The sequence below is a fragment of the Anarhichas minor genome, unplaced genomic scaffold, assembly GCF_050575085.1.
Source record: "Anarhichas minor isolate MPS153535 unplaced genomic scaffold, ASM5057508v1 ptg000123l, whole genome shotgun sequence".
Lineage (NCBI taxonomy): Eukaryota > Metazoa > Chordata > Actinopteri > Perciformes > Anarhichadidae > Anarhichas > Anarhichas minor.
In genome coordinates, this window is record NW_027466569.1 from 1520141 (window position 1) to 1592229 (window position 72089).

Here is a 72089-nt window from a genome sequence, read left to right on the forward strand (position 1 = left end):
GAAAACAACAGCTCAGGAAAACCTGTTAGGAAGGAGTTCAGGTTGGATGGATGTTAACGGTTCGTATATCTTACAAAAAGTTTTTTTTTGTGCGTTTTCCTCAAAAGTCCAGCAGCACAGGCTCGTTACACGAATACAGTCCTTTCAAAATAAACTTCTTTCTTCACAGGAAACAGCTCGGTTAAGTTATGGCAACTAAACCTCTTGGTTCGGTTTAGGAGAAGATCGTTGGGTTGAAATAACCACGAACATTTCATGACAAATGAAGACAAATCTGATTTTATTTTCTTTCTCCATTCTTAGTTGTTGATCAAAGGATTATGAAGTAATCATCTGAAAGGGGAAAACGAAAACTTGCCACCTGTTTTTTTCATCTCTTCTTTAAAAAAAACAACATAAATTAGATTATATTTTTTTCCAATTTGCATTTTCTTTTGTTTAATTCGTTAAACTTACACTTTTTAACTTCAACATATTTTTGGTTGACTTCTATATGAATCAACCTTTCACTACAGATCATATCCGTGTCTCACGTTGAGTTAGTGACGGTTTACATTCCGTATGCGAGTCAGAAAAAGAAGCAGATGTTTCAGTGAAACAACGTGATTTAATGTTTCTGTATCTTCACAGAGCAGCATAGACGAGGACCTGAGCTCCAGGTCGGCAGCAGGTCAACCATGAATGACAGCGAACACGGAGACGCTCAAACCCACGACACAAACACTGAAGACATAAAACGTGACGACGACAAAACGATGTGACTCAGAGCAGCAGCTGCTGTTTGTGTTTTCTAAAGGACATTCCCACTCAGAGGAACCAGAGATGGACGAGGAGCAGAAGGCTCCTTCAGGGACACGCACAGGCGTGGGACGAAACCACGGCAACGACTGATTGACAACGGCCTCTGACACCCCCCCCCCCCCATAGAGGACATTTATTCTAACAGGAAATACAGAGATTTAAAAAACACACACATTGTAACATGACTTTGTATTTGTTGATCATTATTAGTCTATTGACAGATATCACACGTTTCTTATAGTCGTTTGTTTTCAAAGGTTACTTTTTAATAAACTGTAGTTTCATTTAGAAGTCAGTCTGTCAAATTTTTGGTAGTTTGTTGACTAAAAGAACCCTGAGGGGTGAATCCACAGAGAATGGATCACAGGAGGAAGGAAATAATACATCTGTAATGAGGAAATGATCAATTACAATAAATCTTACTTTGAGATTTCTTTGAGAGTATTCGAGTATTTTCTTTTTGAGTTTACTAAAAGCCTGAAGCAGAAGTGTTTCTCCATCAACAGAAACACTGAGCACATTGACTTGATTGATTATTTAACTCTGATTTTTCAAGACACAGCTGTTGATAAAATACTTTTTAAATGATATAATCCAATTTCCCAAATGTCCTATATATATATATATATATATATATATATATATATATATATTTATATATATATATATGCAGATGAACTAATGAGGAGAAACTTGAACGGCAACAAAAGGAAGAAAGAAGAGAACAGGAAGTTTCTCCAGATCTCAGGTGGCGTTATTAAAATGCTCCTCCGTCGTCTCAGAAGCAACATGACTGAGAGTCACTTCAGCAGCAATCTGGAAAGTAATCGAAGCCAATTTGTTACCTAAATGACTCGCGTCCCATCGGAGGAGTGCTGGTCTGAAATCAGTGGAGTGATTCGTCATGCTGACAGGAACAAAGCTGAGAGCGCTGTGAACGCCGAGACTCGGGCAGCAACTAAACAAGAAATTACAAAACGCTTCTGACCTGCATGACAACAGAAAACGGCCGCTGCTCAAAAAGTTTTCAGAGTCGTTAAAGAGCAGGAAGTGAACGGCGGCGGTGAGAAGTGTCCAAGAGGATCGCTGCTATCGGAACGATGAACCCAGAGCAGTGAGAGACGTTCATGTTCGTTTTCAGGCTCAAACAGGAATACAACCGGCTAACAACATGCTAACAACATGCTAACAACAGGCTAACAACATGCTAACAACAGGCCAACAACAGGCCAACAACAGGCTAACAACATGCTAACAACAGGCCAACAACAGGCCAACAACAGGCTAATGTTTTGCAGACTTCAACTCGACACCAAAGATTTCTTCGGATGTATTTCAATCAGGAGAGACTTGATTAGAATTTAACAATGATTTATTATGCAAGTATAAAATATGAATAGTGCAAAGTCTTTGGCGGTTGGACTCCACCCTGAAGTACTATCACTGAGCGTAGGGATACTGAGGTCCAACAGGCCTAACCCCCCTGGAGTCCAGACACTGGTGGTGGTGAAAGGAGTCGCTGCACTCTGATGATGAATGAGGAGCGTGGCTGTGATGCCGGTGGCTGGGGTGGAGGAGGGTCACATCTGCTTAGAGCTGAAAGCAGAGAGGAGAACACTTTTTAAAGTTTGACAGCAACGATGTGATTGGCTTAAGGAAACTGTGCAGAATCTGGTTGGTTACTTTAAAGTGAACGCCGCCAATCAGCTGATTATGAATGAAAAGGAGTGTAAAGATAGTCTCCCTGACTGAACTTGCGCTTAAGCTTAATTTCCTGCCGCGTTTGCAAAATTGCGGAAATTACACTGAAATAAATTGATTTTAAAATGTCACTGTTTTGAACAGAGGCTTTCAAAAGACAACAAACACATTATTGTGTCTTCAACATTGTTAGATTTGCTCTTATCGCACAGGAAAACAAGTTCTTGTTGAGCTAAAGTCATCTGGAGAGAAGTAATGCACCACCCAGCCGGCAACCTCCGAGTGAAGTCGATGCTTCATGTGTTAAAGCTGCATTCTCTCTAGTGTCCACCAGGGGGCGACTCCTCTGGTTGTATAGAAGTCTATGAGAAAATGACTCTACTTCTCTCTTGATTTATTACCTCAGTAAACATTGTAAACATGAGTTTATGGTCTCAATCTCTAGTTTCAAGTCTTCTTCAATACAGCATGATGTTCATTTAGTACATTATGGTCCATTTAGAGTCAAACAGACCATAAAGCAGGGGATGCTTTAGGGCGGGACTACACGCTGATTGACAGCTCTCTACCAGAGACGTATACGGCGTCTCTACGTCACTCCTCCTCAGTCCAGATATGGTCACTTCCTGTTCACTGGTGGCAAAAAAACAACAACAACAAAAAACTCAGAGGAGTCGCCCCCTGATGGACATTAGAGAGAATGCAGCTCTAACACATGAAGCATCGACTTCACTGGTCTTAATCCATGTGATTTAAATCACTTCACTATTTGAATTCCTGACTGTTGTGGCAAAATGACGAGAAGAGATGATGAACTGAAGGTGCAACCCAGCGGGAAGTGTTTTAATACGAACAAGCCAACATTCAACAAATCCAAATAAAAATTCCCCGTATTACTTTTCACATATTACTTTTACAGTCAAACTTACCCCCCTTACGTCACTTTCCACCAATCAACCAAGTGGGTTGAACCACAAACAGAGCACATCTGATTTCTTCACTATGTCATGCTCTCCTGACTTCGTTTGGGTCAAGATAACCTTTTGGCAGAACACACGATTCGTGTACGGGAAATGTTTGGATACAGATAGGGGTGATAGATTACAATTTGTCTTCCTAAGAATGTTTTTATGAAACCCAGTGTGTTCAACATAACAAGTTATATAAACTGTTTACTTGTGAATCTAAATGTGTTCAGTTCAATCCTAAGTTATATGATGATTTTCTTCAACATGACCCATCTGTCAAATCGTGTCATTAACGACAGGAAAGGAAATCGAAACCTCGGAGGACAGAATAGAGAATACTGGAATAAACACCGGCCGGTCAGTTTAGAGTCTCTTTCTGTCAACAATGTCACCTTCAGAGTGCGCTGAACATTTGTGCAGCAGACAGTTTCTGAAGTTTGTGCGCTGCTATTCGAGTCCGACATCATCATTTATCATTCTTGTCAAAACAACCCGAGTCAAAGAGAGTCAAAGAGAGAGTCAACACACAGACGCAGTTGTGTCCTCAGACCTGAGCTAGAGACAATAATATTATATTGTATCAGCTGAAGTGTGTTTTACTGCTTTAAAGGAACTTTTTACTGATTTAATCTCAGAGGAGCTGAAGTCAGTCAGTCGATGTTCTGTTACTTAGCTCGCTGTATTAATCCAATAAACGCCTGATCAGCTTTACAGCCTTTGAAATAACTTATTGAAATAACTCTTAAGAATGCTGGAGCCATACTTTCAAATACAGACAAGTTAAACTATTTCTATAATATTCCAATCAGACTTTGAGCTAGAAGTGCATATTTTCAGTGACCTTGAAATATTTTGTATTATTAAGACAATATTGAGTTTTTTAAAGCACTTTTCTGTGGAAAACAAGATTGTGTTTAAATGTTCTTTTCCATTTGTCATGAAGTGTAAATCTGAGGAACACCTGGAGGGAACGTCTCAGAGATGAACTGATCCTGAAGTCACTGTGACCTCACAGAAACACGTTTTGGGCCATAACTCAAGAATGAATATGCTAATTGTGACAATTTCACACAAATGTCTGTGATTCTATTTGTTTTTCCTGCGTCGGCCACTTGGAGCAGCAGTGAGTCCGTATGAAAACAAATTCAGACACAAAGATTTGAATATTTACTGGACGTGTTGGAGCTCCATGTTTCTGAGACACAAGAGAGAACTTGAGAGATGATCGGTTGGTTTGGTCTTCTGATTCCCTAAATTATTCTATGAGAAGCATCCAGGTCTGTTTCCTAGGCTACCAGCTTCCTAACATAAACCTTATGCAAAGACAACCTTTTTCACGTGGTCAGCATTTACATACAAAGTCTGAGAATGACGCGACGCGAATACACGACTTTTTGGTCGTGTTGAAATATTTCAAGTGAGAAATTCGTGTGACGAACGTGATGTCGCTAAAACCCATCAGAGTGGAGATTCTCCTCCTGTCATCACTGACATAAGACGTCTGTGGTCACCGAGTGTGTGTGAACCACAGACTGTCTCTGGTTGGATAAAAACGTATTTACACTGTTAAACCGGCTCAAAGGCTGCAACATAAGGGAGACAAGACGAGTGGTAAAAGTAATAAATATACATTTAATCAAAGAACACAAACCAAAGTAAACAAAGCAGCAGCCTTGTACCTGGCCCTCCCACAGGCTCAGGTGTGTCCCGTCAGCTGACGAGCAACAACCTGAAAGACAGAAAGAGACAAACGGGACACAGAGCCGGAGTGGAAGGTCGTCACAATACGCTCCAAACTCCATTCAGAAAACAAGTTGTTGGCTCGTCCTCTTGCAGACAGACGTGAAACAAGAAGAATTCAGACTTTTTACAAATCTGCATTATGACGTAGTTATTTTGGCATCCTTTTTATTCATTTATTCATGCAATGTGTTTGAAATGTGTTTATTTTGGGTTCATACAGGCTCACTGGATACAGTGAAAACAGTTCTGTTTGATGCTATGACCTCAGACCGTATCTGTGACTTCCACATAGTACAAAGCAGCATCAGTGGTCTCCATGGAGGTAACACTGTTAACCCTGTGATAACACTGAATCTAACGCCGCCCTCCACATGGAGGGGGATGCATCACGCTCAGTGAAGTGTACAGGAGCAGATATGAAATGGTCTCATAGATGGGGTTAGGGTAATAACTTTATTTCGAATTCAAATGTTTTTTTTTTTCGTGGAAATAAAAAAGAAGAAGCGGTGAACAGATGGAAGCACCAGCGGCTTCACCTCCGCTTTCTGATGTGAAGGTTTGGAGCATTTGGGAGGTTTAAAGTGTCAAAAACAGGATTACTGAGTGAACCCTCCTCACAGAGACCTGCTCTTCATCTGAGAGCAGACTGTGTGTGTGTGTGTGTGTGTGTGTGTGTGTGTGTGTGTGTGTGTGTGTGTAACTCATGCAGCCACTGACACCATCAGGTGTTTGTTGACGCTTGTTTATGATGCGTTGTGTGTGAGTGTGTGTGTGTGTACGTGAGTGTTTCATTGTGTCCGTCCTCTCCTGCAAGCCGTCCCTTAATGCTACTTTTTATGTTAATAATATAACAGCTCATATAATCTGATGAGAGATGAAAGATGTAAAAAATTCATTCAGTCACTGATGCAGAATTAACAATGAAATGCAGCCTCGTCGTCTTTTTAACGGCGGAGTTTCTGCCCGCTCAGCAGAAGAAGAGAGACTGAAGCAGAGAAACAGAAGCTGAGAGATGTTGAGATGTGATTAAGTATACGTCCACACTTCTACGTTTCTATTTTAGAACACATATCTCAAGCTATGTTTACGTCTAGATCCCAGATTACAGGACGTATGAAGTCACGCTTTGCAGCTTTGAGGAGAACGGACACAAGACAGAGGACTTTCCTTTTCTTATCAATGCTTATTTTGTTCTGCGCAACTATTGTGACGTTCACAAAGAAACTGTAAAGGAACAAAAGCATAAATGCTCTCCAGGACAGAGACTTCAGCCTCCAGCAGAGCTACGAGTGAGAGCAACAACGACAACGAGGGAACGAGTGAGAGACGTGTCTTCACCTCATTTATGGATCATAATCTAGTAAACCTTTGTGTGTAAGTGTTGATTATGAAGTAAATGTGACGTGAGAGAGAGAGAGAGAAAGAGAGAGAGAGCAAGACCCACAGCGCTGTAACTAAGTTTGAAAAATGAAACTTTTTTTATTTTTATTATAAAAGTAATATAAAACTCTGTTGTATTTTCTGTAACTAAGCAACCAATCTACTTCCTGTTTACACCGGCACCATCACGGCCAGTGTACGTGAAGAGTCACGTGATGTTCATTTTCTGACAGAAATCATTTAAAAAACGATGCTGAATCGCCGTGTTGACGGAGATCGTTTTTGATTCAAAACCGCGTTTTAACACAGAAAGGTACGAGTGTGGATGTAGCCTCAGTGTCAACGAGGAGATTAATGTAGATTCATTCATTACCAGTTATTTATTTTGACTTTTAGCATGTAGAAGGTGTAAAGAAACAGGTTTTGTGTTTACGGCATGATGACACTGCATCACATGACCAAGCCAATCTGAGCCTTAGTGGGATGTCACAATTTAAAAAAAAAATGATTCTCAACATCAAACTTGTCTTATTTATTTTATTCTTAATTCTTGATCAGGTTTGCAGACTGCCAAAACAAGCCGACTTCCTTAAAGGTGTAAGATACGAGATTGGGAGCATTTTGATTGCCTCCACATGGCTCTCAACATGGCAACGGCTAGTAGCTAACAGCGCTAACAGTGTAAAACTCTGTTTAGTTAAACCAGAGTTCAGGAAAGATGAGTCCTGTGACATTTCACCTTTGATGCATGAATAGTCTTTTCAAAATAAACTTCCGTCTTCACAGGAAAGTACTTCGTTAGGTTTAGTCGGCAAAAATAATTAGCACGTAAATTATGGGACAAATAAATCAACATTGACTTCTCGTTTCAAGCGGGGGAAGAACTGCGGTCTTGTGGATGAAAGAATCGCTGTTTGTTGAACCACATCCTGGTTCATGATTATGTGGATAACATTACGTGGAATATCTTTAAATTACGATGCATTATTTTTCGTAGGAAAAAGAGTTTCCACATAAAATCATCGCTCTATGGTTGAGTTGAAAAGTGTCTTCACACTTCAGGTTGGGCAGTAATGAATCCGTCTAAAGCCATGTGTTCGTCATTAAAAACACTTCTTTTTGTTTTGTTTTGATAGGAAACATCTGTTTTCAGGATGCATGAACTGAGTGAGATGTGAGGCATTATGGGAACCTTCATGTGTGTCAATCAGTAATAGCTTCAGCGTTTGTTAATGTGCGTGTTAATGATTTGTAATTGTCGGGAAAGCAGCTCATTAGAATGAGATGAGACGCAGACAGAATATAGAGTGATTAGATACTTAGTCACGAAGAGAAAGAGATCACAGCGGGAGGATTAAACCGTCTGAGGGACGTCCTGGAGGACGGAGACGAGACGGACACGTTGTCTTTGATCCTGAACGACACGACGACGTCACTGAGTCCCATCACGACAACAAAAAAGAGGACGAGGCCGCAAGAGGACGGCCAATATTCATGAGCAGACGTTTTCCCCCCCGACAGGTTCAAGTACAAGACGGCATCAAAGCACTCAGATCAAATATAGAAACTGTTACACAACAGCAAGTTTAGACAGCGAGCAGAACAGAAACACAGAAAGCTGTTCTCCGAACTCAAGAGGGCCGATTCATGTGATATTAATAATAATAACAATATTCACATTTATAGCATTTTAAAGTGCAACTGTATTCATATTTACATATACTTGTTTAGTCAAAAATAATGAACTATACATGTATTGTTAATTATTTATTATTATTAAGCTAAGATTTGATTTGCTGTTTTTTCCGGAATGAGTCTAATTAATGTAACCAAGATTATTAATTTCTCCTTTTTGTTTTTAGAACAGAAGAAGTAAAATACGAAGCAGATGTTTTCTGTAGCGGACAAAATAAAACAAATTAATAATGCAATTTAATTTTAGTTTACAGATTACTGTGAATGCACAACAGCAGACTCACACCTAAAATAATTCATGATAATATTTACTAAAGTGATAAAACATCAAAAACTTTTGTTTACCTCATTGATGCATTCAACTGTTTCACTAAATTGTAATAATTGATGAAGTGTTTTGTGGTTGATCAAATGTTACCTTCATTTTGATTTAATCATTTATAAAAACATTAATCATTTAAATCCCAGAGAAGTCTTTGTTTATTACAATTTGTTTGATTTTCAAGATATGCAGAAAAAAATGTAATATATGTAATATTATATATACACGTGTACAGATACATACATGCATACCTACAACGATAAAAATAATATCTATACATATATATTATATAGTATTTTGTGACCTGAAATATTATTATGCCGTGATTCCAAGAAAATACATCTCGTTACGTCAAAGTCACAAATGTAATAAACTATAATCTCCCAAAGTAAAACTAATTAAAGTACATTTTGTTGTGAAAACCAGTTTGTAATATGTTGAAAATGTATCAACGTTTCTCTCCACACACAGAAAGACATTGCGTCTCCGAGCTTCCGTACAATTTCATAAATAAAACGAGTTGTGTCTCTTTAAGTTGAGAGAAACATCCTTCATCACAGAGAATAATCTCACACTAATGAGCCCCAACAATCCAACACGGAGCACAGCATCAGTGGAACTCTGTGGAATTAGATTTCATAACGTGTCACCGAGTTCTGCACCACAGAAGAAGAAGAGAGGAGAGGAAGGAGCGAAGGCCATCGCACTCATTATCCCTCCCTCTTCCTCACCCGTCTCTCTCTCTCTCTTTAACTTAACGAGTTTGACTCCGCTGGTCTGAGACCAGTAACCAAGAATGCAAAGTGCTTTTCTTCTCGTCGTGCCGCTGAGAGACGTTTCAGTGAGGAGGACCGAGTTCAATCAAGGAGGGAGGAGATCATTAATTCAAGGAGACAGATGAGGGAAAAAAGTTTTTAGAGTCACTCAGGGAAACTTCTTCGTGCTCATTCACTTATTCAGGACCACACACACACACACACACACACACACACATACACGCACACACACACACACATACACACTCCACTGCACACAGTCCTGCATGTTCTTACATTACTGCAACATTAACTTCATTTGTGACGTTATTACACGGAACTGGGTTTGTTCACCACCAGTCAAACATGCAGACTGGAGAGAGGAAGAGGAGGAGGAGGAAGAGGATCACACTCAACGATTACGTTTACATGCAAACAATATTCAGCTTTTTACTTATTCCAAAAAAGGAAATATTCTAAAACCGTTTACATGGCTGATCAACTTAAATATGTTTACCTGCAGCCGTGAATACTATAACGGGCCGTGGTTGATCCGTACGAAGTTTACCGTTAACCGTTAACCGTGATGCTTATTAATAATCGCCCAAAAAAGTCATCAGGCATCTTTAAAAGTTTGCTATTTCTTTTCTTTTGAGCTGATCCGATGTGTGGCTCTGATCCGATCCGAACATTGACTTTCATGATCTGTACTCGACTGAAGTCCATCAGTGAAGCTCCAACACTCACGGGGTTTTGGCGACCGTGCGTTTAAAGCGAGCTGACCTGGTCTGGTAGGAACTCCTCTCGGTCAGGTTTCTTCAGTCAGCCTCTGATCCCCTCGGTGACTGTGGTTATTAATAAATGTAGCTGAGTAACAGAGAGTCAAACACACACACACACACACACACACAGGAAGTGACCGCAACGTGACTCCAGCCGCCCTACTTTCTGGTCCTGGAGAGAGAGAAGAGAGAGAGAAGAGAGAGAAGAGAGAGAAGAGAGAGGAGAGATAAAGAGAGAGAGAGAGAATAGAGAGAGAAGAGAGAAGAGAGAGAGAGAGAGGCTAATTGTCTAGAGACGAGCTGAAGGAGCAAAACTGAATGAACTCTAATTAGGACACGATTAAAGCGAACTCTCACAGCTGTACAACTCCATTAACCTCTAATCGTACAGTTCATCACACACTTGCGGTTAGAGTGTGTGTGTGTGTGTGTGTTAGAGAAAGGTGGATGTATACGTGTGAAGGGAAAATGAGGCCATATGGTGTAAAGAGAAACATGATGATGCAGATCGAACACTCGGGGGGGAAATAGGATCAACTTTAAACTGTGGCACGAAATCCAATGAAATATGTGTTTGTGTATGTAATATACATATACACACATATATACATTTATATATATATATACTGTATATATATACATTATATATATATATACACAGTATATATATATATACATTATATATATATATAGTATATATATATATATACTATATATATATATAATGTATATATATATTTTTTTTTTTTAAATATATATATACATTATATATATATATGTTCAGTATATATATATGTACAGTATATATATATATATAATGTATATATATATATATATATATACTGTATATATATATGTACAGTATATATATATATATAATGTGTATATATATATATATATATATATATATATATATATCGTGTATGCTGCAAATATGGTCGCGGCTGTTCGATGCCCATCAGAGCCGGACGGAGAGGGTGAACTGGAGCGGGACGAATGGAAAATCAGAGTTGGCAGGAAAACGTAAAAGGAGAAAAGTTTATTTCCGTGTCAATCAAAAGAACATGGAGAACATCAACGAGAGACAGGAGCTCCTGTGAGCTCCACCCTGAGCCGTAGATTTGCATTTCCCTTTTTTAAAGACTTGAATGTAAATAAAAAACATGAGCAATGCTTGTTTTTATCTTCTTACATCTATTTATAGAGAGAGTATTTCACGCTCTGTGCTTATTTTGTGTAACAAGATATAGTGAAAGCACAGACTCAGTGCTACACACTGGACTGGGAGACCTGTACAGATGATGACACATCCGATGGCGCATTAAGTGCACACACTCTCATGCTAATGATGCGTTTGTGCTCAGTAAGTAGCCGACCATGAGAGGCTATCACGCACGAGGCCCGAGTACCATTGGCTCGTTAAACGGTCGATTAAACGTGTCAACACGGAGCACTCTGTCTGCTCTGCTGATTGGATCGTTGTGACTGCTCTGGTTTGACTAGTCAGTAAAACACTCTGTAATCTCCTCCATCATCACCGGACGCTCTGCAGTGAGCGGCTGAGCGCACACTACACCAGTGTGGTTCCACGTCGTAGATGTAACTGCTGTGGGACGATACAGATGATATTATCTTACCTTATGTAGCAGATGTTTGTGAACACTGTCCAGCTATTTCACTTCATCCAGTCGCTGACATCAATTTACAAAAAGGCTTGTATTATATATATTTAAAAACAATACTAAGAACAGATTGGGGGGCGACCTGCTTCAGAAATGTCTGTAGCAGATACGGGATCGTGTTCAAGGTTTATTGATAATTGTAATATTCCTCAAACCTAAATTCTACGCGTTTAGTTTGATGTTGAAAGATAGATCAATCTTTGTATAGATTATTTCTGTCCTTTCCTCCTCCACTACTGCTCACGGTCGTGCCTCGGACTCGCCTGGACCTGGTCTGGGATTTGACTTGGACTGGGTTAAGTTGGTGTTCCAGCCTCTACAGGGTAAGTGTGGTTTTGGTGAACTGACCCTTTAATGTGTAAAACACTCTGCAAGCTAAAAAAGTTTCAACATTTTGCTCCTTTTTTCAGACATTTTTAGAGAAACTGGTGCCGAGGAGGCGGTGATGCGTCTGACACCAACACTTACTACTTTCAGCTCGTTCTTCTTTTCGCTCCTCAAAGTTCAAGTTCAGCTGCAGATTCTGCTTGCACAGCACATTTGGTGAAATTTTTCTCTTTCTAATTTAGTGTTGAATTCAGTCTGCAGTGATGACAGCTCTGCTGTGTTCCTGTTAGCTCAAGTCACTGAGGCTACATGAACAGGTGCTACCGCCAATGAGCTGAGGGGACAGACAGGAAGACAGACAGACAGGTAGAGACACAGGGAGACAGATGGATAGACAGACGGGTAAAATACAGGTAAACAGACAGACAAGTAGACAGTCAGACAGGTAGAGATACAGACAGACAGACAGTTTACATCTCATTGTGCAGAAAAACAAAGTGCATGATGGATAAAAGTTGCGGTCCACAGTTTGTTTTGATGAATCACCCGGAATGACCGTGTTCTGTCGGTGTCACACACTTCTGTATTAATGATCGTATATATGGGAAGTTAAAGAAGTGGACGTAGTCGTGGTGACTCATTAGTTTGTGGACTGACGTTATGAAGCCTTGAGTTTGGCATTTTGGCCGTCGCCATCTTGTTTCTTTTGCAACCAGTGAACAGAAGTTACCAGATGTAGAGTCATTTTCTCATAGACTTCTATACAACCAGAGGAGTCGCCCCCTGGTGGACACTAGCGAGAATGCAGCTTTAATACATGAAGCTTTGACTTCACTTAGAGAACCGGAGGTTGTCTCCTGGATGAGGGTGCAACTTTGCGAACTTCGCAGTTCAAAGTTCAATCATATTTGTGCAGATTTAGCTGATTAAAAACAAGCCGTTCAATCCAGTAATTCATTTTTTTTCCTGCACTTTTCTGAGCTAATGACTGACTAACAGTCACTACTATGCAGCTGGAAGAAAAAACGTTTACCTCAGTATCGTATTTTGGTGCACTGCATCATCACCCCCCCCCCCCCCCCCCCCATGCTGCACTGCTCTTTTCCTCCAAACACCAGGAGGATCAGTCTGAAGCCGTCCTGACCCCTTTAATAACAGGCTTCACCTCCTAAAGCTCTTCATTACAGACAGATGAGGATGAAGCTGCTCTCTGAATTCCAGCCTTCATCCCTCCCATACGACGAGATGTGTGCGTGTGTGTGTGTGTGTGTGTGTGTGTGTGTGTGAGTGTGTCCGTGTGTGTGTGTGTGTCCTGCCTCTCTGTGAAGGAGACTAAACTCCACCTGATGGAGAGACCGCAGCAGTGCAGTGAAGAAGAAGAATTCACCAGCACATCTACACATGGAAGAAGGAAACAGAGGAAGAGGAAGATGAGGAGGAGGATGTTTTTGTGGAAATACCTGCAGACATAAACCTCCTGTACAATGTGAGGTTTGGGCTTTTCTCAGATAAAAAATCAATGAAATTAGATTCATACATTACATTCTGTTTGTATATTCTGAATTAGTTTAGTCAGTGTAAAACATGTGTGATACGTTGATGTTGATCAGGTTCTAGGATCATTCTTTGGACATGTATACACAGTGAGATTGACAGCACTGTTAGCCAATCAGAATCAGCAGGGCGCCGCCCTGTGAAACCTGCTGGCTATGACGCAAGGTGATTCTTATACTTCCTGCTTGGACCCACAGCCACCTAGAAACGCCCGGAATGATTTTGGTGTAACACAGGACGTAGGTCCAACGTCTTTCTGTCTGGAATTACCGGGAAAATAAATATATAGAAAAACAGCAAAGGTAAGAGAAATATGCTTCATTTTATCTAAGTCAAACTTTGCAGAGAGACTGTTCACATGTCGTGCTATGAGTTGGGAGATGTTTACACCTGCAGCTGCATCATTCCTAAGAAATAATAATCCTGAAAGTGCCTTTTTTTTTATTTAGGCGAACCTGAAACTTTTCAATTTGTGCTGTGTGCCATCTTCATTTACTCTTAACCAGTAACATATACATTGATATGTACAAGTGTTCCCTTTATTATAACACCAACATTATTCAAATAGACCTTGTTTGCAGAGATATACTCTTGTTAGTGTGGGTATGCAATTTTCGAGCAGAGGCCTAAAAAATAGGTTGCAGCTGTCGAATTTGGCAAAAGGAAAACTAAACACACACATAACATACACACACACATACTCACTCACACACACACACATACTCACTCACTCACACACACACACATACTCACTCACACACACACACATACTCACTCACACACAGACACACACACTCAGACATACACACACTCACTCACACACACACACACACATACTCACTCACACACACACACACATACTCACTCACACACAGACACACACACTCAGACATACACACACTCACTCATACTCACACACACACACACACAGTCTGAGCTTCACATCGTCGAGGTGAACGCGGATGTTGAAAATTAGCATTTTGAAAGTGTTGACTCGTTAATTACACGATGATGTCGAACCACAAACACGGAGCCAATTAAAGGAAACACAGATGAGTTAAAGCTCTGAAGACGGTTTATTAAAACACAAACATGCACTCGCTCATCTCATAAAATAAACACGTGTGTGTGTGTTTGTGTGTGTAAATGTGTGTGTGCGTGTGTTTGTGTGTGTGTGTGTGATCTGAGCAGCTGCACCGACACGCTGCTGTAAACAACATAACATAATATTATAAAGAGCTCTAATCAGGAGCTTAAATGTAATCTGTATCGCGTGTTAATCTGTGATACTGAACACAGAAGAATAAATCACGACACAAATTAATGCGTTCAGAGGAGAAGATGAAGTCTGTTGTTGTAATGTGGTACACAACGCACTCATGCAGTCGTCTTCACGGTTAGAACCAAAATCAAAGTAGACCGTCTATAAGAAGAGGACGCAGTCATGGTGACGTCACTCATCGGTTCGTGGACTGATGTTTTGAAGCCTCGAGTTCGGCACCTTGGACGTCGCCATCTTGTTTTTTTGCAACCAGTGAACAGGAAGTGACCATATCTGGACTGAGGAGGAGTGACGTAGAGACGCCGTATACGTCTCTGGTAGAGACCTGTCAATCACCGTGTAGCCCCGCCCTAAAGCATCCCCTGCTTTATGGTCTGTGTGACTCTAAATGGACCATAATGTACTAAATGAACATCAAGCTTTACTTTTGTAGCTTCTGACTGACTCTCTGCGGTTTTGATGTTTAGCTTCTCTACCGAGACATCTGCTTTACTTCACTGTTTCCCTTTCAGCAAAACCCAACATTTCCTCATTTTGATCCTTCATAATAAAAAGCTTTGAAATAACAAGATAATGGGGGACTTTTATTGTGAAGAATTTATAGGAAATGAGATGAGTTTATCATAGAATTAGCGTAGCTTTTTTAGCATCTAATCTTAAATTTAAAAAGTCTACTTATACTGTAAAGGAGGAAGAGTACAAGCAGCAAAAACAACGGGGATTTTTATTGTGAACAATGTTGAATTAAATTTGTTTATTACCATTTCACAGCCGTTCTTTTGACCTGTAATCACAGTCGTGGTCACCCTGTTGTTATGGAGATGAAACGTGTATAGAAGAGGCGTTAAATATAACTGTCTATGACACAGAGAGAAGTCTGCTCCACAGTAATAAATGGGTCCTGGATCAGGACTAGACCAAAAGGTTTCGATGGACTAAAATCACCATTCTGTCGAAGTGAAACCAGAGTAAAAAACGCACAAAAACAAACAAATGTCTTCCTCCATTTGTGTGACTGGATTCTCTGATTGAAAAGAAATAAAAGAAATAATGCTCCAGATTTAAGAGTTTATAACTTCCCAAAAAATGGCCCCAAGAAAATGTTATCAGGAGGCAAGAAAAGTGAATTTCTTTCTCATCACAAACTTCCCACCAACACAAGAGGAAATGAGGCCGTGATGTGGTTATGGTCTCAATGTGAATTGAAATGTATCACCTCATCGTGTTTTATTATGGTTAAATATAGATGCAGAGGGCTGCAGGTTGTGTGTGTGTGTGTGTGTGTGGTCTCCCAGGTTTTTCCTCTGCATCCATCACCGTGGCAGCGCCGGACAAACCAATCTCCTCCCTGTCTCTTCTCGTTCCATCACACTCGTCCTTCTTTCATGAAGACACACGGAGGACGGATCATCTCGCAGCCAGATGGACTCACTGAGGTTCACCGTGTTCCCATGTGACCTGAAGCTTCTGTCTACTGAGTGTGTGTGTGTGTGTGTGTGTGTGCTTCATACCAGTATTTCCTCAGGGTGTTGAGAGGAAGCTCTGCTGAATGTGATGGTATTAGCTGGATTGATTATCTTTGAAATACTGTTTTTTTACAACCACACTAATAGGTTTTCGTTTTTTCACCGTTTTAGACCTTTGGTGTCGAGTATCACCACTTCCAGGAGATACAAATAATATACATTCAAGATTCAACAGTACTGTTAGGCCTGTCTGTCTACATGTATTCTGATATGTTCCTTTACAATTTAATATTAAACTGTCCACACAACCTTCGTTGAGCAGAATATCTCCGTCCACACTAAAAACGCCAGCCAGTAGGTGGCGATAAAGGCTCCGTCAACGGTAACTCAACTACCAGAGAAGAGGATTCTAACGTTTAATTATTGTAACAAAGCACAAGTAAAACATTTGTAATTACTGACGGTTTACTGACCTCAGAGAGGTGGAATGAGTTATTGGACGGTGACATAATACATATTCTGGATCATTGTAGACCAGCTGGCACAACCAAACAACAAAGAGATCTGTACCTGATATTATGGATCATCAAGGATCTGCAATTACTATCGGTGCCCTCTCATCATCTGTGTGGGGGGGTTAAACCTTCGGCCCTGCCCCGGCACCCCGGTTCATTATCTCCGTGTTCTTTTACAGAAGTGGCCCCCACAGTGGTGACAGCATCATGAGCCGCTGTGTCACGGAGAGGAAAACGGGAGCAGCTCATTATTTCGTTAGCGCTTGTAGACGCTCGGAGGACTCACGTCTCTTCTGTCACCTCTCTGTTGTCTCTTGTTTCACTCCCGCAGTCACGACATCGTCTCCTCGTTGGAACTGTTGTGAGACGCTCCTCAGTAAAGATTGTCTTATCTCGCTGCACCTTCAGGAGGGAGAGAGGGAGGCCTGTGGAGGTGATAAAGGGAGAGAGGGAGGCCTGTGGAGGTGATAAAGGGAGAGAGGGAGGCCTGTGGAGGTGATAAAGGGAGAGGTTTCTGATTTATTTTGACATGCTTTCATCCCGCTGGCCTCTTGTACTGCCGGAGCTGTACTGTTTCAGGTCGGGGGGGTTCTGGTTGCCGGTGGCTCGCTGCTGCAGCCTAATGAGCCATCAGGGTCAGCGATGTGCTTTGGCACCAAAGTCACACATGTCCTAGGAGAGGTGACACTAGCCCGCAACACAATGCATGCTGGGTGAAACGGGGTTAAGACTGCTGCTCCTGCAACATGGCCGACACACCTGTGTTAACACAGTTTCTGTCTTTATGTGCAAACAGTTATTCTTTCCATTACTTTTTCACTTTGTCCGACCTCCTCATTTGATCCATAACTATTTCCAAAGCTGCATACAAAGTGTCTTGCAGGCGGTTTTGCAGTAACTGCTTCATTTAAAAGACATAAATCTGTCCCTGCTGTGTTTCAGCTTCACATCACGCTGTTATAAAACGCTGTGAGGACTTTGTTTATTGACTCGTGCTGTGAGTCCAGGAACCTTCATCACTCTCTCTGTTTATGGATCGATGTCTGACACCAGCTCATTCATGTAAATAACTCCACTCTGCTGTGGACCTAACCTGATGATTTGCATAGTAACCTCAGTGTTTCTCAGCTGATGTGTGTTTTTTCTATGTGCTCTCACTCTGTTTGGTATGTAGATGAAAGCTGCCTCCGTTCACTGTTTATGAGCTGAATGTGTGTATAAAGTAATGTTCTGTATCTCATCATGCTGCACACGCTCAGTGCAGGAGAACACGTGCAGCGTCCAATCACATTCAGTCAAGTATCCCGTCACATGTGTATTACTTCTCTAGGAGAGTTAGTTTCACTCCACCTGCTTTGTTAGTTTGGAGGATATTTTAAAAAAGCACCTGTGAACAGATTTCAATGAAATTTGGAAGAAAAGTTCGGCTCTGGGTGAACGAATGTGTGATCAGTTTTGCTGTGGATTGATCACGATTAACGAGAATTGATCTGACAATGAAGGTTTATCATCGTCATCGTCTTCATTGGAAATTAACCTTTTGACCTGATGATGGCGCTCCGTGAAAAGTCTTCACAGTTCATCCTGAACGTGATGAGTCTGTGAATCCTTATATGTATTGATTATGTGGATAAGGTACGGGGGGAAAATGGGGAAATATCTACGATTTACGTGCATTATTATTGTGAGCTTTTTGCTCCGAATGCTGCATAAGACCGGTCTGCTTCCGTAGTTATTTTAACCTAACAGAGTAATTTTGTTGCCAAAACCTAGAAGCTTATTTAGAAAAGACTGTATTCATGTCACAAGCAGAGAATCACGTGTTGCCGGATTTTGTAGGAAAAACTTTCTTTTTCTACGTTGCACTGTAGAGAAATGGAGGAGAAGCTTGTTTTGGCCACAAGCGTCTCCACTGAGCTTTACATTTCAGACAGACGTTAACATAATGAAGACAGATAAGCCCTTCTGTTGGAGCAGACACAGACTATTACTGCAGTAAACGTTTCTCTTTGATGGATCAGATTAAGCGGTGAAAAGCTGATCCACAAAAAAGTATAAAGCAAGTATCCTCCGGTTGGTGATCATGGTAAAAATAACTAAGTACAACAAACAGATAGCAGCTGAAATAGATAATAAAAGCAAAGTAGTGATGAGTGTTTACAGTGGTGTCAAGATATCGTCGGCATAGAAACTATCTGATGACGTGATGTGGACACAGGAACAGGTCTTTAACTTGGTCTGTACAGTCTTATCATAACTGATAAAATGATGAATGGAAATGAAGGATCTTAAAGCCCACCTCCTCCTCTTCTCTCTCGTTCTTAGACGTCCTTTTGAACGCTTCACGACTCCCTCCTGGTGATGGATGTCTCCCTGCAGATGCTCTTTACAGTGTTTTACTGCCTTTTTGCCATTTCATCGATTCCCGGATACAATCCCCCCCGGAGAAGTCGAATAATCATCCAATTACATGCGAGCTTCACGCTGCTGATGCGCTACAGTGGAGGGGTTAAACATTAGGCCATTTTATTAATATTCATGCTTTTTCTGGTTCTCGTGTGAGGACGTTTGGAGGCTCCCCGGGCCCCTCGGCGCCGTACGGGGAGCTGTCTGAAGAGACCTGCAGCCTGAAGGAGAGCGAATATGAAGACCAGTCAGAGAGAGTGCATTCTCATGTTTTTCTCTAAATGTCTTGTACTTTCTCTGCTGTTTGCTCGTATGAAGGTTTGAAGTCGGATTTAACAAAACAAGGGCTCAACATTAACCCTCTGAGCCCATGAACTCGCCGGCGGGATAGAAAAGCATGTTCTTTTAAACAATCGCCAAAACTACACCATTTATCACAGCCAGAAGCTGTAAAAAGTGTCATAATCATCAGATTTTCATCTTTCTGACAGTCCTTGAACACATTATGTGAGACAACCAAAACTAAGATTGTGATATTTCATCAAAAATATAATATGTCTCATTGAAAATGTGTCCCCTAATGAACCGTATTCTCTAAACAGATTCTGTAAAAAACATAAAAAATTATATATGTGAATAGTTTAGTAATTATAATACAGAGAGCCTCCTTTTTTCTTTTCCAACATTGGTAACACTTTGAGAAATGTTGGATATATTGATTGCATTGTTTCAGGTCTCTGATAGCCTGGTTTGGGTTCAGTTTGGTTCAGGTCTCAGACAATCTGCTTTCAGATGGGTTTGGTTCAGTTCCCAGACAGTCTGGTTCTGGTCTCAGACGGTCTGGTTCGAGCTTCCCGCTGCCTATTATGACAACACAGTTTTTCTCAATTTCAGGGAAATAGTTATTGTAACGCAATCTAACGCAACAACGTAAGGCAACAACGTAAGGCAACAACGTAAGGCAACAACGTAAGGCAACAACGTAACGCAACAACGTAACGCAACAACGTAACGCAACAACGTAACGCAACAACTCAACAATGTAACGCAACAACGTAACGCAACAACGTAACGCAACAACGTAACGCAACAACGTAACGCAACAACGTAACGCAACAACGTAACGCAACAACGTAACGCAACAACGTAACGCAACAACGTAACGCAACAACGTAACGCAACAACTCAACAATGTAACGCAACAACGTAACGCAACAACGTAACGCAACAACGTAACGCAACAACGTAACGCAACAACGTAACGCAACAACGTAACGCAACAACGTAACGCAACAACGTAACGCAACAACTCAACAATGTAACGCAACAACCAACGTAACGCAACAATGTAACACAACGTAAACGCGGAACATAACATATCAATGAAACGAGCACAGACAAGTAACAACTGTCCTTTGCAGACTTTCTAACTAAGTCTTATACTGTATAACAAGTGTCAGCGTTAACTTTTGGTTTCACACTGTAAATTAAAGCCATCAGGAGAATAAGACCCCGTAAACGCTCATCAAAGGTTCTGCTATTGTCTCATTGACTAATGAAAGAAACCCAAAATAAGCGTTTGCATTTAAGCTACAGGAGCAAGAGTAACGGGCTGAACAGGAAGTGAGTTTGGATCTCGGTGTCAGCATCCAGGGACTTCTTATATCTGAGAAAAGCTTCCAATGCTCACCATACTGACCTGAGCCACTAACCCCAAAACAGCCCACGTCAGGAAGGAGAATGTGTAAAAAAAGAAGCTCGTTCATAATTTATCATACTTCCACAAACTGCAGCGATCTGGGAGGCCTAATTATTCAAACCCCTGTCAAACACAGTCAGCATGGAAAGCACAACCTTTTTGCAGCTGCTGTTGATTAAAATTTGCTGTGGTGATGAAGCGACCGCGGCCCAGAGGAGCTGTCGACGGGCCTTCTGTTCACACGCTCCACATTGTTTAATTTGTCAGTTTACCGGAGCGCTCAGCCTCTCAACAGAGGCGGCTACTGCAAATGAATGCGGTTTCCTGGTAGATTTAATAAGAGTTGTGAAAGAAGAGATAGAAACACCTGATATCCTCACTGTGATGTATGCATGACTTCATGTTAGACATTACAGTACAGTACATTACATTACAGTCATTTAGCAGACGCTTTTATCCAAAGCGACTTACAATTCAGATTCTATCCATACAGCTACGGGAGCATCGATTTTATGCAAATAGCAGTGTGTTCTGTTCTCCTAAAATTAGATTTAAATATAGCAAACTATCCCAATACAATAAATGGTAACGCCATGTATCGTCAGATTCTTCCCTACATCTTTACACTGTGAATGATTTCTAAATTTTAATATATATTTTTTTCTTCCCTTCAGCCACTGCAGTAACAACATGACACTCAAGCAGACTGTCCTTTATTCTAAAGGCCTCAGACATGTAGGGAGTCTGATAATAATTCATATTTTCTGTTTATCTTCATGATTCTCATTATAACAGAAATCTCTCTTCTTTTTTTTGCTTTAAAGCCGGAGCTGCAGAATCGTGCGGCGTACAGAGCTCGTCTTTGTCCCTCGGGTTATGAAGTGGTATTATGGCTTCTCCTTTCATCTCCACCAACGCGCCGGTTCTGCCGGACTCGAGTCATTTAGCTCCAGCCGGCTCCGGTGAGTGCCGCGTCTTTTCCCCCGGTCTCTGCGCTGCAGGTTTTCGCTCTAATGGGGGCCTCTGTACGGAGACCACAAAGGTCTCCAACATCATCTGCAGCATACTAATAGTTTCTCTGTGACTACTGGAGGCACACTGAGTTATTTTTGTAGAATCACTCTCCCACAAGGAATAACAACGCTCTTCTTTTCACGCCTTTGGTGGAGGAAATGTAAATGGGTTAACATTATTCTTCCCAGATATCAATGTTGTTTTTATGCGGCAGGACTCATTATGGATGCAGAACAGGACTTATCTTTTATCAGCAAACAGGTCGAGCTCACTTTTAGAGGCTTAAGGCTTTTAATTAAGATTTAAATATCATTTAAACCACCTGCCGCCATGCAAAGCTTTAATGTGAGTAAAACAGCAGCAGAGAATAAAGTAGCCATAAGAGGAATACTTTAAAGTTACTGTGAGGAACTTTTAGCTGGTTATGAAACACTTTCTTTACGGATGATAAGTAAACCAGACCATCAGACTGTCACATCCTGCTGCAGTTACAAGGGATGTTTCTTAAAGGGACTCTGGTAGAAACACTACTATAGTCCACAGGGACCGCCAGAACCCACACGGTGAAGTTCCTGTTATTGGCTGAATGTACAACTAAAACAACTTCAAGAGACGATTTATTCAGCAGCGAATGAAGCAGAGCTGAAGTGAACCACAAACGCCGACTCACCAAAGCCTACAACACCACCACGCACACACACACACACACACACACACACACACACACACACACACACACACACACACACACGATGACGCTGGCTTACATAGCCGTACTCAGTATAGTGGCGTCTATTTCTGTCCTGTACAGGTGTGGGAGGGATGAGAACAATCTCCTCGCTTTCATTACTCTTGCAATGGTTCACACACACACACACACACACACACACACACACACACACACACACACACACACACACACACACACACACACACTTGTGCATCCATGCACGATTCAGCATTTTTAAGACTTGAGGTCCTTCGTATTTTCAGTATTAGGAGAAGCCAAAACATCTGGACCCCGCTTTGCTAACCACGCTACCATTAGTGAGGATGAAATCCCCCCCCCCCCCCCCCCATGTGACGGTCCTGATGCAGAGAAGACATCCACGTAGAGATCTCATGTTAACACAGGATGGAAGTTCAGCCTTTGACAGTCCAGAGATGGATGTGCAGCGCAGTAAAGGTTTGTTTTGTTCCTGAAGCTCATGCAATTATTTTGTAGCTTCAGGGCTCAACAGTAATCAAATGGGAGTCATGATTTTTAAATTCTCCTCTCGTGTCTACTGTCTATCCGACCTGTACTAAAGAATACACATAAATAATATTAGACATCAGAGCACGAAACATCTGAGGAATCAAGCATGGAAGAAAAGGACAACCTTGTTTTTGATACCATTTTTCATTTTGTTTGGTAAACTTTTTGTTTACTTTTGTTCATCAGATGAAGCTTCAGTGAGTCTGAGAGATGATGAGGAAACAGGTAAAGCAAAGATAAAGACAGAAAAACATCTCCAGCGGGTTTAATCCGACCGTCCTGCAGCCGAGCACCAACAGCCAGAGCATCTTCTGTGATTCCCCTTCCTCCTCCTCCCAGTTTGTTTCTTTCAAAATAGACTTGGCGTGGCATGTTTCTCGGCCTCTTAATATTTCATCGCTCCACTTAGCCAGACGAGCATCTATTATTCACAAAGAGGTGGTCGCAATTAAGGAGCCTGCCAATCAGCGGAGCCCCGGAGGACGCGGGCGTCGCCGGGAATCTGCTCGCAGACTTTCAGAGGAGCGATTGGAGGAGAGTAAGTCTGCGTGAGGACGGGGAGACGTTGGGAGACGTGATGTCTGTGTGCAGCGGACATATGGAGGCAGAGGAAGACTGTGCTGCTGCCTCCCAGCGGATCCAGGTTTCAAACTGCTGAAACGTCCTTCATTCAAACACTGCCTCTGGATTCTTTCTAGTCTCACACACGCACACACACACACACACCTTCACCCTATATATCTATCTATCTGTCTGTCTGTCTGTCTGTCTGTCTGTCTGTCTGTCTGTCTAAAGGAACAGGGACTAAAGATGTGCATGTGTGAGCAGACAAAGATGCGCTGACGTCGCCGTCCTCCTGCTGCACATTTAAGTGACTGAAGATGCACTTTTCTACCGTTCAGCCATCAGCTGGTTGCAGACAAACAGAGCAGCAGCTGTGTTCTTCTTCTAATCCTGCGTAACGCAGAGGGACGGCTCTCTGTTAGCAAACAGGTCTTATTGATGATCCAGCAGCACAACACATCATTCTCTGTGTTGTGGGATCGTGACCTCGCCAGTCGCTGTGTTTTCTGGCTTTCATAACTCACTTCTGTCCCGGTCTTTGTTTTGGAACGATACCTCGCTGCCCTTTGGCGTTCAAATGCTAAAACAAAAGCGTCCGGCAAACACATTTCAGCTCCAAACAATAAAAGAGCAAAATGCCAAAAGCGTCCCCAGAGTTCAGCCCGGTGGCGGTTTGTTTGAGGCCGACAGGAACGCCACCCGCTGGGAGCAGCACCAGAGAGGAGGGGGGCGCTTTAACGCCTCTCATGCTTTTAAATGTGCATGAACGTGCAGCTATTCTACAGTCTGTGTTTAACATCTGTAATCATTTTAGTTAGAGACACTGATGCTTTCATTATCCGACAAATGAGAGGTTTAATGTAGTGTTGGTAATCCTCTTCTAAAACCTTTTTGTTTTTGAAATTCTCTTTACATCCCGATATCAAGCAATGAATCAAATGCTTTGACAAATAAAAATCCATAATGATAATGTGGACGGAGGCCTGAAGGGACCGACTGTCATTGTAAGTGTTGTCCACACGAACATCTCTAAATGCCACGATGAAGACTTATTTCAAACTCACAAAACCAGCGGCGATGTAACGTTATCCAAGCAACGAGCTGTTGTATTATATTCTTCATACAATCGTGTCACACCACAGAGTTGAACTCAACAAGCTTTCTGACCGCTTAGCACCGGCTGAGTGTCCACAAGGTGCAGCAGTTTGTGCACTTTTATTTCTGTGAGCTTTTAGCCAAACACGCTGTCCAAAACAACAAATAACAGTGAACCACACAGCAGCAGCCGAGAGCTTCTCAGCAGATTGTGCACTTTTATTTCTGTGAGCTTTTAGCCATTTAGCTTTTAGTTATAAAAGGTTTTCAGAAAAAGTATGAGTCACTGCAACCACAAGAGGCCCTAAATATGATGCCGTTTGCTTCAGCAGAATGAGAGATTAGCCGTGGACAGACACAGAGGTGCACACTCACTCAGTCACTCCGCACCTGTCTGAACAAACTGAAACGCCTCATACTTCCTGTGGGTTCTGGGCAGTTTTACAGTCGTTTATATTGGATGTGTGCGCTAGGATCTCTCTGATGTCCATTAAAAACCATACGTTCCATTTTGAAACAACAACGTGTCTGGTGGCGGATCACAGAGCTCGAAGCGATCGCGTTGTTGACTGTCACGTCCTCCGTCTTCTCTTTGTGGTCCTCCCAGCTGGCTCGGCGGACTGTGTCGTATCCATTTGAAGCTGCCCGTGAAGAGAGTTTTGCTTCTAAAATCAGCGTAATGAATATGATGGCTCTGCTTAGCCTCGCAGATATCAGAAGACAAAAATAGAAAGACTTTGTTGTCGGAGCTGTGACGTGTTTTGGTTTGTTTGTCTGTCCGATTTTTTGGAGGGATTTCAGAGGTTTGCATCAGAGGTTTGAGAGATCTTTTTCAGATCTTTATTTAGGTCTCCATCTCTGCTGTTACACACATGTGTCAATCAAACAGCATCTGTGGGGTTATTGTGAGGTGTTGTAATGGGAAAATATGTCATAGTCTAATGTGAAGGTTTAAGGAATGTGAGTCCTAAAAGAGCAGACACCAAACTGTAGTTTCAGTAGATGACTTTAATTAGTTTAGTATCCAGGTGTCTTGTTATCTGTTATCATTGTGCACTGTTTGTTTACTCTTCGTAAGACAGAGACACAGAGAGGCCTTGATTAACAGAGATCCTCTGTTTGAAATACTTTTCACTTCCTTTGCTGACGCGTTATCTGAAGTTGTAAAGGCGTAAACCTTTGCATGCAGAGATGATGTGTGAGGGTAAAGAATGTCTGTTCTGTCTCTGCAAATGGTCATTTTTACGATGTCACAGTGACTTCAAAGGAAGCATCTGTTGTGAGTTTAAACTGATTAGGGTAAGGCAAACTGTGAACAAAAGGGATTTGTAAACAGGAGATAAAAGCATCTTCCTGACTGTCTTAAATGATATACTAAGGCTCAAAGGATGACCTGCCTTTTATTGTGTTCTTTGTGTATTCTTGTTAGCTAAAGCAGATAACAGGAAGCTGTCTGAGTATAAATGTCCATGCATTCTGACTGTTGGGTAGAGCACTCTCCCAGATGACTGCGATGTGTCTGTGAGACTGTTCTCTTTGCTTGCAAGCAAATAAATTGACTTTACAAACCTTGATCGTTCATCAAAACTCTGTTTTACTTTATATTGATAGAAAACCTCAACTTTCTTCTCCCGACTAGTCATAAGAAATATTCCACAACAGTGTCTGAGTTACAAAGGCCTGCAAGGGTTTCATGATTAGAGCTGATCCGATCCTAAAAGGATGCATCTCATTTCCCTCTTTTCCATCTTCTCGTTGTATCTCAGTCACTCGTTCCCACCAAAGACACGAGGAAAGAGATGCACGTAGAGGAAACACGATTTTACACAAATGAGAGGTGACGTTCTGTCATCTGAAGCAACGTTATTGTCTGATGACGAACAGCTCCGCTTTCTCCAAACAATAAATCATAATAGTTACTACTGCCAGCACAGCGGGGGTTATTTTGACTATATATTCATTGTGATGTCTAATGTAATAAGCTTAGACACGTAGATGCATTTAGTTTGTGTGTCCACCACGAAAAAAGATCCAAATTGACTTTCTATTGTCATTATTTTTGTGCTGAGCAACACAAAACCAATAGATTGCATTCCATCACTATTCTCGACCTGCTATGAAGATAAGTTCCTCTACAGCGTTTATTCAGGAATTATTTATATAAAGGTTTGTTTGCCACAGAGCTTATTTAATTTTATTGTTGAGGAAACTTCCTCTTAGCTACAAAGTCCAGTAACACGTGCTCGTTACACGAATACGGCCTTTTCAAAATAAACTTCCGTCTTCACAGGAAACAACTCAGTCAGGTTTAGAAGAAGATTGTCGTTCAAATAACTACACTAACAGCTGCACCTCCAGTCACCAGTCCGTCAAACTCCTGAAGTTCGCGGATGACACCACCCTCATTGGACTCATCTCTGGTGGGGGATTCTACAGGTGGGAGACTGACCATCTGGTGACCTGGTGCAGTCTGAACAACTTAGAGCTCAACGCTCTAAAGACAGTGGAGATGGTTGTGGATTTCAGGAAGAACGCAGCTCCACCAGCCCCTATCACCCTGTGTGACTCCCCTGTCGACATGGTGGAGTCCTTCCGTTTCCTGGGCTCCATCATATCCCAGGACCTCAAGTGGGAGCTGAACATCAGCTCCATCACTAAAAAGGCTCAGAAGAGGCTGTACTTCCTGAGGCAGCTGAAGAAATTCAACCTGCCAAAGACAATGATGGTGCACTTCTACACAGCCATCATTGATTCCATCCTCTGCTCCTCCATCACGGTCTGGTACGCTGCAGCCACGCTCTGCCGAGAGGGTGATTGGCTGCAATCTGCCGTCCCTCCAGGACTTGTTCACTTTAACAACCCTGAAGCGAGCAAGAAGGATCGTAGCCGACCCCTCTCACCCTGGACAAAAACTGTTTGTGCCCCTTCCATCTGGCAGGAGGCTGAGGTCCATCAGGACCAAGACCTCACGACACATGAACAGCTTCTTCCCGTCGGCAGTCGGGCTCATTAACAGAGCCCGGGTCCCCCACTGACTCCGTCATCCCCAGGACATTTCCTTCTGGTCTCTCCCCTGCATCCCCTCTATTACACTCGACACTTTTACACTACACTTACATCTCACTGGTTTATAGTCCTGTTATCTGTTCATTTGTGCACTTTATTTTATTTTATTTTATATTCCACTTTATTTTATATTTTACTTCATTTTATATTTTCTGTAAATTTAATATGTTTCTACTTTGCACTGTTGATTGTTGTCAAATGTTTGCACCTCCCGTCATGGCAATAAACGGTTCTGATTCTGATTCTGATTCTACAGAAGTCCACCTCCCTCTCTTCCTGTGTGGGCTCTGTGGTCTTCATCTTCCTCATTCATTAAGTGGATAACATAAACAAATATTTCTAGTGCATCAATTTGTAATGTGCAAATTACAGCGCATTATTTTTCATAGGTCAAATGCTGGATGGGACCAGCCTACTTAATTTAAATGATGTACCACTCTTATTGTAGATAACGTACTTATTTTAACCCAAACCAGGACCTTTTCCTAAACCTAACTAAGTAGTTTTGTTGTCTAAACTTAACTAGTTTAGTTGTCGAAACCTAACTAAGTTGTTTCCTGTGAAGATGGATTTTATTTTGAAAAGACTGAAATTAACACATGTGCACGAGAAATGAGGATTAACTTTTCATAAGAAATCACACCAACCATTGTTTGAGGACCCGTTAAACTCTAAAGTACTTGAGTATTTGTACCTACTTTCCACCACTGGAATACGAGAGAAAATACGAGAGAAAGATCTAAACATCGGATTTTCGTGATGTCAGATTTGGGCCAAGTGAGGAGAGAAGAAATAATGGAAGAGAAACGTCCATTAAACAGGAAACTACATCTCCTTTAGCCTATAAAACACCAGCTCATCCTCTAGAGGAAAAGAGATGTTTAAAACCAGATGTAGAGTATTTCTGTCGTCCGTTTCCTGATTACAGACGAGTGTAAGTTCTGTTATAGTTATATTTATATTTCTATATATATATATATTTATATATATATATATCTCTATGCCTCCCATGAATCCTTCTTCAAACCTCTCCTTATATTACCTTTCAGGCAGGAGGAAAAATGGTGGTAATCTCTGAGATTCTTCCATAAATTCTGACTGAAAGAAAAAGACAAATATCACGACACACACACACACACACACACACACACACACACACACACACACACACACACTCCCGTCAAAGTGTAATTCTGGCCTCTTGCTTTAGATGAATGTTTCTACCCGGAGAGTAAACAGGATTGTGAGAGCGTGTTAATATTATCCAGCCGGGTGAAACTGAAACCAATCATTCATCTTTTTCTCTCTCCTCCACCTCGATCGTGTTTCATCACACTGTGAAGGGAAACGCAGTTTATGAGGAAACATTTAAAACAAGACTGAATGTGTGTTTTTCTTCCTGTGAGGCTTTAACGCTGCGAACAAAGGAGACTAAATGTGGTTAGATCCTTAAAACTAGAGAAAAACTATTTAGAAAATCAGATTTGTGCAAAAAAAAAAAAAGCTGAGGTTTGATTTATTCTTTGTTCATATTTTCAAGCAATATGTTCAAGAGAAAAAGTGTGAAGACTAAAGCGGTTCCAGTTAAATTTAAACGTGTGTATTTCAGGGAACTAGATATAGCTGGTGACATTTTGAAGCTTTGAGTCGTCGCCATCTTGTTTTGTTTTTTTGCAACCAGTGAACAGGAAGTGACCATATGTGGACTAAGGAGGAGTGACGTAGAGACGCCGTATACGTCTCTGGTAGAGACCTGTCAATCACCGTGTAGCCCCGCCCTAAAGCATCCCCTGCTTTATGGTCTGTTTGACTCTAAATGGACCATAATGTACTAAATGAACATCATGCTGTATTGAAGAAGACTTGAAACTAGAGATTGAGACCATAAACTCATGTTTACAATGTTTACTGAGGTAATAAATCAAGAGAGAAGTAGAGTCATTTTCTCATAGACTTCTATACAACCAGAGGAGTCGCCCCCTGGTGGAGATTAGAGAGAATGCAGCTTTAACACATGAAGCTTTGACTTCACTCTGCAGAACTTGCAGAGGTTGCTGTCTGATCCGCGTACACACTGATAAAAGAATGTGACCGTATGCGGGTCAGAACACCTGGAATGTGGTTCGGATCTCAAAGCGTACTCCGGTCCACACAATCTAAATTTACAGTTTCCAGTTATTTGAAGAAAAGCCGACTACTAACTAATAACAGAACCGGGGAGCCCCGGTCGATCCCTCGGATCACACAGATTAATGAAAACATTTACGCCGGCCAATAGACACACATTGATCTCTACTGTAATGTGGGTGGTTCTGGTGGCGCTCATTATTGGATGCTGCTCATCGATCGAGGCCAACGACAGACTGAAGGTGATAATTGAGCGGCGAGCCGTTTTACTCCTCGCTGGTGAAATGAGATGTGAAACCGACTCGAGCTGCTGGAAGTAACGAAACTACTCAACAGAGTTTAGACTGAAGGAATTTAGAACCAGTTCTGTTTGTCATTAAATTTCATGTTCATTAATACTCACTAGAGCACCGCATGTGGATTCATCCGCTGCTGAAAGTAGTCCCCAACAAGGTCCCTGTTTGTTTGATAAAAAAATAAAAAGTAGCAGCTCTGAAATAAACTTTATTTTTATATTTTCATTCTTTTAAATCACGTCTTAAACCCATTTTTATGGGTTAAAATCTTTGATGGGATATTTTCGCTTTGCTGCTTTATTTTATTGATTTTATTATTTTATTTTACCAAATTATTATTTTATATTTTTTAAATGTGTTTTATTTTATTTCTTAGTTTGTTCTTATTGTATCAATTGTTGTGTTTCATCTATTGCTCTGTTTTATCATGGTTTAAATAGGACTTTAGTTTGTCTTCACTGGTGGTTTTTAATCTTTTTATGGGATTTGTTGAGAAAAACAGAAATATAGAATAAATCCGTCTCATCAAGAGAAACGTGCCGTGATATTGAGAACTTCTATAAAACTATAACATTATTAAAATTACATCTACATGAGAGATGTTTACACATAAATATAATCCAGGTGTTTATAATATTCTGAAATGAGACATTCTGCGTATGATGGTACTTTAAGTATATTTTGATCTGATACTTTTGTACTTTTACTTTACATTTTTAATGCAGGACTTGTACTTGTACTGTAACAGAGTATTTCTACACAGTGGTATACTAGCTCTGAACACTGAGATACATAACTGTTAGAAATATGTTTTTATTGAGAGTTCAGAAGAAGAAGAAAAGAGAAATAAATTACCTATTAATAGAAAATGAGAAAGCTCAAAAATGTGTTTGAAGTAGTTCTCCTGTCTCTTCTTCAGAATGTGGAATTTTCCAAAAACTAAAATTAACTGTACAAAATATTATATTTTCCTCCTCATGGCCTTCAAAACATATAAAAACGTCTTTACCCTGAAGCTGATCTTCACTTTTAATAAAGTTAAACATTCATATTCAGTGATAAAACTATATTATTATTATTATATGCATTATTATTAAAATAAAATCACTGAATAAAACAAATGACAGAACCACGAGAACGCGCCTCGGGCACACGCAGCACTGTGTGACGACATCACGTAAACTGACGTAAGGCTCCGCCCCCCCTCGGGGTGAAATCCTAGTTTTCGGTGAGTCCTGAATAAATAAATGCGTCATCTCTATAATCCAGAGTTCAGAGAGCGGAGCGGACATGGTGAGTAAAGAAACGATACTTCATAAAGAAACGATACTTTTATCTCAGTAAAGGAACCGGAAGTCCAGAATAAAGTCCAGAGTAAACACGAGAGAGGACAGAATAAGTGTTTTTAAAAATAGAAACACGAAGGGCCAAGTCCAGTCTGGTTTAGTTTGATCCGCTGGTTTAAATGTGACACACTGAGATTATAATAATGATGTTGATTTAATATTTAAATATTCATCTTTGTTTGTTATAACGGAGTTAAATTTCTCTTCACATCCTGTCCGAGGATTGTTCCACACGTTTCCTCTTTGCTGCGTGTGTGTGTGTGTGTGTGTATTTATGCACGTGCGTGCCCTTTTCAACTGTACAATACCACGTGACATTATCAATAAATAAAACTCTTAAATTATCAGATTTATCTGAATTAAAAAAATTTGATTTATACCGCGTAATGTTTGATTTTGAAATGTTATTAATGTACATGATACTAATACATGATACTAATAAACTGTATTTACACTGAGATGGTTAACGTTAAACTTTATTTACACTCTGATGGTTAACGTTAAACTTTATTTACACTCTGATGGTTAACGTTAAACTTTATTTACATTGTGATGGTTAATGTTAAACTTTATTTACACTCTGATGGTTAACATAAAACTTTATTTACACTGTGATGGTTAACGTTAAACTTTATTTACACTGTGATGGTTAACGTTAAACTTTATTTACACTCTGATGGTTAACGTTAAACTTTATTTACACTCTGATGGTTAACGTTAAACTTTATTTACATTGTGATGGTTAACGTTAAACTTTATTTACACTGTGATGGTTAACTTTAAACTTTATTTACACTGTGATGGTTAACATTAAACTTTATTTACACTCTGATGGTTAACGTTAAACTTTATTTACACTCTGATGGTTAACGTTAAACTTTATTTACATTGTGATGGTTAACGTTAAACTTTATTTACACTCTGATGTTTAACGTTAAACTTTATTTACACTCTGATGGTTAACGTTAAACTTTATTTACACTCTGATGGTTAACGTTAAACTTTATTTACACTCTGATGTTTAACGTTAAACTTTATTTACACTCTGATGTTTAACGTTAAACTTTATTTACACTCTGATGGTTAACGTTAACCATCACAATGTAAATAAAGTTTAACGTTAAACTTTATTTACACTGTGATGGTTAATGTTAAACTTTATTTACACTCTGATGGCTAACGTTAAACTTTATTTACACTCTGATGGTTAACGTTAAACTTTATTTACATTGTGATGGTTAACGTTAAACTTTATTTACACTGTGATGGTTAATGTTAAACTGTATTTACACTGAGATGGTTAACGTTAAACTGTATTTACACTGATGGTTAACGTTAAACTTTATTTACACTCTGATGGTTAACGTTAAACTTTATTTACACTGTGATGGTTAACGTTAAACTTTATTTACACTGTGATGGTTAACGTTAAACTTTATTTACACTGTGATGGTTAACGTTAAACTGTATTTACACTGTGATGGTTAACGTTAAACTTTATTTACACTGAGATGGTTAACGTTAAACTTTATTTACACTGTGATGTTAACGTTAAACTGTATTTACACTGTGATGTTTAACGTTAACCATCACAGTGTAAATACAGTTTAACGTTAACCATCACAATGTAAATAAAGTTTAACGTTAACCATCAGAGTGTAAATAAAGTTTAACGTTAAACTTTATTTACACTGTGATGGTTAACGTTAAACTGTATTTACACTCTGATGGTTAACGTTAAACTTTATTTACACTCTGATGGTTAACGTTAAACTGTATTTACACTGTGATGGTTAACGTTAAACTGTATTTACACTCTGATGGTTAATGTTAAACTGTATTTACACTGATGGTTAACGTTAAACTTTATTTACACTCTGATGGTTAACGTTAAACTGTATTTACACTGTGATGGTTAACGTTAAACTGTATTTACACTGAGATGGTTAACGTTAAACTTTATTTACACTCTGATGGTTAACGTTAAACTGTATTTACACTTTGATGTTTAACGTTAAACTGTATTTACACTGTGATGTTTAACGTTAAACTGTATTTACACTGTGATGTTAACGTTAAACTGTATTTCCACTGTGATGTAAACTTTATTTACACTCTGATGGTTAACGTTAAACTTTATTTACACTCTGATGGTTAACGTTAACCATCACAGTGTGAATACAGTTTAACGTTAAACTTTATTTACACTCTGATGGTTAACGTTAAACTTTATTTACACTGTGATGGTTAACGTTAAACTTTATTTACACTGTGATGGTTAACGTTTAAACTTTATTTACACTGTGATGGTTAATATTAAAGTTTATTTATACTGAGATGGTTAACGTTAAACTTTATTTACACTGAGATGGTTAACGTTAAACTTTATTTACACTCTGATGGTTAACGTTAAACTTTATTTACACTCTGATGGTTAACGTTAAACTTTATTTACATTGTGATGGTTAAAGTTAAACTTTATTTACACTGTGATGGTTAACGTTAAACTGTATTTACACTCTGATGGTTAACGTTAAACTTTATTTACACTCTGATGGTTAACGTTAAACTGTATTTACACTGTGATGGTTAACGTTAAACTGTATTTACACTCTGATGGTTAACGTTAAACTGTATTTACACTGATGGTTAACGTTAAACTGTATTTACACTGAGATGGTTAACGTTAAACTGTATTTACACTGTGATGTTAACGTTAAACTGTATTTACACTGTGATGTTTAACATTAACCATCACAGTGTAAATACAGTTTAACGTTAACCATCAGAGTGTAAATAAAGTTTAACGTTAACCATCACAATGTAAATAAAGTTTAACGTTAAACTGTATTTACACTGTGATGTTTAACGTTAAACTGTATTTACACTGTGATGTTAACGTTAAACTTTATTTACACTCTGATGGTTAACGTTAACCATCACAGTGTGAATACAGTTTAACGTTAAACTTTATTTACACTCTGATGGTTAACGTTAAACTTTATTTACACTCTGATGGTTAACGTTAAACTTTATTTACACTCTGATGGTTAACGTTAAACTGTATTTACACTGAGATGGTTAACGTTAAACTGTATTTACACTGAGATGGTTTACGTTAAACTTTATTTACACTCTGATGGTTAATGTTAAACTTTATTTACACTTTGATGTTTAACGTTAAACTGTATTGACACTGTGATGTTTAACGTTAAACTGTATTTACACTGTGATGTTAACGTTAAACTTTATTTACACTCTGATGGTTAACGTTAAACTTTATTTACACTCTGATGGTTAACGTTAAACTTTATTTACACTCTGATGGTTAACGTTAACCATCACAGTGTGAATACAGTTTAACGTTAAACTTTATTTACACTCTGATGGTTCAGGTTAAACTTTATTTACACTGTGATGGTTAACGTTAAACTTTATTTACACTGTGATGGTTAACGTTTAAACTTTATTTACACTGTGATGGTTAATATTAAAGTTTATTTATACTGAGATGGTTAACGTTAAACTTTATTTACACTCTGATGGTTAATGTTAAACTGTATTTACACTGAGATGGTTAACGTTAAACTGTATTTACACTGAGATGGTTTACGTTAAACTTTATTTACACTCTGATGGTTAATGTTAAACTTTATTTACACTGAGATGGTTAACGTTAAACTTTATTTACACTCTGATGGTTAATGTTAAACTATTTACACTGTGATGGTTAACGTTAAACTGTATTTACACTTTGATGTTTAACGTTAAACTTTATTTACACTCTGATGGTTAACGTTAAACTGTATTTACACTTTGATGTTTAACGTTAAACTGTATTTACACTCTGATGGTTAACGTTAAACTGTATTTACACTTTGATGGTTAACGTTAAACTTTATTTACACTGATGGTTAACGTTTAAACTTTATTTACACTGAGATGGTTAATGTTAAACTATTTACACTGTGATGGTTAACGTTAAACTGTATTTACACTGTGATGGTTAACGTTTAAACTTTATTTACACTGTGATGGTTAATATTAAAGTTTATTTATACTGAGATGGTTAACGTTAAACTTTATTTACACTGAGATGGTTAACGTTAAACTTTATTTACACTCTGATGGTTAACGTTAAACTGTATTTACACTGAGATGGTTAACGTTAAACTGTATTTACACTGAGATGGTTTACGTTAAACTTTATTTACACTCTGATGTTTAACGTTAAACTGTATTGACACTGTGATGTTTAACGTTAAACTGTATTTACACTGTGATGTTAACGTTAAACTTTATTTACACTCTGATGGTTAACGTTAAACTTTATTTACACTCTGATGGTTAACGTTAAACTTTATTTACACTCTGATGGTTAACGTTAAACTTTATTTACACTGTGATGGTTAACGTTTAAACTTTATTTACACTGTGATGGTTAATATTAAAGTTTATTTATACTGAGATGGTTAACGTTAAACTTTATTTACACTCTGATGCTTAATGTTAAACTATTTACACTGTGATGGTTAACGTTAAACTGTATTTACACTTTGATGTTTAACGTTAAACTTTATTTACACTCTGATGGTTAACGTTAAACTGTATTTACACTTTGATGTTTAACGTTAAACTGTATTTACACTCTGATGGTTAACGTTAAACTGTATTTACACTTTGATGTTTAACGTTAAACTGTATTTACACTCTGATGGTTAACGTTAAACTGTATTTACACTTTGATGGTTAACGTTAAACTTTATTTACACTGATGGTTAACGTTTAAACTTTATTTACACTGTGATGGTTAACGTTAAACTGTATTTACACTGAGATGGTTAATGTTAAACTATTTACACTGTGATGGTTAACGTTAAACTGTATTTACACTTTGATGTTTAACGTTTAAACTTTATTTACACTCTGATGGTTAACGTTAAACTGTATTTACACTTTGATGGTTAACGTTAAACTTTATTTACACTGATGGTTAACGTTTAAACTTTATTTACACTGTGATGGTTAACGTTAAACTTTATTTACACTCTGATGGTTAATGTTAAACTATTTACACTGTGATGGTTAACGTTAAACTGTATTTACACTTTGATGTTTAACGTTAAACTTTATTTACACTCTGATGGTTAACGTTAAACTGTATTTACACTTTGATGGTTAACGTTAAACTTTATTTACACTCTGATGGTTAACGTTAAACTGTATTTACACTTTGATGGTTAACGTTAAACTTTATTTACACTGTGATGGTTAATGTTAAAGTTTATTTACACTGAGATGGTTACTGGTAAATGTCTGAAGAAACTATGTTGATCTGACCACGGGTGACTTGAGTTTTCTGTTTCGCGTCTCAGAGTGAAGATGAATGAGGATGCGTTCGAGGTCCCGGAGAGGACGGAGTACCGCTACCTGGTGCAGGAGGAGGAGGAGGAGGAGGTGCAGTACGTCCGTCACAGACACTACATCAGCCCCCTGCTGGTGCTCTCCAGACGCTGCATCGTCCTCCTCTGCCTAGGCGTGCTCGCTCTGCTCTCCCTCGCCGCCTACCTCGGCTACGTCGCCCAGACGCTGCCGCCGGGCGTCACCCAGGTGTCCACGGACTGTGGCGAGTTCAGAGGGAGACACGTGAGTTTGGACTCCGGAGTGTCTTCATGCACAAATCCGTTAAAAAGAGAGACATAAATCACCATAAATACAAGATATACACAATAATATTACAGCCATCTTTTCAAAATAAGAAGACTTATAGATTTATAGATAAAAGAAGATAATTATTTTTCAGTTTTAGTTTAGTTTTCAATCAGAGAAAACTCAAATCTCCTCAAACTAAGCTGACCTCACATCCCTCTTTTAACTCAAATTAGTTTTATTCTCTGAAAATTACATTTCTTTGAATCACAAATGTTGTAATCCTCAGTCCTTAACTTTTCTAACAAGACATCAGAACTGTGATCAGCGCCTTACTCTGCAGAACTTACAATGGAACATTGTCATAAAAATTATTTTAGGTGAAAATCGCTCTGAGCTTCGACATTGGAACTCAGCATGAAATCTCTACTGTAATTATTAGTTCAAAGTAGATTCATGCATCACTTTTACATTTAGTTTTGCTTCTAGCTTCCAATTTGTTTTTATTTTCTCATCATGAGGTCATTTTTTACAGCGTTGACCATCATTCCTCTCAGTAAAGAGTATTTATACACAAGTTAGTCACAGATTTATTCACTTTGCAGCAGTCGTTTGCAATGATATTAAACATAATCAGTTTTCCTCATCTAACGTCCCTTTTGAATCCTTTCTTTCTCAGAATAATGGAGCCTACTCCTTTAAGGGCATTCCTTACGCCGCTCCACCGGTCGGTGACCTGCGTTGGGCACCTCCGGCCGACCCCGTGTGCCGGGCCAGGGTGACGGACGCCGGCTGCTTCCGCAGCATGTGTCCTCAGGTGCGTCCGCTGTCCATCGAGGGTAAGGTGATGGGCCAGGAGGACTGCCTCTTCCTCAACGTGTGGACACCCACGCTGCAGCCCGACGCCAAGCTGCCCGTCGTGGTGTGGATCCACGGGGGATACCTGCACATGCTCAGTGGAGGAGAGCGGGGCTACTCGCCCACGGAGAAGCTCGCCACCGACACGGAGATGGTCTACGTCAGCTTCAACTACAGACTCAACGCCTTCGGCTTCCTGGCTCTAGAGATCCTGAGAGAAGGTTCTCCAAAGAACACCTCAGGTCAGTCCGTGATGCTCACTGTGAGTTTACATATATGATAATATGTCAGAGTTTACATATATGATAATATGTCAGAGTTTACATATATGGTAATATGTTAGAGTTTACATATATGATAATATGTCTGAGTTTACATATATGATAATATGTCAGAGTTTACATATATGATAATATGTCAGAGTTTACATATATGGTAATATGTTAGAGTTTACATATATGATAATATGTCTGAGTTTACATATATGATAATATGTCAGAGTTTACATATATGATAATATGTCAGAGTTTACATATATGATAATATGTCAGAGTTTACATATATGATAATATGTCTGAGTTTACATATATGATAATATGTCTGAGTTTACATATATGATAATATGTCAGAGTTTACATATATGATAATATGTCAGAATTTACATATATGGTAATATGTTAGAGTTTACATATAGATAATATGTTAGAGTTTACATATATGATAATATGTCTGAGTTTACATATATGATAATATGTCTGAGTTTACATATATGATAATATGCCTGAGTTTACATATAGATAATATGTTAGTTTACATATAGATAATATGTTAGTTTACATATAGATAATATGTCTGAGTTTATATATAGATAATATGTTAGAGTTTACATATAGATAATATGTTAGAGTTTACATATATGATAATATGTCTGAGTTTACATATATGATAATATGTCAGAGTTTACATATATGATAATACAGTTGGCATATATAAGTTTATATATATAAATAATATATCAAAGTTCACATGAATACGGTTTATATCCGTATATATTTAAGTGTATTCAAGGTCACATATACATAATTTAATTATGTTTACATTAAAATACGTTTTTCCTCAATAAAGTCAGTATGTCGACTAAAACACTCAAAGTGAATCATCAGCACATGACATCATTTCCTGTTCCTGTCGCACTATACTTGGTGGTTCCTGTTGACGTGTTGTGATTGTTCATCCTGACTCACTGTCAGGTCCGTCAGTGTTCGGGTCACCAGGTTACAGTAAGCAGTTCTTTACGTGCTCATAGTGTTTGTGGTTCATAGTGTTTGTGGTTCATAGTGTTTATGATTCACAGTGTTTGTGGTTCACAGTGTTTGTGGTTCATAGTGTTTATGGTTCATAGTGTTTATGATTCACAGTGTTTATGATTCACAGTGTTTATGGTTCACAGTGTTTGTGGTTCATAGTGTTTATGATTCACAGTGTTTATGGTTCACAGTGTTTGTGGTTCATAGTGTTTATGATTCACAGTGTTTGTGGTTCACAGTGTTTGTGGTTCATAGTGTTTATGATTCACAGTGTTTATGGTTCACAGTGTTTGTGGTTCACAGTGTTTGTGGTTCATAGTGTTTGTGGTTCATAGTGTTTATGATTCACAGTGTTTGTGGTTCACAGTGTTTGTGGTTCACAGTGTTTGTGGTTCACAGTGTTTGTGGTTCACAGTGTTTGTGGTTCATAGTGTTTATGATTCACAGTGTTTGTGGTTCACAGTGTTTGTGGTTCACAGTGTTTGTGGTTCACAGTGTTTGTGGTTCACAGTGTTTGTGGTTCACAGTGTTTGTGGTTCATAGTGTTTGTGGTTCACAGTGTTTATGATTCACAGTGTTTGTGGTTCACAGTGTTTGTGGTTCACAGTGTTTGTGGTTCACAGTGTTTGTGGTTCACAGTGTTTGTGGTTCACAGTGTTTGTGGTTCATAGTGTTTATGATTCACAGTGTTTGTGGTTCACAGTGTTTGTGGTTCACAGTGTTTATGATTCACAGTGTTTATGGTTCACAGTGTTTGTGGTTCACAGTGTTTGTGGTTCATAGTGTTTGTGGTTCATAGTGTTTATGATTCACAGTGTTTGTGGTTCACAGTGTTTGTGGTTCACAGTGTTTGTGGTTCACAGTGTTTGTGGTTCATAGTGTTTGTGGTTCACAGTGTTTGTGGTTCACAGTGTTTGTGGTTCACAGTGTTTGTGGTTCACAGTGTTTGTGGTTCACAGTGTTTGTGGTTCACAGTGTTTGTGGTTCATAGTGTTTATGATTCACAGTGTTTGTGGTTCACAGTGTTTGTGGTTCACAGTGTTTGTGGTTCACAGTGTTTGTGGTTCATAGTGTTTATGGTTCATAGTGTTTATGATTCACAGTGTTTGTGGTTCACAGTGTTTGTGGTTCACAGTGTTTGTGGTTCACAGTGTTTGTGGTTCACAGTGTTTGTGGTTCACAGTGTTTGTGGTTCACAGTGTTTATGGTTCATAGTGTTTATGATTCACAGTGTTTGTGGTTCACAGTGTTTGTGGTTCACAGTGTTTGTGGTTCACAGTGTTTGTGGTTCACAGTGTTTGTGGTTCACAGTGTTTGTGGTTCACAGTGTTTGTGGTTCATAGTGTTTGTGGTTCACAGTGTTTGTGGTTCACAGTGTTTGTGGTTCACAGTGTTTGTGGTTCACAGTGTTTATGGTTCACAGTGTTTGTGGTTCACAGTGTTTGTGGTTCACAGTGTTTGTGATTCACAGTGTTTATGGTTCACAGTGTTTGTGGTTCACAGTGTTTGTGATTCACAGTGTTTGTGGTTCACAGTGTTTATGGTTCACAGTGTTTGTGGTTCATAGTGTTTGTGGTTCATAGTGTTTGTGGTTCATAGTGTTTGTGGTTCATAGTGTTTATGGTTCATAGTGTTTATGGTTCATAGTGCGGCTCCAGGAAGCTTTTAACAGCGTCCATGTGGTTGTTGCTTTGAAGTCCTAATGGCTGTTGAAATAGAAGTCTTCACCCTTTCCATTAACATGTGAATACTTAATGAACGTTAATGTGACAAATGGAGAGGATTTATCTTCTGTGTTGATGTTTGCATCTTCGCACACTGTGAGACGCTAATTAGAGTGTTTGTGAGTCGAGCTGGGTGTAATTTTAATACATTACGTTACATAATCCAAACCCGCTGTGACCCTGATGTGAAATGACCCGTCGAATGAGAAGAGATCATCGCGTGACTCGATGGAGGGGAATGTGGGGGGGGGGGGGTGTGAGTGAGTCCTTCGTGGCCCCATTTCTTCGAGTTAAATTTAGTTCAGGGAGCTACAGAGAGCTGCTTTTGTATCTGACGGAGAAAATGGGATGCCGGAAACAAGGTCACATCGTGACCCCCCCCCCCCCCCCCATCCTACCTCCTCTACAGGGAACTATGGCTTCATGGACCAGATCGCAGCTCTGAAGTGGGTCCAGAGGAACATCCACGTGTTCGGGGGAGACCCTGAGAAAGTCACCATATTGGGACAGAGCTCAGGTATGAACTGTGTCATTGAGTCCTGCTGTGAGAATTCATTAACCTTCATTTAACCAATGGGAGTTTCACACATGCAAACACTAATAACAGACTTATAAAAGAATAACATTATAAAATGTTAATTACAATAAATGGATAAAAATGATGCAGAAATAACTACAGAATGATACTGATTTGTAAAAAGTCTGAATTCAAGTCTCTACAAGACGACACGCAAATAACTTTTAAATGACTTGTTTTCTGAGAGTTTGGTGCTATGCTAAGCTAACATTGTAGCAGCTCCATAAACACTCAAAATAACATCATCTAAGTGTAAGTACGTCAGCGTGGTTATTGTTTGTGCCATATGGTTTATGGTTTATGAAGGTGGGACGTCGGTGTGGATCATGATGACGTCTCCGCTGGCGAAGGGTCTCTTCCGCACGGCGGTGGACATGAGCGGCTCGTCCGTCCTCAACGCGTCTCTGGAGCGAGCCGAGTCCGACAACCTGGTGTTCCTGAAGAAGACGGGCTGCAGAGACCGGACCTGCCTCAGACGTCTGTCCATCAGACGGGTCCTCGAGGTAGGAGACGGACGGACAGGTTGTCTCGGCTAAGAGGGAGTTTTGAAGTTATTTAATAGCTATAAAAGAAATACAGCACGGTAGTTATTCTCTTTTTAATAGTTTCTAATGTTTGAGGATTTCCCAAAATATCAGATTCATAGCTCATCTTTATGATAAATTGAGACATTTGGATGGATTATTGTGTCCAAAGCACCTGAATGAAAGTTTCTAATCTTACATTTTAATAAAGAAAGTGGAGACTAAACTTAGTTCAAAGATTTTTTTTTGTTACTGTGGAACTCAACAGAGGTTTTCCAAACCTCATTAAGATTTATTGAATTCAAAAAAAGCTTTTATTCAATTCAATGTTTCCACCATAACCTGAAGATGAATTATGAATAGTGTATTTTATGAAATGAAATAACAAACGAGCTGCTACTGAACATTAATATGAGCAGCAGTCATGTTGAGGTTATTACGGTCTTTAAAATGTCACTTCGACTTTGAACAGCATGTTTTATTTTGCTGCACTTTAAAATTGTAATAAGTTGACTTCCCTTTAAAATAAGTCAGGAAACAGTTTGCCCAAACACTTTAAGTGAGGTGGATCGCTCACTGTGAGTTTCTAAAGCTGAAATTGATTGTGTTTAGTTCATTCATGTCATAAACTTGAGCATAGTTTACTCAAAATGATGAATTTAGTTGACTATAAAATGTGAGTTCAGACAACTTAAATATCTGAGTTATGTTAAATCCGTCGCTGTATTGTTCTTCTAAAGTCTGTTTCTCTCCATTTTTCTTCCATTTGTACGTTCCATTCTAATAGTTTCACTAGCAGTACTTTAGTTAATGTAACCCTCTGCTGACCAACATGAAAAGTACAAGACTAGTAGTTTAAAACGTGTGACTGCTCGTGTTTCTCCACAGCCAAATGTTTTCATAATCTAGTCTTCTTCTGGATTGTGTGTCTGAAGTTTTATGGTTCTAAACATCACATCATGAGCTCTGTTTTCTCCTCTTAGCACCTTTTAATCCCTAAATATTCCCGTAGGCCGTCCCGTGGCAGGACTACCCCTCCTGGGCCGCAGGAGACTCCTCAGATCTCCCCACCAGAGGGCGCTTCATTGGGCCGGTCACCGTGGTGGACGGTTACGTCCTGGAAGCTCCGCCTTTCGAGGTGTGGGAGAGGAAAGGAGGCCACAGCGACGTTCCTTTTGTCGTCGGGACGACGGAGCAGGAGGTGGACTCCAGGTGAGAGCTCACCTGGTTCAGGGTTCATCTCTGTCAGCTGTGATCCTCCGTCAGACTGTACTGAGAGTTCTGTGTTTCCCTCTGCAGCCCCGTGGCTGCAAACATCTCCATGTGGACCTGGGGGGACTACCAGTGGTTTGTAACAGGTAACATCTGCACAGGTAACATCTGCACAGGTAACATCTGCACTGGGAACATCAGCGTTAACCCTCTGAACTCAAAGCAGTTTCAGGGCTTTCTTTCTCTCCTGTCACATTTTTCTTTGTGGCCTTCATTTTGAACTGTAATCTAACGTTCTGCTCCTCTATGAAACAGAACCATCATGACTAGAAGTAGAGATAACTAGAACATGTCTTTAGTGCAGAATAACAGTTATGATGTCATCAATCATAAAAAAAGAAAAGAAGCAAGTAAAACTTCTTTAATAATATATTTTACAAAAATTGGCAAGCAATGGAATCTATATAACTTGTTCCCAAGTGTTCACAAGTGTTACCAACATTGGAAAAAAATGGAGGCTCTTCATGTTATGAATATTAAATTATTCTCCTCTCCTCTCTCCTCTCCTCCTCTCTCCTCCTCTCCTCTGTTTCCGTTTCCGGTTGCGTGTGAGTGTGAGTGGTGGACGTGAGAGTGGCGCGGAGGTTTGAATGTGTTTTCGCTGCTTTGGGATTTGTTCCTCGGCTCTTCTGTCTCTGCACGTGGTCGGGTGAGATACTAAGCAGTGTATTTATCGGTGGAACGTGTGATTAGTGGTGTTTGGTGTTGTTCGGGAGGATGGCGTCCTTCGAGACGCCACGCCCGTCAATCCGGCAGGGAGTCCGGGTAGTTCCACCGGATAGCAGCGTGTCAGTAGAGGAGGTGCTGCTGGCTGTCGGAGAGCAGGTGGGACATGACAAACTCTCCTTTGCATCTTGGATGAATAAAGCTGTGGTTGTGTTCGTGGCGAGCGAGGCTTATGTCCACAACCTGATAGAGAGCGGCGTGTTGATCAGGGACAGCTTCGTGCAGGTCTCTCCGCTCTCAGTGCCCTCTACGCGGATCACCGTGTCCGGTGTTCCGCCGTTTATACCGAACGAGCTGTTAGAAAATGAGCTGCGCAGGTTTGGAAAGTTTGCCAGCGGATTTAAAACAGTCAGTTTGGGGTGTAAGGATCCCAAACTGAAGCACGTGCTGTCTCTTAGGCGGCAGGTCTTCATGTTCCTGGAGTCACCTACACAAACACTGGAGGTGTCCTTCAGGGTTAAACACGGGGAGGGTTCATACATGGTGTACGCTAGCTCGGGACAGATCAAATGCTTTGAGTGTGGAGATGTAGGACACAAACGCTTCGCGTGTCCGCACAAGCAGCAGAGAGAGGCGGAGGCGGAGCCTGGTGCCGCGGCGGCTCCCGCCGGTGCCGCGGCGGCTCCCGCCGGTGCCGGGGCGGGTGCCGCGGCGGCTCCCGCCGGTGCGGTCGGCGGCGCTTCTTCGTCTTCTGCTGATAACAATAATGTTGATAAGGAGGATCAGGGCCAGTCTTACAACCAGCAGGCTTCTGTGGTGGCGCAGAACCTCACTACATCTGGTACCGAAGCACCACCACAGTCGGTAGAAGTCTGTGAAGAGGCAGCTACAGGTTCAGCAGGTGGAGATCTCACCATAGCCTTAGATGAAGCACAGAGTGTAGGGTCTGTGTCCAACAGCCAGCTGTCTTGTGAAGGAGAGGACATGGAGTATGAGAGTGAATCAGATGTTGCATCTAATTCTGAAACGTGCATTAAAGGCACTGATCTGTATTCACTAGAGGAAATAAACTCGTTTTTGGATGTAACTTACAATAGATCTGCAAAAGTGAGTGATTATTTCCCTGACATTGACAAGTTCATACGATCTGTTGGGGTGGCGCAGAGAAAGGTGGGTTTGGACCTTCTAGATGGAAAAAAGCGCTTCCGCCTAAAGAAACACATCACAACCTTGAGGAAAGTAAGGAAAAGTGGAAGAGTTCAAAAAACTAAGACAGTTTAACATGATCATGTGTCACACGGGGTTTTCCACTTTCCACTGCTTACTTCTTATCTTGTCTTACCTCCTTCCATCCTCTGACCTTTCTATGCAGAGCTTCAATTTAGGGTCTTTAAACATCAATGGTGGGCGGGACGGGCATAAAAGAGCATTAATACAGGAGGTTGTAAATCAAAAAAGGTTGGACATCCTCTTTTTGCAAGAAACTCACACCATTCCATCAGATGAAGTAGACTGGGGTTTATGGTGGGAGGGCTCATGCACCCTGAGCCACGGCACCAATCTTAGTGCCGGGGTAGCCGTGCTGTTTAGAACAGCAGCTAATGCAACCGTCCTGTCAGTCACTGAGGTGGTGAAGGGTCGTTTGCTGATGGTGAGGGCAGAGATAGAGAGCTCGCTTTACTGCTTCGTGAACATATATGCACCGAATCAGGGGTCAGAAAGAGCACGTTTCTTTACTACGCTGCAAAACAAACTGCAGAGCTGCCATCAGGAGCAACTGATCATCGGAGGGGATTTTAACTGTACTCTAGACTTCACCATAGACCGGAATAGTGAGGAACCACACCCGCAGTCAGCTCAGAGTCTCCACAACGTCATCACACACTTAGATCTGTTGGACACGTGGAGAATAAAACACCCACTAAACAGACAGTACGCTTGGGTTAGAGTCAGCAACGACAGGATTAGTGCAGCCAGGCTGGACAGAATTTACATCTCTCGCAGTCTCAGTTCCAGACTGAAGAACAGCACAATCAGTCCAGTTGGGTTCTCTGATCACCACCTCGTCAGTTTAGGCTTGATAACCTCACCAGGTGAAAGGGTTAGCTCCTACTGGCATTTTAATAATAAACTTCTACAGGACAGCACTTTTTGTCAGAGCTTTGGGGTTCTTTGGCAGCAGTGGAAAACTGAAAAAGTTCGTTTCAGTTCTCTGAAACAGTGGTGGGAGGTCGGAAAAGCGCAGATCCGTGTGTTCTGCCAGCAGTACACCTCAAACGCCACCGCTATAATCAAGTCTGCTGTTAAAGACCTTGAAGCCAACATAAAGATCATTGAGGAGGGCTTCCAGAGAGACCCAGATCCCGGTGTGGGCCAACTGCTGAAGGAGAGGAGGTTGGAGTTGAGCTCCTTCCTGCAAGAGAGAGTGAAAGGAGCTCTGGTCAGGTCCCGTTTCCTCAAGTTGAGGGACATGGATGCCCCAAGCTCGCTTTTCTTCAACCTGGAGAGATCGGTGGCGCAGAGGAAGCGGATGACCTGTCTGAAGCTCCCAGGAGGCAGGATAACCACTGACCAGAGGGAGATGAGGACCCATGCCGTGGGCTTCTACGCTGCTCTTTTTGGGGAAGAGCAATCCTGTACGGAGAGCAGTAGGGAGCTCCTGGAGGGTCTTCCCCAGCTCAGTCCAGCAGAGAGGGATATGCTGGACGGAGAGCTGACGCTGGAGGAGCTGACGGTTGCAGTGAACCAGATGGCTTCAGGAAAGACTCCGGGAATCGACGGTCTCTCCTCGGATTTCTTTAAGAAATTCTGGAACATTATCGGTTCTGACTTACACTCTGTTTTGATGGAATGTTTTAAAACAGGATCACTTCCTGTTTCATGCCAGCGGGCAGTACTCTCTCTGCTGCCCAAGAAGGGCGACTTGGCCCTTCTTAAGAACTGGAGACCAGTGGCCCTGCTTTGCACAGACTATAAGGTGCTTTCCAGAGCCTTATCTAACAGACTAAGAGACTACCTGGAAGTGGTTGTAAATAGCGACCAAACGTACTGTATTCCAGATAGAACAGTTATGGACAATATCTTTCTCATCCGTGATGTGCTTGATGTATGTAAATTCCACGATGTAGATGTTGGTATTGTCTCACTAGACCAGGAGAAGGCTTTCGACAGGGTGGGTCACGCATATCTGTTTTCTGCACTCAGGGCTTTTGGGCTTGGTGATGGGTTCTTGGCTTGGGTGGGTTTGCTGTACAGGGGTGCTGAATGTATGGTAAAAATGGGAGCTGGCCTGAGTCGACCGATCCCTGTACGGCGAGGGATAAGGCAGGGTTGTCCTATCTCAGGACAACTATACAGCCTCGCTTTTGAGCCTCTGTTGTGCAGGCTGAGAAGTCGGCTCAGTGGTCTGTCACTGCCTGGGTCCTCCAGTCTTTGTAGTCCCCTCGCTGTGTCTGCGTATGCTGATGATGTAAACATCTTCATTAGGGACCAGGGAGATGTTCTATGTCTGCAGGATGTTTTGTCTCTTTATGAGAGGGCTTCATCTGCACGGGTGAACTGGGAAAAATCTGAAGCTTTATTGGTGGGACAGTGGAGACATCAGACGGTGCCTCATCTGCCTGGAGGTCTTTAGTGGGGAAAAGAAGGTCTAAAAGTGCTGGGTGTGTTTTTGGGCTCTGAGGTTTTTGAGAAAAAGAACTGGGAGGGAGTTAAGGAGAAGGTGTGTGCTCGGTTCTCTAGGTGGAGATGGTTACTACCCCAGTTGTCATATAGGGGAAGAGTTCTGGTTGCTAATAACTTGGTTGCCTCGACTCTGTGGCACAGACTCATCGCTCTGACGCCACCTGGAGGCCTCATAGCAGAGATACAGAGGTCTGTCGTGGACTTCTTCTGGTCCGGCCGGCACTGGGTTCGTGCAGCAGCTCTCTATCTGCCTGTGGCAGAGGGGGGGCAGGGTCTCATCGATATCCAGTCCAGGATCGCCTCTTTCAGACTCCGGACTGCACAGAAGCTGCTCTATGGCTGTGGCCCCAGCTGGATGGACACGGCTCGACTGCTGCTGAGGAGAGCTGGGCGGTTGGGATATGATAAGCAGCTCTTTCTCCTACAACCTGAGGAAGTGGACTTGGCCGGGCTGACGCCGTTCTACGGCTCTGTTCTGCAGGCGTGGCAGATTTTTAACATTTCACGTAAAGCTGATGAGACTCCGGGTGTGTGGCTGCTGGAGGAACCTTTGTTCTTCAACAGCTTCATTAGAACACAAACGCTGCAGTCTGCCAGCCTAAGAACGCGTCTGAGAGAAGCCGGCTGCACTAAACTGGGACATTTGGTGAAGATGTCATTAACAGCAGCATCTATGGTCACCTTCAGACAGAACACTAACATCACGTCTGTCAGGTTGACCAATAGAATAGTGGAGGAGGTCTGTGCCGCCCTGCCACAACGCCTGAGAGCAGTTGCAGGAAACTGTACTCTGTCTGACCAATGGGATGAAGAGAGTGAGTACACCCCCCCCACTCTGCTCATTGCCCCAGCGGTGGGGGACTGGCAGGGGGGAGGAAACAAGCTGCTGACGTTCACAACCCCTCACCTGGACAAGTTTCAGGCAGCAGAGAAAAAAGCTATCTATGAAATCTGTGTAAAGGTTGTGAACCTCCGCTCTCTGGCAGGGTTGACAGAGTCGAGGTGGACCGAGTTCTTTGGCCCAGGTTCTTCCCCGAGAGGCAGCTGGAGGTGCATGTACAAGCTGCCCGTTGAAAAACGGACAGCAGACCTCCAGTGGAGGGTTGTACATGGAGCTATAGCCACCAACAGATACCGGGCACACCTGGATCCACAAATTGGGGAGGAGTGTTATTTCTGCGGTCAGACTGAGACCCTGGAACACTTGTTTGTTCAGTGTCCTCGGCTCTCAGCACTCTTTGAACGGTTAAAAAGATGGTTTCAGGGTCTTGGAGAGGTTTTTTCTTTTATGTTCATCTTCGGTCCAAAATACTGCTCAAAACAGAAGGCTGTCCATACAATGGTAAACTTTTTATCTGGTTCTGCCAAGTTGGCCATCTGGTTGACACGGAAGAATCGGGCTCGGGGTGCCGGTAGTGAGGATCCGGTGAAAGTTATGGAGGGACTGTTGAAAGCCCGACTCAGGGTGGAACACACCTACTACCAGACAGTGGACAATGTCCAGGCTTTCAGGGACAGATGGACTACTGGGAGCATTTTATGCTCAGTGGGTGCTGGTGGAGAGCTGGTGGTGAACTTCTGAACATATTGATCATTGAAATTGATTGTTTATTTGTTCTTTGGTGCTTTATTTTTGGTTATTTGTTTTCATTTCATTGATTTTCTGATTATTAAGTGATGTTTTAGAGTGTTTCTGTTTTTCACTGCAATAGTGAAATAAAGGGACTTTAAAAACCAAACCTCTCCTCTCTCCTCTCCTCTCTCCTCTCCTCTCTCCTCTCCTCTCCTCTCCTCTCCTCTCTCTCCTCCCTCCTCTTCTCTCCTCTCTCCTCTCCTCTCTGTGTTCACTTCCTGTAGTTCAGTCAAAGTTTCTCCTCCTTGTTGTCACATGACTGTTGGTCTCAGATGAATCAATCATGACTTCATAGTTTCACTGAGGAGCTCATAATGTAATGTTTTTTATAGAATCTGTTTAGTGTAAACGGTTTATTTGGCACATCATTTTAAATAAGACCTGTAGAATAAAATATTTATTTGGGGCGAGATTTTAAATGAGACATGGAGAATAAACAGTTTTTATGCTTTGCTGCTGTTGTGTTTTCTGATAGAAGCATGTGTCACACATGATGTGTTCAAGGACTGATGAAAATCGGAAGGATGAAAATCTTACAATAGTGCTGTTTTTTACAGCTTCTGGCTGTGATGAACGGTGTAGTTTTGGCAATTGTTTAAAGAAAACATGCTTTTCCATCCTGCCGGTGGGTTTTGGGGTTCAGAGGGTTGGCTGTAAGATAGAGCTGATGTATGTCAAGAGTCTAGAGTCTTTTTCAAGTCCCAGGTTTAGGTTCGTGGGGCCCAAGAAAGGGACCACAAATTTGGACAAATCTATTTAAATGATATCACAGAGACAATCAATGATGTAAGAAGAATTTGTCTTTGTCACTACCAGTCAGCGGAACATAAAGTCGCTTGTCATCTGCATAACAGTGGACATTCATATTTTACCTACGTATTATTATCTGACCCAAAGGAAGCACATGAATATAAAATAGTACAGGACCAAGAATAGAGCCCTGTGGAACCCCACAGTGTCCTTAATACCGACACAGTCTTCAATGGGATTTATAAAGATCATTGGTGGAGTATATTCCTTTTATTCCTGTGAATCATCGTCTCGTCACCTCTCTGCTCCTCACAGATAAACTTCAGTCCTTCAGTGGGAATCTCCCCACAGAGGCATTGGAGCTGTATCCGAGCTCCGTCCCCTGCCCCACCACGGACCGCTGTCCGGAGAGGGCCTACACCACCATGGTGTCCGACATCAGGGCCACCTGTCCTAACAACGACCTGGCCCGGAGGGCTGCAGGTAGAAAAGCACATCGGTTTCCACATGGAGAGCAAATCAATGATTGGTGATGAGTCAAGTACAGTTAGTTTTATTTATAAAGTCCAAAATTACAAACATGCATCCTCGATTGAGAAAAAGAAAAATACCCAAATAAAACACCAACAGGGAACAAATGTTAGGAAGCTCACCAGAGGAGGATCGATTTGTGTGTCCAGAATAAAACATCATGAAATGACAGTAAAGACGATCAAATGACAGAAATGAAACATAGAATGTGAACATATATCAAAGAGAGTCACATGACCTCCTGCTGCGGTCGAAGAGTTTTCCTTTATTAGAAAGGTTCCTACTGAAGTGAAGTGACCTGAAAGTCTCTGAACAGAAAGCTACAGGAAGGTGCTTCAGTGCTTCCTTTCCTATCTCCTTTAGCATAGGGAACACTTTACCAAAGGAAAGGAGATAATAACGTTGCACCTTTCTGTCCTAACAAAGGGCATTATAATATACTATAACTATAATAACTTGTCTCTGTTGACACATTCAAACACACAATTCTTCGGAGTTGAGATTGTGTGTTGGACAGCGATGACTTCACTTTAACAGGGTTCACTTTGTTTGTTGTTTGTAATACGAATTAAATAAGTGGATTTCAGGTCACAGGTGTTTCCCATACTTCCACTGGGAGTTGTAGTTTTCCTGTAAACAAACATTCAGTTTTATTAAAACATGTTGACTCCTTGAACTCTGACAAAAGACATTTTATTCCTCATTAAACATTTAGAAAATGATTCAGCATCGTTTACATGCAAGTCTTCTTTTTCTTCTCCTTCTTCCTCTTCTTGTTTTTCTTCCTCTTCTTCATCTTCTTCTTTCTGTTATTTTTCTTCATCTTCCTCTTCATTTTCTTCTTCTTTTTATCTTCTTCTTCTTCCTGTTCATCTTCGTCTCTATTGTCGTCTTCTTCTTCCACCTCTTCCTCTTCGTCCTCTTCTTCTACCTTTGTTGGCTCTTTTCTTCGTTGCATCTTAATGTTTGAACTGTGTTTTTATCTTCATCTGTAGAGATTGTCATCGTTTAATTTCAAACCCTTTGAACTTGTCGTCATATGTCATCTGTTCATAACTGACTGTGTTATGAGTCATCATGTCATAACACTTCATGTGTGTTCATATTAAATGTCCCCTCAGTAGAGCTCTGTGCCTTCACACAGGACGTTAGTTTAGTTCAATACGAGCTGTTTTATTGTGAAAAACAGATCTGGAGCGTCTCGTCTCTGATTGGCTGCTGCAGCTCCTCCATGACTTTGTGCTTCATGCAGCTCTTTTAGCCTGCGGGGCTTGTTAAGCTCAGTCAGCGGAGACGATCTGAGTCAACTGACATTCAGCTGTTGTGAGAGGCAACTGCAAGGCATGCTGGGTGATTTGTTTTATGATGCACAGCCTGTTATTATTCCCGTTGCAGAATAATGGCCGATCTGGATTGACGGTGAATGAGGGATTTCAAGGCTCATCACACTTTTATTTTCAGCAAAAAGCTTCTCAAATCATTTTGACTCAGATATTCAATAAAAACCAAATTCAGCAGAACAGCTTAAAGCCTGGAGATGTGTTTTTTCTGAGAATATTTATTGAAAAGATCCAAAATCAACAGTAATTGTATACAAGTCTTGTGTGTGCATTCTAATATCTCTTCTTCCTCTGAGCGTGGATTCATCCACCGCTGAAAATAGTCCCCAACAAAGTCTCTATTTTGGTTTGTTTGATTAAAAAGTATATTGATCAGCTGTTTTATCTGTGAGGAGTTTTGAGAGATGTGCGTCTTCAGTAGGAACCAATGGGCTTTGAGCTGAGACAGGAAGTCTGACAGAATTCAAGTATTGAATTATATTTAAACATTAATGTTTCTGGATCAGAGTCTGAGAACAAACTCATTTAGAGAAAACGTCCTTTAAAGAGATGTTTAGTTACATTACAGTCATTTAGCAGATGCTTTTATCCAAAGCGACTTCCAATTCAGATTCCATCACATTCATGCACCGTAGGCACGGCTACGGGAGCAGTGTAGCGTCTCACCTGGTGTGCAAACTCAGATTTATGGAATTTGTTTTAATATGAAGTTATTGCCTGTTGATATAAAATGAAACCTCTCCCCGTGTTCAGCGGCCCTCCACAGTCCCGTGTACCGATACGTGGTGACGCACACGCCTTCGGGACCCGTCAACGTGTCCACCGACCTGCTGCCGTTCTCCAGCCGCTTCTCCTTCCACTGTCTGGACGTCGTCGCCTTCTTCGGCGGGCTGGAGTTCGTTCTGGGGAAACCTCTCTCGGATCGGGACGAGAGCTTCCGGGACGTCATCACTCGTCACCTCGTCCACTTCGCCAAAACAGGTGAAGATGCTTCCTGTGTGTTTGTGCATGTGTTTGTTTCTGTTTCTCTTCTGAGACCTGCAGCATCAAACCCTGACCCACGGGTGCACTGTCACTTTAAGTAGTGGACGACGTGTCTTTGTTTTACGCTGTTCTGTGTTTGAAAATGTCCTTTAAATCATGAAATCCTGCCTTAGCAGCACACATTTTACAGAGGGAAGTCTGTAATTTGATCATTTTTAATTTGACATTAAAATAATAATAAATTCAAGAACACACCAAAACATGTCCTCATACAAGAAACAAAGAGACACTCATCGTGTTTAAACCACCTGACTCGTCTAATATCTTGTGTATTTAGGAGATTAAAAGTGTTAAAACGGTTTTAATACTATTCCTCTAACTGACACATTTAAGAGATGTAGTAATCAGTGTTGGAAAACAGGAGCTCAGACTGGACCAGTCCATGAAGTCTGGTGTTTTGCTGCATTTGGAGTCCTGAAGAATGTTCACAAATATCACTGGAAACGGTCAGAGTTCACTGTAATAGAGTTTATTCTTTGAGCAAAGAAATAAAACCGAGCAGACACCAGAGACTAACTGACTGCTCTGCTCTGAACATGGTCTCATATAGCTCCTCTGTCTGGGGCCAATGCTCCACAAACAAGCACAGAAAAGGAAACACAAATATTTAATCTGAACATCTCTCTGGTCTGGAACAAGTCAAGAAAAGTCAAATATGGAAGTAAAATGACCACAAAGTTGTGGATCGTTACGTGTAAAGTTTCTTGTGGATCACACTTCTTCTTCCGTCTTGCAGGTAAGATGGAGGCTGAGTGGCCAGAATACCCAGCAGCCACTGCTCTCCTGTCCGACCGGCTGTCTGTGGTCCAGAACTACTCGTCGGCTCGGTGTCAGCTGTGGAAGGAGAACGGCCTGTACGCGTACGCCTGGACCAACTGACCGACCGACCGACCGACCAACCGACCAACTAACCAACCGACCAACTGACCACAGACTTACTGGTTCATCCCCAGACGTCATTAAAGTCACTGCTTTGTTACACCGAGGTGATCTCATGTAGCCACTTCTCCGTCTCACCCGGCAGCCTTTTGAAAAACACACTGTACATTTTGTCGGTTTGAAGTAACGTTTGAGTTCTCTTTGTATGAACAACAGCCATATCTGTGTTTAATATCTCCAGATCTCCATTAACCTCGAGGGTTGGTTCACCAAAATGACTTAAAGTCGATGCGGAAGTATCTTGAAAATCTGCATTCTCTCTAGTGTCCACCAGGGGGCGACTCCTCTGGTTGTATAGAAGTCTATGAGAAGATGAAATGAAATGAAGCGAGAGCGCTGAAGTCGCTACGATGCGATGACATCACTCCTCGCCGTCATTAACGTCCACTAACAGCTCGTTTCTGCTACTGACAGGCTCACACTGTTGTTATAAGTGTCTGACAGAATGATGGGAAGAGCTTCACTCAGAGAAGTCTCGTTCTGAAAGCTTGTGTTGCCAGAAGACAACACAAGGTGGAAACGAGAGCGGCAGAGTGTGTTGTGTCAGAGTACAGAAAGCATTTTAGTGTAATCTAAAAGATGTATACACATATTTAGATGACTTCGACAACGTGGATGTGACGCAAGATTCCAGAACGAGACTTCTCCGATGGAATAAACAGACGGGATCTTTTGGGTTCTTTCCATGATGTTGTCACACACTCATTATACTGATCAGAAACAAGCTCTCTGAGTGGACGGACAAACGTTTTTTATTCCCCAATAGTCACAAAAATATGGAAAATAGAGTCCAGGTTGAATAATATGGACGTTATTCTTTAAGAGTGGAGGAGATGGAAGGAAGCATTTAGACAGAAGTGATGACGAGAGAAATTCTGTGCTGTACAATCACATAATGAGGAGTGACGTTACAGTAGAAACCTCCCTCTGCTCCGTCTACCCTCTGGATCTGTTCAACATGAACACCTGTAGAGTTTCTGATCAACATGAACACCAGCAGAGTTACTGATCAACATGAACACCTGTCGAGTTTCTGATCAACATGAACACCTGTCGAGTTTCTGATCAACATGAACACCAGTAGAGTTTCTGATCAACATGAACACCTGTAGAGTTTCTGATCAACATGAACACCAGCAGAGTTTCTGATCAACATGAACACCAGCAGAGTTTCTGATCAACATGAACACCAGTAGAGTTTCTGTTCAACATGAACACCAGTAGAGTTTCTGATCAACATGAACACCAGCAGAGTTTCTGTTCAACATGAACACCAGTAGAGTTTCTGATCAACATGAACACCTGTAGAGTTTCTGATCAACATGAACACCAGCAGAGTTTCTGTTCAACATGAACACCAGTAGAGTTTCTGATCAACATGAACACCTGTAGAGTTTCTGATCAACATGAACACCTGTAGAGTTTCTGATCAACATGAACACCTGTAGAGTTTCTGATCAACATGAACACCAGCAGAGTTTCTGATCAACATGAACACCAGCAGAGTTTCTGTTCAACATGAACACCTGTAGAGTTTCTGATCAACATGAACACCAGTAGAGTTTCTGATCAACATGAACACCAGTAGAGTTTCTGATCAACATGAACACCTGTAGAGTTTCTGATCAACATGAACACCAGTAGAGTTTCTGATCAACATGAACACCAGCAGAGTTTCTGATCAACATGAACACCAGTAGAGTTTCTGTTCAACATGAACACCTGTAGAGTTTCTGATCAACATGAACACCAGTAGAGTTTCTGATCAACATGAACACCAGTAGAGTTTCTGATCAACATGAACACCTGTAGAGTTTCTGATCAACATGAACACCAGTAGAGTTTCTGATCAACATGAACACCTGTAGAGTTTCTGATCAACATGAACACCAGTAGAGTTTCTGATCAACATGAACACCTGTAGAGTTTCTGATCAACATGAACACCTGTAGAGTTTCTGATCAACATGAACACCTGTAGAGTTTCTAAGTTCAGGGAGACGATTGTAGTGAAACAGGAATGTGAGACGTGAAGGATGGATATTTGTGTGTTTTTAAAGTGACATGTCAGTCAGTTTGTCTGAACTTGTGAAGTTCTGCTGTTTGCACTGATTCATAACCTCAATGCTTTGCCACTAAGACTTTTGCACTTGTGTTATCACATGAATATTGTATTGCACTCACAGTTGTAGTTGTTTTCCTGTTTATTACCTGTTTTGTTCCAGATGTTTAGTGGATGAGGTCAGCCAACCCAGTTTGTATTTACACCCAACTAAATCTAAATCACGGTTTATTTCACCGTGTTTGCTTTTAACCACTTTGAAGCTTTGTGTTGTTTTTATGCTTTGAAAACAGTTATTAATCTCGCAGCATCATGCTTGGTTGTGTTTTGATGCAGACATTGTATCACTTTTTATATGCTCAATAAATTGACACCACATGAATGATTTCATTTGCGTTGAGTTTTTAAGAATAGTTCAACGTTCTGCACACTGAATGTAGCGATGTGTTTACTTCCAGTTTCAAGTTAGTAAGACTCTTTGGATTTGTTCATCTCAGATTGTTCTAGAAGCAAAGAAGGAACCGTGAAAAACAAGTTAAATGATATGAATAGAAACTGTCAGATTAGTTACATTGTGCTTCTTATCAAGAGGAAGGAAAGTAGCACCAGTGTCATCAGCAGTGAAGTCAGTGAAGTCATTGTTCTGCGCCGCCATATTGACGGCCGTCCCAAAGCTCTTATTTCTGCTCTGAGGAGCGAGGATGGAGGAGGGAGGAGGGATCTGATGACTCTGAGAGAGCTGAGAGAAGAAACACTTTTTACATAATTTATCATCATTTCATTCAGTCACGTGAGGCTGTTCATTCCTGATTGTCGGGTTTGATGAGTTTTATCATTTAAGAGAAACAATAATCATATTCTGGGTTATTTAATAATGACATCACAATCTGAATTTCAAAACGTACAGACGCAAATAATTCATAAATAAGACGATCGCATTCCTCCGGTAGAAATGGATCCTGTGCTTATGAACAGAACACAGGACACAGTTTGTTAACAGACTACAGAGAGAAGATCTATTAGTTCACCTGTAGTGTCGCCTCTTTTCACTGTTACTTCAGTTCATTTGACATTTAAAAAGTATTTATTTTTGTCATTTCTTTTTAATTTAAAAATATTGAAGCTCTCCAGCAGCACCAGGTTTGGGTGTGAAGTTGTTTCTCCAGCAGATGGCGGCAGAGGGAAGGAGGAAGAGGAGGAGGAGGAGGAGGAGGAGGAGGAGGACGGTGCTCCTCCTGGAGCTCCTGTGTCTTTAAGGCTGGATCGTACAGCTCCAATACGGCTGACTGGTGCCACGCTGCGGCGCCTGTTCACATCGGATCCTGGACCCGGAGCTTCTCTGCCCGCACGTCTTCTACACTCTCCGTGTGCGTGTGCGTGTGCGTGTGTGTGTGTGCGTGTGCGTGTGTGTGTGTGCGTGCGTGTGTGTGTGTGTGCGTGTGTGTGTGTGTGCGTGTGTGTGCGTGTGTGTGTGTGTGCGTGTGTGTGTGTGTGTGTATGTGCTGTCTGATGCTAACCTATGGATTGACGGAGGAGGCTATTGTTGTCAGCCCGGTGGTTTGTTCTGCTGGAGCTGCACTTTCCCCGGAGAATGCGCAGAGGATCCGGAGCCGTGTTGCTGTCCCGATAGCGCAGAAAACCAGCCGAGAATCACGGTAATCTCACTGCCGTTCATTCCCGTTTATTCCTGCTTTTGTTTATTCTCTTTAGAATAAAAACAGGGGGGGGGGGGCTCGCGTGAGGCTCATCCCACCGGAGACTCGTCGTGTGTGTTTACCAGCACAAAGCGACACGTTGAGGTGTCGATGAGCTCCGGATGTTCGGTGAGATGTGTCTGTACCGTCAGTCGGTACCGTGATCACCACCGGGCCGATGGGAGCCGTGAAGGCAGCTCTCCGGCCTGCTGCTGCAATAACACACTGAAGTTATTGTTCACTGTATTTCTAAAAAGTAACATTTCATTTACAGCAGCAGCGGTGAGCCGAAGGAGCTCAGGGTCCATTTCATTTATATAGTTATTCAAATATGCAAATAAAACTCATATTTACACGTTTCCTGAGCGTGTAAATGCTTAAACATGTAACATATTTAATAAAGGCTCCAGTCAATAATTCACCTATTATTTATTCTTAAAGTATTTGGACAACATAGAATCAAAGCTATTTTTGTATTTTTATAAATTAATCATTTTTTCTCCTTGTGTTCACAAAGTTAAAGGTGCAATGAGGAACCTGTAGGGGGCAGTGTTTCACCTGACTGCTGAAACTCATCACATTCATCCCCATAAATCATCACTAAAAGACTGAGGGCACGTCTTCAAAGATATCAAGTTTATTATTATTATTATAGAAGACCATGAAAACTAATAAATATTCACATTTGAATCACTGGAACCAGAGAATTGTGTTTCTGTCAGTCCATCAAATGAATAAGCGACTAAATGCCACTCAGACAAGTATCAAGTCTTTTACGGTTCTTGTAAATGTTTTTATAAGTCTCTTAAAGTCTCAGCTGTCATCTGGTTGTACTCCAGACTAATCACAACGAGTCCAAGTCAAGTGACAACTTAACTTTGTATATTCAGAATTAGTGATTTCAAAACCATTTATTATTAAAGTTCACACTTTAAATGATGAAGGCACTTTCAACTGACACTGAACTAAATGTAAACCATACTTCGGTGTTTTTCTTTTTACAAAATGAACCAAAACACTGACCATGAGATAATAATAATAATAATAATAATAAATATGAAACCAAATCTAAATCACAGCCTCTAAAGTAAAACTGAATCTGGTTTGAATTGAAAGCAAACACTGTGACTGAGCTTGTTCACAGATATTTAGTGATTGCTGATCTATAGACGAACGTTAATGATGATGTCATGACTCAGTTAATATTCCTTTAAACGAACATTGTACGCTTTCATTTAGCGTGTCTAATCAAGTCATCTCAGCTGGTTCAACTTGTTCAACTAAAAGTATCTGGAGCGTCTGAGCACACAAAATCTTTTTTAGTTTTTTCAACAGCTTGAATGAAGTGAAGACACGTCCTCTGAGCAGAGAGCAGACGTCCACGTCTCCTCTCTGTGGGGGAGCTTCAGGGACGTTTCCTGTCCTCGGTACCTGAGACCCAACCAGAGGACACTCTGTCCGTCCAGTCCTCCCCCAGTGTGGGCCTCCACCCTTCTCACTGGGACTCCATCCAGAGCTCCTCTGTGATTTAGAGCGCTGACCACATGAGCTTCACATGACGGCTCATATTTAATTAAAGCTGCTGTTTCTACGTGAACCTCTGCAGCTGATCTCAATCACTGCTGGATTTCACTTTGTACCGTGTTTAACGGGGGTACAGGGCATTAAATCTCAGCTGACCGAATTTAAATACAGTCTCTCAAGTATCTGTGTGAACATATGAAGTAATAGAAGCAGTGTTTTTATTCTGCCGTCTCAGACTAAGAGGACTCTGCATTCACTAAACTGCCTGTGCATTGTTTGAGCAGAGAGAAATAGAACATTCCCACAAAATACGTGTTCTGATGATTTTATCAAGACCGTTGTCGTGGTACACGTCTACAGAAACATGTTTACAGAAGATGTCGTTCTAAAGGAGGTGAATGAAGAGGAAGCTTCATTTCTTGTCTTCTCTGTTTTTATGAGAATGTGGATCTTTCAGATCAGTGTGAGGAGTCTGACCACAGTGTCTCCTGCAGTGAGGGTCTGGTCTTAGTCTGAACTCGGTCTCAACCCCTCAAAGTCTTGGTCTTAGTCTTGACTCACTCAACACCCGTGAATTCTTGATCTTGTCTCGGTCTCTCTACACTCTGGTCTTAGTCCTCGGGACCTGGTCTGTGTGTAGGAGGTCTTCTTGACTAGAACACTGACGTAAAGTGGAAACGTGTCTGAAACAGGAGCATTGAGACCTTCACGGGACACAATCACTGTAAACATTCACAGATAGAAGATACTTTGTTGCTGTTTTAATTAACAGAAAGCTCTTAATGTTTGTGACGATCTCAGCAGAAAGACGGATCTCGAAGAAATGAAAATCTGATTGTTTTGTCCACTTTTAAAACCGTCCCAGACTTCAGTGTGATGGAAGTGACACCGTTTAAAAGCTCATCAAGCTGGATTAAGATTAAGATTTGACTTTCTGTAAAGATAATGAACCTACAAACGTGACAGTTGATTAAACATTTAAATCATCTACAAAGCAAAGAACACATTCTCATGTTCAGCTTCTCAGATGCTTTTCTGTTTTTCTTTGTTTTTTAATAAAGTGAATATCTTTAGATTTTCAATTGTTTGTCAGACAGAAATGTTCTGGGAACTTGTGATTAACATTTCTCTCAATAACCAATAATCAGATGAATCGATAGTGAAATGAATCATCATCTGCAGCTCAGCTCACACTCTCACACATTCACACTCACACATTCACACTCTCACACATTCACACTCTCACACATTCACACTCTCACACATTCACACTCTCACACATTCACACTCCCACACATTCACACTCTCACACATTCACACTCTCACACATTCACACTCTCATGCTCTCACACATTCACACTCTCACACATTCACACTCCCACACATTCACACTCTCACACATTCACACTCACACACATTCACACTCTCATGCTCTCACACATTCACACTCTCACACATTCACACTCTCACACTCTCACACATTCACACTCTCACACATTCACACTCCCACACATTCACACTCTCACACATTCACACTCTCACACATTCACACTCCCACACATTCACACTCTCACACATTCACACTCTCACACATTCACACTCTCATGCTCTCACACATTCACACTCTCACACATTCACACTCCCACACATTCACACTCTCACACATTCACACTCACACACATTCACACTCTCATGCTCTCACACATTCACACTCTCACACATTCACACTCTCACACTCTCACACATTCACACTCTCACACATTCACACTCCCACACATTCACACTCTCACACTCTCACACATTCACACTCTCACACATTCACACTCCCACACATTCACACTCTCACACATTCACACTCTCACACATTCACACTCTCATGCTCTCACACATTCACACTCTCACACATTCACACTCCCACACATTCACACTCACACACATTCACACTCTCATGCTCTCACACATTCACACTCTCACACATTCACACTCTCACACTCTCACACATTCACACTCTCACACATTCACACTCCCACACATTCACACTCTCACACTCTCACACATTCACACTCGCACACATTCACACTCCCACACATTCACACTCTCACACATTCACACTCTCACACATTCACACTCTCATGCTCTCACACATTCACACTCTCACACATTCACACTCTCACACATTCACACTCTCACACATTCACACTCCCACACATTCACACTCTCACACATTCACACTCACACACATTCACACTCTCACACATTCACACTCTCACACATTCACACTCCCACACATTCACACTCTCACACATTCACACTCTCATGCTCTCACACATTCACACTCTCACACATTCACACTCTCACACATTCACACTCTCATGCTCTCACACATTCACACATTCACACTCTCACACATTCACACTCCCACACATTCACACTCCCACACATTCACACTCTCACACATTCACACTCCCACACATTCACACTCCCACACATTCACACTCTCACACATTCACACTCTCACACATTCACACTCTCATGATCTCACACATTCACACTCTCACACATTCACACTCCCACACATTCACACTCTCACACATTCACACTCTCATGCTCTCACACATTCACACTCACACACATTCACACTCCCACACATTCACACTCTCACACATTCACACTCCCACACATTCACACTCCCACACATTCACACATTCACACTCTCACACATTCACACTCTCACACATTCACACTCTCACACATTCACACTCCCACACATTCACACTCTCACACATTCACACATTCACACTCTCACACATTCACACTCTCACACATTCACACTCTCACACATTCACACTCTCACACATTCACACTCACATACATTCTCACACTCACACATTCACACTCACACATTCACACTCTCACACATTCACACTCTCACACATTCACACATTCACTCTCTCACACATTCTCACTCTCACACATTCACACATTCATTCTCACACATTCTCACTCTCACACATTCACACTCTCACACATTCACACTCACACACATTCACACTCACACATTCACACTCTCACACATTCACACTCTCACACATTCACACATTCACTCTCTCACACATTCTCACTCTCACACATTCACACATTCACTCTCACACATTCTCACTCTCACACATTCACACTCTCACACATTCACACTCACACACATTCTCACTCTCACACATTCACACATTCACTCTCACACATTCTCACTCTCACACATTCTCACTCTCACACATTCACACTCACACACATTCACACTCACACACATTCTCACTCTCACACATTCACACTCACACACATTCACACTCTCACACATTCACACTCACACACATTCTCACTCTCACACATTCACACTCACACACATTCACACTCTCACACATTCACACTCTCACACATTCACACATTCACACTCCCACACATTCACACTCTCACACATTCACACATTCACACTCTCATACTCTCACACATTCACACTCTCACACATTCACACTCTCACACATTCACATTCACATACATTCTCACACTCACACATTCACACTCACACATTCACACTCTCACACATTCACACTCTCACACATTCACACATTCACTCTCTCACACATTCTCACTCTCACACATTCACACATTCACTCTCACACATTCACACTCTCACACATTCACACTCACACACATTCTCACTCTCACACATTCACACTCACACACATTCACACTCTCACACATTCACACTCACACACATTCTCACTCTCACACATTCACACTCTCACACATTCACACTCACACACATTCTCACTCTCACACATTCACACTCACACATTCACTCTCTCACACATTCACACTCGCACACATTCTCACTCTCACACATTCACTCTCTCACACATTCACACTCTCACACATTCACACACTCACACATTCACTCTCTCACACATTCACACTCTCACACATTCACTCTCTCACACACTCACACATTCACACACTCACACATTCACACTCTCACACATTCACACTCACACATTCTCACTCTCACACATTCACACTCACACACATTCACACTCTCACACATTCACACTCACACACATTCTCACTCTCACACATTCACACTCACACACATTCTCACTCTCACACATTCACACTCTCACACATTCACACTCACACACATTCTCACTCTCACACATTCACACTCTCACACATTCACTCTCTCACACATTCACTCTCTCATACATTCTCACACAGGACTGGGACAAACGTCCTGCATCAGATCGTCTGTCGTTGACGATCACTGTGTGAAGGTTTGTTGTGTCTGATGAGAAGAATCTTAGCGTTGGTAGATACAAGTCTATTAGATGCCAATCATAGCCAGAGTTGAACAGCAAAGGAACATCACCGTCTTTATGAGACCACACTGCTGCACAAAGCTGCCGGGCTTTTGGAAAACAGACCATCCAGATCAGAAAGGAACCTCGCAGCTCTTTGTTGCACTTTGTTGCTCTTTGTTCCTCTTTGTTGCTCTTTGTTCCTCTTTGTTCCTCTTTGTTGCTGCTTCGGGAACAACAGACGTCCGGTGCATAATCCCCGTTTTGGAGATATTCCTAATCCCGATGGTTTGCGTGTCCAGATCAGCACCCGGGGTCCCGTCCCGGGTGCTGATCCGTACGGAGGATGTAGATGAAGCAGGATTAGAACCCTCACCGCTTTGTTTGGAGATGATTTAGCAGAAACCCTCCGGCTCCGGCTGGGATTGAGTGCAATGTTTTAAAAGACACAACAGTGCAGATTATTGTTATGATATCATAAACCGCCGTTAATTCTGCTGCATTGTACGACTGGTGATGTGTGTTTGGGAATCACTAACTGAAGCACAGACGAGTCTTTAGAGGTCTCTGACGACACCGATCTGGTTTCCTGTCACAGGTGGGGGTGTAGTCTTGGTGTTAGGGGTCTTATATTATATTACTTCTGCAGTACAGCCCTCTCATATTACCCATCACCGGTCGTCTAATGGACAAACCTGCAGAACGTCGCCCACTCATAACTCATAATCTGCTGCCAGACCTCTGAATCCAGGACCACATGTCTGGTTGTAGTCCTGGTTGAAGAGCTTTTGTGGGCGGAACTAAGGTTTTGACTTTAACAACAACTCCAAGTTTGGGACAATTTTAACATATTAGTTATAGTCAATCAGTTAGTTCTGGCATTAAATGCTGGTACCTGGGATATTCAGCCATGTTTCACAACCCAACAGCAGCCTGAGCTGATCATATAAAAGCTTCATTTAAGACCATTCAGACTGACTATGACCCCAAGTTTATATCTGTGGTGTTTCACGAGGCATTAGGGGCCACAGGCTCTACAGAGTCTCACTCGCTCATGTTTCTGTGGTTCGGGTACGTCAGCTAGCTACTCACCGTTGTTCCTTCGATCACTATCTCGAGCTAAATGATTTGTGTCTTTGGAGAAATTCTGGAAGGGTTGAAAAAAAGCTCGCTGTTCATTAAACTACTGAGAAAGTTTCCAATGAAAACTGTTCTGTAGATTTAAAACCTGACAAACACTGTTGACATGCTGCTGTTGAATAAAAGATGATTTTTCATCTTCTTTTTTTTAAGCTTTCAGCTGTAAAAAAGGCAAAATTTCCATTTTTGTCTTTTCTGCAACTGTGTTTTATACTAAGATCTCTTAAAGGGACAGTTTGTGGCATGTTGGCCCCTAACCCTTAATATAATATCAACAACTATGTTTTCATTTGTGTCTAATCATCTGAAACTGAGAATCGTTGTGCTCATCGTTAGCTTAGCATGAGCCCTTCATATGTAGATATGAAGGGCTCATGCTGGGGAGCGGGAGGAAAAGTCCGCCATGCTGCACCGCCATGTTTCTACGGTAGCCCAGAAGGCACAAACCAAACAGTGGCTCTAGAGAGTCTTTCACGTTTTAAAGTTCCCTGAAGGCAAAGTGGAACTCGACTCGCTTGGAAAAGGAGGATTGAGCTGAAGGACGTTCAGTTTGTTGTGATCTGTGTCTTCACCTCTAGATGCCACTAAATCATACGCACTGCTCCTTTAAGTGTGTTTTAATGAAAATAATAGAAATGCATCACACAAGCAGCTCTAGTGTTTTTCTCTATGTGATGACGTCATTACAAGCTTCGCAGCGCTGCTCGTCCTGCTGGTTTGGAGGCCAACAGTCGCCCACGTCTATCAGCTGTTCTTCTATTTCTCCGAGTCATCTTCAGTTGTTGTTGTTGTTGTTTGTCTCCAGCTCATGTAGTTCTTCCTCTCTCTGCAGATATTGACATGAAGAAAGACGTTGAGACTCTAATAGCAGAGGAACGTGCTGATATCATCTTGAAATATGCTACGGTGAGTTTCTGTCTTTTATCTGGTCGGGATGGATTATGTTAAACGCATCAATAGTGATATTTATCTTTCATTATATCCTGAAGTATTGATCTGTAAACATGTCTGCTGATCCCAGCTCCAGTCAGCAGACATTGTTGATCGTATTTTCTCGGTCATCAGTGTTTAACAGGATGATTTATGAAAAGTGATCCAAACATGTTTCTACATGTTCTCCTGTGATGTGTGTTGTTGTTCTGTAGGAGGAAGAGTTCTCACTCTGAGACGGACCAGAGCGTAGATTCAGATGTGTGTAGTGTGGTTTGTGTGCATGAGGACAACACAGTGTGTGTGTGTGTGTGTGTGTGTGTGTGTGTGTGTGTGTGTGTGTGTGTGTGTTGCACACGTGGGTGGATGTGAGGAATACCCTGCTGAAGTGCATTAATAACACGTTATGTAATTATAGGTTTGTGGTTTGATGTGATTGGAGAATGATGATAAATGAATCTGACTGAAACTGGAACTAACAAAACTAAAATTTGACAATAACCAAAACTCAAGTAGTGAGTTTTGGTTATTGAAACATCAGCTGTTTCTAGATTTCAGCCACAAACTGCTCCAATGTTCTTGTGGATCTTTTTCTCCAAATCCTGATGAAGACCCAAAGACTCAAACTCTAGCTGAGATGCTATATTATGATCTGGAGACACGCTCCACCTCTTGGCTGTTTGTGTCGTAACGGACCTTAAGGTTCGGTTGATTACACGGTTTAACCATCGCAGTGTGAACTGACGTTCTACTGCTGATCGTTATCGGACGATATTCAGTAAAAGTCTGCGATCAGGAGATCAGCGTTAGAGCTGGTTGGTAATGTTGAGAAGAGAAGTCTCTATTTAAAAAACCATCCAACCTAAAAACCTGCTTGTGTGAAGGTGACGACGATATGCGGTGATGACGTTCATCGTTTGTGTTCAGGTTATTGTGGAAACAAACGTTATCGGATTTCAAAATAAAAGCCTAGATGAGCTCTGCAGGGAGGTTAACGTGGTGGGGAATGGAGACGTTGGCAACTAGAGGTTAAATTTAGCTGTGGTTATTGGTGTGTGTGTTGGGGGGGGGGGGGTTCTCTGTCTGTCCATAGCAACAGCGGTGACACCCTGTGCAGCGATTTGACTTGACAGCGACCTCCGGGGACCGGCTGGAGTCCCGGTCATCCTGATTTCTGTGTCTGGTTCCTGGTGTCTGGTTTACAGCACAGCGAGAGAGATCAACACTGTTTATCACAGGAGAACAGATGCGTTCAGGTTCAGGTCTTCTATACGGTGGTTCTTCTTTAACCAGAAGGGTAGGGGTTCGCCCAGTTCCTTCCGTCCACACGTCAACGTTTACTTGATGGGTTAGTTATGTGCATTTACTTGTGTGTGTGTACCATGATTGTAATAAACAAAAATGATGTGTCATACAGACAGAATAGGTGCAGCTGGGATGTGTTGATCAGATCATCAGATGCTGCAGGTTTACATAGAGAATCCTGCTCCCTGTGACCTGCAGGACTTCACAGCTCCTAATACGTCTGTTTTACAAACTCTCTCTGAGTCTCTCCACTCAGACGGCGTCAGTGAGGAAGTAATTTTAGCCCTCTCACTTTCATGACATCACTCCCAGGGCTCAGAGCTCCGACTCGACCACGAAGAAGCCGAGCCTTGTTTCTGTCTGTGTGCACGCTCTGACCCCCCCCCCCCCCCCCCCCTCACTGATTGGCTGCCTTCCAGACATGCAGCAGAGCAGCGAGAGGAGCCTCTCCGGTCGGCTGTCGGAGGATTAGCTCCCCTCTCTGTTGTGTCAACACGGGGACCAGATTGTAGCCTAAATGGATTTTCCATGATACAAACATCATCACTCTTAGACGTCGTGCTGCTTAATGCAGATCCTGAGCGGACGTGTTTGGGTTGCACGGTTTTCCTGCAGAGTGCTGCTCGCTGCTACAGTTTGACTGATTACAGATGTTTGTGTTTGAACCTTTTAGTGCAGTCTGTCACTGCTTTAAGAACACTTTCACATGTTTGAGTTGGTGTGTGCATGCGCACTCTAACCAGTGTCAGACTGTGTGAATATGTGTGAATGCAATCAAAGTTTATGTGCATGCAAATGCATTTGTGTCATGAGTAGAGTAGCTACTGAAATAATGCAGACAAATATCAAATTTCACATATAATGTGCGATTGACCCACTAACGCAGAAAATGCACCCAGGCAGCAACAAGTGCCTTAAACCTGCATTCTCTCTAGTGTCCACCAGGGGGCGACTCCTCTGGTTGTATAGAAGTCTATGAGAAAATGACTCTACTTCTCTCTTGATTTATTACCTCAGTAAACATTGTAAACATGAGTTTATGGTCTCAATCTCTAGTTTCAAGTCTTCTTCAATACAGCATGATGTTCATTTAGTACATTATGGTCCATTTAGAGTCAGACAGACCATAAAGCAGGGGATGCTTTAGGGCGGGGCTACACGGTGATTGACAGGTCGACACCAGAGACGTATACGGCGTCTCTACGTCACTCCTCCTCAGTCCAGATATGGTCACTTCTGTGACTATACCTGACTATTTTGACAATAAACTCATGTTTACAATGATTGCTGAGGTAATAAATCAAGTGTGAAGTAGAGTAATTTTTCTGCAACTGAAGGAGTTGCCCCCTGCTGGTCAGAAGCTGCAACTTTTAGAACCCAATGATTTAAATAAGAGCTATTCAAGTGTTGATTTACCTGATTTAACTGGACCTGGAAGCTGTATTCGGCGTTGCTCTTCCTCTGTGTTTGGGATAAAACCTTTTGATGAACGATATTTCCTTTTCTCTGGCACCACCATCAAGAAGCCTTTACATTTTAAGTAATACAAACAACAAAGTTGTTAATTTGTTACCCATCGACCAATGTTTTCTGGTCATTGATCTAGACTTTGTCGTGTTAGACGTTCCCATAAACGAGGCACTTCAGCCTCAACTGCATGTTATCAGGTAAACTACCCCGAGGTGAAGAGAATAACACAAATATATAGTTTTCAAGGTGGATGTCATTCGTTTAAATATATTTTCAGCTGTGGGCGGAGGCATCATGTTTTCAGCTTGTCGGTACGTCCATCCCATTCCCGTGAACATGATATCTCAGGAACACCTGGAGGGAATTTCTTCAAATTTGGCACAAACGTCCACCTGGACTCAAAGATGAATTGATTTGATTTTGGTGGTTATAGGTCACTGTGATCTCATGTCCGTCCCATTGTTATGAGAGCGACATCTCAAGAACACCTTGAGGGAATTTCTTCAAATTTGTCACAAACTCTTTATGAACTAGTTCGATTTTGTTTCGTCAAAGGTCGCTGTGACCTCACAAAACACGTTGTTTTGGCCATAACAATAATTAGAATGAATATGCTAATTATGACAATTCCACACAAATGTCTAACAGAATAAAATGCTGAAGTGATGACATTTTGACAGGCATGAATGTGAGCTTGACTGGTTGGCGGAGGCAAACCACCACAGGGCGCTGATTCTCGTTGGTGTTACTTTCAGTGGAAAGTTCATTTGAATACAATATATTTTATTCACGATTACTATATAAGTATGTTTGTGTCTGCAGGGGAGGCAGGGCGGGGTGGAGATCGACCCGTGGGAAGATGCCGACTACAGCATCTACAAAGTCATCGACCGCTTCGGCTTCATGCAGTAAGTCATAACTTACTTTCTCTTCACACTGGAGACTGTTTGCTTCTGGCTGGTGCAGCCGTGCGGTTGATCACTGATCATTTTGTGTCTTTTATTTTTGTATCAGCGAGGACAAGCTGCCAGCCCCGACTGCACATGAGGAAAAGGTAAAGTAGGAAGTCATGAAAAATGCTGTCACCTAAAGTAGTAACAAAGGGCCAACCAATGTACACCTGCTGCTGTGTCCCTCACAGAGGAAGCAGCTGGAGGTGGAGAGGGCCGAGAAGTGGCTGAAGATGGCCAAGAAGTGGGACAAATACAAGAACAGTGACCGGGTGAGTAACAGACCAAACATACCAACAACATTTTAACTTCACACAATTGTTGACATGTATGTGAAGTGGGTGCTGGTTTCCATGTGAGTCTGAAGGCTGCAACCTCCGGCTCCTCTGTCACTCCTCCTCACTCCAAATATGGTCACTTCCTGTTCACTGGTTGCAAAAACAACAACATTGCGACAGCCGTGATCCAAGATGGCGACGGCGAAGTCGTCAAACTCGAGGCTTCAAGACGTCAGTCCACAAACCAATGGGTGACGTCACGATTGAAGAGGACTTGAAACTAGAGACTGAGACCATAAACTCATGTTTACAATGTTTACTGAGGTAATAAATCAAGAGAGAAGTAGAGTCATTTTCTCATAGACTTCTATACAACCAGAGGAGTCGCCCCCTGGTGGACAGTAGAGAGAATGCAGCTTTAACACATGAAGCTTTGACTTCACTGGCCTGGGGTTTACCTAATAAACATTCTGCACTTATTGGCTCAAAGAAAGACACACGTAGAAACGCTATTCGCTAAATATTTTTCTTTTGACCATTTTCAAAGTGATCTCATGGAGCTCCGTCCTCAGAGTAACAGGACTCAGAAAAACGTGACGTTCAAATTTGGGTATGTTCCGAGCTTTTAAGTTAAAAATATTTATTACATTGGGAAGTTTAAAACGCAAAACACTGTTATTAACCTGAGCAGTGACTTCTAACACACACAAACCTGCTGAAAAGAGTTGCCTGCTGTGAATATGGTCGTAGGCGGTACAACTTCCCCGTGACTCACACTCTGCACCATCATCTCTCTGAACCTTCTGGCTTGTTTTTGTTTTATTCATCCAGTGTTTGTGTTATCCCTCCTGCTCTCTGCTGTCAGATGGTGAAGCGGGTGTACAAGGGCATCCCCCTGCAGCTCCGAGGCCGGGCCTGGGCTCTGATGCTGCACGTGGAGAGGGCGAAGAAGGAGAACGAGGGCAAATATGAGGTGTGTGTGTGTGTTCTCTTAACGCCAATTCATCCAGCCTGAAGAAAGTCACAAATACAGAGAATGTTCTACATGCATAAAAACCATTGGAGGAGATGTGACTAGTAACTAGACGGTGTGCGTGGGACGCTTCTGGCGTCGGCGTCAATAATTCCTGATAATGAACACCTCGAAGGGCATTATCGTGACTATACCATGGTCACTTGCCAAAGAAAGGAATTAAGAGCATTAATCTGACCCTGGGGGTTCGCTAACACCTGGAACAATCATTGCCATCTCACAGTGTCTCATGCTCAGATCCTCTTCACTCAGTCACAAGAACCTTTCTGTGTCCGAGTGACCCGGCCCCGTTGATCCAGCTCTGTGTTTGTTCCCGCTCAGAGAATGAAGGAGCAGGCCCGACTGTACTCGTCTGAGATCAAACAGATCGACCTGGACATCAACAGAACCTTTCGAAACCACATCATGTTCATGGATCGCTTCGGAGTCAAGTGAGTCTCGCGGTGCGATTCATCGAGTTCTCACTCGCGTGACTGAAAAACATTTTCTTATTTCATCCTGAACTGCTTTGTCAACAGTGAGGTTCAAGTTCAACAGACACGGTCAGGTGTTTTAAATACTGTTAGTCGACGTCCTCGGTGTGAACCTGAGGCTGAGTGTGAGAGAGGTGGACCCGCTGTGTTCTGAACAGCGTTGGGTTCTGTGTGCGGAACCTGATCCCGTCACAGAGTGATGTCACTGACGGTTTAATGGACCGCAGGCCTGTTTGAGGAGCAGCAGTGGAAAGTCTGGGGCAGCAAAATGTTTCAATATTTAAAGAAGAGTTCTTTTTATAGTGACGCAGAGCTGCAGAGCTGTTCCTCTCCGGTTCTGTGTTCTTGGATTTATGTGTTCTGTGTTTTATTTTCTCTGGTCTTTGTTTTCTGTTTTCTATGTTCTCTTTCTTTGTTTTGTGTTCTCTCTGTTTTTCTCGTCTCCTTTGTTTGAAACACAGTCCAGTTTAAACAGAGCAGAGTGAGACCTCCTGTCTCTGATCATGTCTGAAACTATTCAGATTTAATAGTTTTGCAGATTGT

At 41.5% G+C, this 72089-nt stretch overlaps 2 protein-coding genes across 2 annotated transcripts in view; both read left to right on the top strand.

Annotated features, from left to right (window-relative positions):
* Positions 1-31666: 31666 nt before the first annotated feature.
* On the top strand, positions 31667-56785 carry LOC142940948 (para-nitrobenzyl esterase). Its single transcript, XM_076083153.1, has 10 exons — positions 31667-31791; positions 37220-37490; positions 38173-38593; positions 41792-41899; positions 42266-42462; positions 43496-43695; positions 43783-43841; positions 50804-50971; positions 53113-53340; positions 54140-56785. The coding sequence occupies exons 2-10, from the start codon at positions 37227-37229 to the stop codon at positions 54280-54282; spliced, it is 1788 nt and encodes a 595-aa protein (XP_075939268.1). The 5' UTR covers positions 31667-31791; positions 37220-37226; the 3' UTR covers positions 54283-56785.
* Positions 56786-65938: 9153 nt separating this feature from the next.
* LOC142940980 (USP6 N-terminal-like protein) overlaps positions 65939-72089 on the top strand; it is an 11228-nt gene continuing 5077 nt past the window's right edge. Inside the window, exons 1-6 of the mRNA XM_076083198.1 lie at positions 65939-66013; positions 69635-69720; positions 69827-69866; positions 69954-70034; positions 70906-71013; positions 71395-71504. Coding sequence (XP_075939313.1) covers positions 65948-66013; positions 69635-69720; positions 69827-69866; positions 69954-70034; positions 70906-71013; positions 71395-71504 — 491 coding nt within the window. The 5' untranslated portion in view covers positions 65939-65947. The remainder of the gene's footprint in view (positions 66014-69634; positions 69721-69826; positions 69867-69953; positions 70035-70905; positions 71014-71394; positions 71505-72089) is intronic.

Coding starts and splice junctions, on each gene's coding strand:
- LOC142940948 (XM_076083153.1), top strand. CDS start 37,227: ATGAATGAGGATGCGTTCGAGGTCCCGGAGAGGACGGAGTACCGCTAC. Junction 37,491..38,172: donor GCGAGTTCAGAGGGAGACAC/GTGAGTTTGGAC, acceptor TTTCTTTCTCAG/AATAATGGAGCCTACTCCTT. Junction 50,972..53,112: donor CCTGGCCCGGAGGGCTGCAG/GTAGAAAAGCAC, acceptor CCCCGTGTTCAG/CGGCCCTCCACAGTCCCGTG.